This window comes from Dendrobates tinctorius, unplaced genomic scaffold (assembly GCF_039654945.1).
Source record: "Dendrobates tinctorius isolate UK_male_01 unplaced genomic scaffold, ASM3965494v1 ptg000017l, whole genome shotgun sequence".
Taxonomy (NCBI): Eukaryota; Metazoa; Chordata; class Amphibia; order Anura; family Dendrobatidae; genus Dendrobates; species Dendrobates tinctorius.
In genome coordinates this window covers 16,798,091-16,870,179 of record NW_027361685.1, presented here as the reverse complement: position 1 = coordinate 16,870,179, position 72,089 = coordinate 16,798,091, and the positions used below count along the sequence as shown (strand labels likewise).

Genomic DNA, 72,089 nt, shown 5'->3' with positions numbered 1-72,089 from the left:
GGTGCGTTGTAGGAGTTCCTAACAGATTTCTTTACCGCACTAGTCCCTGAGGCGGAGCAGCGAGACCTCATAATAGAGCGCACAGGATCCCCAAACCCAAAAGTGCCCCCGCCTCTGTGCTCAGGGATGTAATTGCAGGCTCTATTTTTATCATTTTAAATAAGCCATTAGCAAAGCTGCAGCGAGTGGACCGGAGCTCCCAGAGGTTCTAGAGCATCATGGTGTTCACCGACCTATCCGCCATGACCCTGAACAGAAGGCGGGAGATTTCCACAGCCACCAAGATCCTACAGGACAACGGGATCACGTACAAGTGGGGCTACACGGTGATCGTCACCAAGAATGGAGCCACGCAGCTCCTGACTTCCCCCCGAGAGGCCATGCCTCTTCTGCAGAAGTGGTCGCTGGCGATGGTGGACGAGGATACCAGCTCCCCGCTGAAGAAGAAGATGCCGCCCACCCTGATGAAGGAGTGGACATGAACAAGAGAAGAGAATACAAGACTATTTTTCACCGTGGTCTGCGGAGGCACGAGAGGAGAGTTTTTTCTTTCTCTTCACCCCCTCACTATATACTGGATAGAGGAGCATATCAGCCCCCAATGCCCCCACTATATACTGGATAGAGGAGCATATCAGCCCCCAATACCCCCCACTATATACTGGATAGAGGAGCATATCAGCCCCAATGCCCCCACTATATACTGGATAGAGGAGCATAGCAGCCCCCAATACCCCCTCTATATACTGGATAGAGGAGCATATCAGCTCCCAATACCCTCCACTATATACTGGATAGAGGAGCATATCAGCCCCCAATGGCCCCCACTATATACTGGACAGAGTAGCATATCAGCCCCCAATGCCCCCACTATATACTGGATAGAGGAGCATAGCAGCCCCCAATACCCCCTCTATATACTGGATAGAGGAGCATATCCAGGAGGTTCACTTAGAACCAAACTATTTTTGAAGCTACAGTTTTTTCACAAAATTAAAGTTTGTTTTTTGTTATTCCCCCATTTTTTCTAACTGTGTAGTGGTGATACATAGATTTTATCTGTAATCTGTACATGGTTCTTCACATTTCTAGCATTTATGTAGAGGGACTGAATAGTCCATTGAGAAGATCCCTTCTATGGAAAGAGGCCAAATCCCTAAAATCAGATGTATTGTGTGTTCAGGAAACCCACCTAAATAGCACTGACGCCCCCAGACTGCAGAATAGAAATTTCCCAAATGTCTTTCATTCCCATGCAATTGATAAAAAAAGAGGAGTAGTAATCATGATAAAGAACACCGTCGCCTTCCAGCTAATCACCAGCGTAGTGGACGACGAGGGCAAATACGTCATCCTAGTCTGCACCATAAATAACGAGACCTACACAATTGTCTGTAGTTATGCCCCTAACGCCAAGCAGATTTAATTTCTTAAAGGTACCCTGGTGGTAGTAGCAAAGGTTAAAAAAGGCGCTCTGTTAGTCTGCGGGGACTTTACCATCACCCCTGTCCTAACATTGATAAATCAGTATCCCCTCAAAAGAAAGAAAATCCCCGGTCACTCTCAGACCCTTCTAGCGGAAGAACTCTATGATGTCAGGCGGGTTCTACACGCCTCTGAGCGGGATTACATCTTCTATTCACACTCCCATAGAGGTGACTTACAGGTTATTACAGGACATCCAAAAGGCCACGATAGGGAACATCACCTGGTCGGACCATGCCCCGTTCTCCTGTCAAATTACAGAGGGACACAACTATCCGACATATTCCCCATGGAGAGTAAATAACTACTGAATCACATCCCATAAAATTAGGCCCCAATTGCAGGAATCATTATCAGAATAGTTCACAATTAATAACACACCCGATGTGTCCGTATCTACAGTATGGTGCGCCCACAAGGCCAACATCCAGGGTAAAATAGCGTCCCAGAATAAAAAAAAACACTACACCAAATAGAGGAAATTAATCAAAACATAGAGCACTAGAAGAGGCACACAAACGTAGCCCCTCAAACAATCCTCCAAACATTACAGAAACTAAGGTATGAACTATACCAACTGCTCCAACCCAAATATGAGCACAATCTACGGAAAAGTAAAGCCAAATATTACTGTCAAGGAAACAAAGTGGTAAAAATTTTAGCATAAGTGAAGAGTCTACGCGAGCTCAACGATCACTGGATTTTGGCCGTTGCAGCTGAAAAAAGGAAATCAGTAAATTTTGGCTCATTTTTCATCGCTTTGAAATCTCTTTAACAATAACAATATGGAAGAGGCCAGGAGCCATTTGGTGAGCTGCATTTCTTGCTACATGTTCACAGACTTACCAGTGGAAAAACCAAACTTCACATGCCACAAATGCAAGCTTGTGTCTCTGTTGGAGGAAATGTTGCAAAATCTCAAGGAGAGGTTAGCTACATTAAAGATCATTAAGGAAGGTGAAGAGTTCTTAGACAGAGCAGAATTATCTCTTCATGTTACAAAAAGAGAAGAAATTCGAAGTGCACCTGAAGAAACCGAGGAATAGAAACATGTGACCCAGAGAAGCAGGAGGATCAGGAGGCAGTCAGCCCCCATACTGCTCAGGAGCCAGTACCAGGCTCTTACGCAGGAGAATGATGAAGAAATACATCAGGATAAGACTTTGTCCACAAACAGCAACCTTGTACGCCTTCAGAATCCTCCTGGATGGAGAAAGAAAAATGTGAAGAAGAAACGGAGAGTGGTGGTCATGGGGGATTACCTGTTGAGAGTAAGAATACAAGGACTTACTTACTGTTTGGGTAAGAATACAAGGACAGAACAATGGAAAGGGCACCATTGCAGGCATTTACTACAGGCCGCCTGTGCAAGTTGAAGATATGGATGAACTCTTTATGCATCAAATGGCCAAGTTCTCCAAAAATATGACATAGTTTTCATGGGAGATTTCAACTATCCAGACATTTGTTGGCAATCTCTCTCAGGCAAAACTAACAGGTCAAGGAAATTCTTATCCTCTCTTGCTGACAACTTTATCTTCCAAAAGGTAGGGGAGAAAACAAGGGGAACTGCTACCTTGGATCTAATCCTTATAAACAGGGAGGAAATGGTTGAGGAGGTAAAAGTGGCTGGGACCCTAGAAGGTAGCGACCATGCTATTTTAGAATTTTGGATAACTAGAGGAGGAAGACCTGTGAAGACTCAGACGTCAAGGTTAGATTTCAGAAATGCAGATTTTAAGGGATTCAGAAAGAGAATTGGAGGGATCCAATGGCTGGATATACTTAAGGACAAAAATGTCCAGGAAGGATGGGGAATCTTGAAAAATGACATTCTCAAAGCACAATTGTTAACAATTCCAAAAAGAGAGAAGAATAGGAAGCATTTCAGGAAACCAGGATGGATGAACACAGAACTTAAGCACATGCTAAAAAGGAAGAAAAAAATGTTTATAAAATGGAAAGAGGGAGGCATATCTAAAGAATATAATGCTGTCTGCAGAACTTGCAGGGCACAAATCAGATTACTAAAGCTGACAATGAATTGAGGCTTGCAAGAGACGTCAAAAGCAAAAATAAAGGATTTTGGGGATATGTCAAAAGTAAAAGAAAAGTCAAAGATGCTATAGGATTTTTACCGGATGAAAATGATGAAATGGTAAGAAAGGATGTTGAGAAGGCCGAACTTTTAAATTCCTATTTTGCATCTGTTTTCTCTCAGAAAGGAAATGTAACATCAACTGTTCTTCACTGTCCTATTAAGGGAATAGAGGAATCCAGGATATCTATAAACAGAAAGATAGTGAGGAAACACTTAGCTAACCTAAATGAATTCAAGTCTCCAGGTCCAGATGAACTACACCCAAGAGTACTGAAGGAGATAGCAGAAGAAATTTTTGAACCCCTCTCCATAATATTTGAAAATTCTTGGAGTACAGGAGAAGTCCCAGAAGACTGGAGAAGAGCAAATGTTCCTATCTTCAAAAAGGGGAAGAAGGTGGACCCAGGCAACTATAGGCCGGTGAGTCTGACTTCTATACCAGGAAAGATCTTTGAACAAATTATTAAACAACATGTATGTCAGTACCTGGATAAGAATGAAATGATTAAACAGAGTCAGCAAGGGTTTGTTACTAATAAGTCATGTCAGACTAACTTAATTTCCTTCTATGACGGAATCACTGATTGGGTGGATCAGGGAAATGCTGTAGATATAGTATATCTTGACTTCAGCAAAGCATTTGACAAAGTATCTCACACAATCCTTATTGAAAAAATGAATTGGTATGGAATGGACACGGCAACTGTTAGGTGGATTCATAACTGGCTTAGTGATCGGACCCAAAGAGTGGTCATAAATGGCTGCACATCCAGTTGGAAGAATGTTTCAAGTGGAGTACCACAGGGCTCTGTCCTGGGCCCTGTATTGTTCAACATCTTTTTCAATGATTTAGATGAAGGAATTGAGGGTAAACTGATTAAATTTGCTGATGACACAAAGCTAGGAGGGATAGCTAATACTAGAGAAGAGAGAGAGAGGATTCAAAAAGATATAAATAAACTGGCGCAGTGGGCAGCAACTAATGGAATGGTTTTTAACAGGGAAAAATGCCAAGTACTACATAGAAGAGGTCTGGGGACACGAGATGAAAACACAATTCTCCCTCTGTACAAATCACTCATCAGAACACACTTGGAGTATTGTGTGCAATTTTAGACGCCGGTGCTCAAGAAGTTCTGGTGCTAGAACTCTGTGTGGCATTGACCTGGTATCTGCAGAGTTCTGCTGCTAGAACTCTGTGTGGCATTGACCTGGTATCTAATCTGAGCTGCTGTTAACCTGCGATTTCTGAGGCTGGTGACTCGGATGAACTTATCCTCCACAGCAGAGGTGACTCTTGGTCTTCCTTTCCTGGGGCGGTCCTCATGTGAGCCAGTTTCTTTGTAGCGCTTGATGGTTTTTGCCACTGCACTTGGGGACACTTTCAAAGTTTTCCCAATTTTTCAGACTGACTGACCTTCATTTCTTAAAGTAATGATGGTCACACGTTTTTCTTTACTTAGCTGCTTTTTTCTTGCCATAATACAAATTCTAACAGTCTATTCAGTAGGACTATCAGCTGTGTATCCACCAGACTTCTGCACAACACAACTGATGGTCCCAACCCCAATTATAAGGCAAGAAATCCCACTTATTAAACCTGACAGGGCACACCTGTGAAGTGAAGACCATTTCCGGTGACTGCCTCTTGGGGCTCATCGGGAGAGTGCCGAGAGTGTGCAGGGCGGTGGTCGGGGCGAGACGTGGCTGCTTTGGAGAACCTAGAATATAGGACACACAGTATTTTCAGTTGTTTCACACTTTTTTGTTGATTGTGTAGTTCCACGTGTGTTGATTCGTAGTTTTGGTGCCTTCGGAGTGAATCTGCGATGTTCATAGTCATGAAGGTGAAGAAAGCTCTTTGAATGAGAAGGTGTGTCCAAACTTTTGGTCTGTACTGTGTATATATATATAGTGCATAATAGAAATGTAATTAAGACATTACTGAACTTGAAAGGGTTCAAAGGCGGGCTACTAAAATGATAAATGGAGTTGGTTCACTACAATACCCAGAAAGGTTATCAAAATTAGGTCTATTTACTCTAGAAAAGAAAAGAGAAAAGAGAAACTTAATATATATGTACAAGCATATCAGAGGGCAATACAGAGATCTCTCCAATGAACTGTTTGTACCAAGGATTGTGACAAGAACAAGGGGGCATTATCTTCGTTTGGAGGAAAGAATTTCTGCACCAGCATAGAAGAGGGTTCTTCACGGTAAGAGCAGTGAGGCTCTGGAATTCTCTTCCTGAGGAAGTGGTGAAGGCCAACTCACTGAATGAATGTAGGAAAGGAATGGATGCTTTTCTTGTGAGTAACAGTAGTATAGAAGGTTACGAATAATATAATATTATAGGTAGATGGTTGACCCAGCTTAGGGGAAGGAATTTTTTCCCTATGGAGAAAATTGGCTTCTACTCTGTGGGTTTTTTGCCTTCCCCAGGATCAACAATGCAGAACAGCTGCACTAAAAATAGGCTGAACTAGATGGACATAAGGTCTTCCTTCAGCCTTCAAAACTATGAAACTATGTTACTTTGTTACATCTGGGCAATAAAAATGAAAAAAGCATATACAGAATGGGAGGAATAGGGTTAAGCAACAGCACATGTGAAACAGACTTGGGTATACTAATAGATCACAGACTGAATATGAGTCAACAGTGTGATGCAGCAGCAAAAAAGGCAAACGCAATTCTGGATGTATTAACAGAAGCATACAGTCTAGATCACATGAAGTCATTGTAAAATAATGCATATCCTGTAAAATACTCAGGACTAGTTACCAGATAAAAATATAGTGGTTTATTTGGATTCTTCCATCAAAGAAAGGTTATTACAGAAAAACAGGTGAATAAAAATAAGTGAAAGAGATATTGTCCATTGTTCATAGCAAAGCAGCATGTATTCTTCTTTCTCTCCGGGATCTCACATGGCAAATGGCGTCTGTCTCTCAGTTCGGCTTCTTCGTACTAAAGTAACATACCAGCTGTTATGTCATGTCATGGCCCAGCACAGAAGACATCTTCGTGTCTGTCTCTCATGATGGTGAGGGAAGAAGAGCGACCTCTACAGTTAGCCATGAATTATATACGTCTCCTAAAGCACGTGGTCTCTACATATATGGAGCTGTCTTTCTACCATGAGCCAAGCTTAAAAATAGCCTATGTCGTGTAAGCTAAAGCAATGTACAGAACTGAGTCTTATAAGAAATTAACGGATTATTAATATTTAACAATTCCCCCTTTTGAGGGAGACAGACATTAATTGGAACCCTCAAAATATAACAAGATCTTCTTTCTTCTTTTCTTCTTCTTTGACAAAATAATTTAATATCAATCATAATAATAATATCAGATTACCGTTATAAGTACTCAATGACACAATTGATGTGAATTCATGTTATGGTAAGCCGTGAACAATATTCATATAAAATATGTATAATTATACTTCCCTAAGTCTAAATTGAAGCATCTCAGGTTCAGTCATCATCATCTGATGTCATCTGGTCTTCATTTTGATGTCTTCTATCTTCTTCTTGGTTCTTTTAAAAACACAGTTTTTCTATAGCATATAGATGTTGTAGAAATCGTGTTGTGTAAAAATTAAAGTCCATAAATTCAAATGTTGATAAGAAACAAAGTCTATAGATGAAATGCAGCTTTAATATCTGTGCAGTGTCACCTTTAAAAACCTGGGCTTACATTGGCTCGCCTTGGATATTCTGGAATCCTCCATCGGCACTGGTCTTTGAACAGGTGTGACGTCTTTGGTCAGCAAAGCAAGGGTTAAAATGACTCTTCCTTGCTAAACATAGCACCATAACCAGTCCTTGTCCTAATGCACAGGACATATGTCAGGGTTGTAGCTTCCTGACAATTACCTTATTGTTCACCAGCTTTACATCGAAGCTTTACAGGTGATTGAAAACTTCTGGAACTTGATAAGAACGTGATAACACAGTTCACATCAGCATCGTAGGATCATCGTCCTCTGGTTGTCAGGTTAGACACTTTAATTGTGACTGTCAGTGGTGGATACTGCACTTGTAATTAACACAGTCTTACTGAGAAGTCATAGCTTTGTTACCTTCTGGGACTTCTGGATCGCGGCATTCTTCTTCTTGCAACTGATAAGAATCAATTTTAATATGAAAAGTCTTTATTAACGTAATTTCAGTATCTTGCTTGAAGTCTTCATTCCCTAGTCTATACCAAATCCGGTAATTTTCCTATCCTGTAATATCACAGCGTACCATAGCAATCAGTAATATCCATATAATTATTATCAGAATTTGTACTGTATATGGATTTCAATGTTTGAAATAATAAACCAATAATAAGTGATAATACATTATTATCCATATTTTTTTCATGTGATAGAACATTTTTATGTCATAGGTGTAATTACCTTTTTCAACCCATAGGTGTCACTGTGTTTTATGTAACCAATGTTTTCATCTTTATTAATACGGAATATATTTATTATACTAATAATATGTAGGAATGTATAGCCATGAACCAAAATAAGAATATATGAGTGAGCGAATGAATGAATAAAAGAATTGTTGCATATAACTCAGAAGTGAAACATTTTCCTTAGTAAAAGAACCATATAATTGCTATATTTAATGAAGCAATATTCTCAATAGATATTACTTTACTAAATATTGGTGAAAGAATTAAAAATAATGAAAAATAAGAATAAAAATAAGAATAAGGCCTTTATGTTGATGCAGAGTAGTTATGTCTTCAGTAACATATACCCTTAATATTTCCATGATCTGGATTATTTCATAATTGTCATAAACTTGTGTTACCAAAATATTCAAATTATGCAACTTTGCATGTAATTCCTCTTAGTGTAAAGAAATGACTCTTTATAATACTTGTTATTATACCCAATACTTATACCATTGTACCTTATTAATATTTTTTCCTATTAAAATGTGTGAAGAAGAGGTATTAATCAAATGTGATGATATAGTCAGGATAAAAAACATATTTTCCCCCTTAATACCAAAAAATATTGTTTCATGAAATAATTCATTTATCAAAACCAAAATTAAAAATAATTAATTTATAAATTGTGTAAATATTATACTTGCTTATACCATTATTTGTCTGAAGATGTGTAACCATTAAAATTAATTTGAATATCATAAAATTATCCTTTGGAAAAATTAATTTGCATAAACCATTTTGATGTGCGATTGCACTTTGCACTTATCCACTATTAACTAAATCAAGAAATAATAATTACTATAGAAATATATGTTGTATAGATAATATTTCATTATGTATCTTAATATTCTAATAATTTATCTGATCTGCATATTTCTCCTAAAGATAAAAGCTTTGGGGGTTTTTTTTCTTTCTCTCATGCATTCAGAATCCTGAGGCCTCTTACAAACGTATCACATTACTCGCTCAGCAGCTGCTCATACACTCAGTCACTGTCACTCAGACTGTGTCACATATTAAGTTTAAACCAAATACCTCACATATGAAGGTGTGATGAATACACATATTTTAACCCAAATTATCCTAATTATCAATGCATTGTAAACTATTTCAATTTAGTCTCTTAATATTTCTTTGAATATTCCCCAAATACACATGACATAAATATATTGTATAGCTATACTTGACATTTAGGCCTGGAAAAAAAATTCCATTGCTTTGCAAAAGTTGAGACCCCCTTTAAAATTCTTTTCCTAAGGAACAGGGACATAGTATACTGGTCTGGTATACTTATTATTAGCCTAAGGTACAAATTTCATATGCTGTGGTAGTCATTCGAACCATGCAGTGAAGGCACACATACAGAACATTTTTTTAAAATGCAATTAGTTATTTCCTTTTAAGGGTTAGATATATATATCATGCAATTATTGCAACTTCCTGTGTAAATAAAGGCATAAATCCTTGGAAGAGAATTTTTCCCGATTAAGTCCTGCTTTGAAATGAAAATTCTAAGGAAACATAAAAGATAAGGTTAATATCATATTCATAATTTTAAATATTATTACTGATGTAGATTTTAATTTTCATTAAAAAATACAGTTCTACTATTTCTACTTCTACAAACACTCTATATATACTGTATGACTATGTATATATCCACAAACCATAAAACTACAGGATTATACTCTATAAAATAATTACATATAACTCACTAATTGTATAACACTGTTACACAATATATATTACTTTTTTCCTAGCCAATTCCTACACCCATACTTATTTCTCTGCAAAAAATATCCTGAAAGGTTCTTGCCATTTTAAAGCTGATAGATTCTTGGAGCAGAGTATTCAGTTTACAGGCCATGATGTCACTCACCACCTGTTTCTGTCTGTCAAATTCGGCCATCTTTGTTACAGGAAGAAGATCAAAACTCATCATTTTTCTTAATTCAATTTGTGTCTTTTCGGTGTTCCTTTGCATCATTCCATATGGCTTATAACAAACATGTGATCTCCTTTGTTCTTCATATATTTGGTTTTGGGGAAAACTCATTTTAGAAGGTTTTGCTAATGCAGGCTTCTGATAAGATTTTACTCTGACTGTCTTCACAAAATTAGCACGATTTACTGTCCTTTCACGATTCTCGTGTTTTCTGGCAAAATCAAGGGATTGCGCACATTCAAACAAAGAATCTTTTTGTGACGCAATAACACGAGATGCAGGATTTAAAAACCAAAATTTGCTTACAAAACTCCTTATGAGGGACGGTGTTTTGACATTCTCACTCAGCATTCTATACAAACGTTCATATATGGACATGAACGTAAAAATACATTCCTTCCGACCAATCCTTAATTTTTGAAGAATATCAATATCTGGATGATTTTCATTTGATGAACAAAAAATGAGAATTTTTAATCTGTCCTCATCAGTTAAATTCTCATGTGTTTCACCAGATAACTTTAAAGATAACCTCCTGGAAAAGGTTACAGGGATCCACATTTTGAACAACTGATTCTTCTCCTCGTTAGATAAATCAAATTTATCAACACAACTTTCAAAAACCTCAGAGTTTCTACAAACATCTATTTTGTTTTCATATGCAGGAATTATTTCGCATATTTTTATCAAATTCTTCCTTACGTTACTTCGGATTTGGGCCTGTGAGTCGTCTATTTTTAGTGGTACGTCTTTCCCTTGTACGTCCTCTACGTCAGTTCTGAAGTCTCCTCCTACTTCTCCATCTTGTTCCACGTCTGCAAGGTCACCTTCAATGGCCGCTACAGACACTTGATTACAGCCAATCTCGAGAACATCACAATCATTTTTGGATTTCTCTGACACAGATCTATGAAATATATCTACCATCTGTAGAATATTTTTTAATCTCTCTCTTTCTCTATTGAAAAACTTAGAATCTAACCTCTGATTCTCGAGTTCACACTCGGCATATAAACTTAACCATAAAACTTCTGAATTAGAATTGTCTACAGACTTAAATTTCAATTTACTCTGCTTAGCAAGACAATTAATGACATCCATTTTATCTTACCTTGAAATGTCTCAGCTTGTTCCTTTGATGGACAACGCTGGGTTCCTGTCTTTACACGTCTGGCTTACGTCTGGTACTTTTGGCACTTGTAGTACTTCTCAATCTATCTGGTACTTCTTACTTCTAGGTTCTATGTGATTCTTGTAAGTAGTGGAATTCCCGATAACTTGCACATATGATTTGACGTTAGCAAAGTCCAATCCCCCGTGTGGGCAAGTTGAGGGAAATCCGCAAAAAAGTACAAAAATTCAGATCTGGCTGGCTCTCCAATGTAAAATAATGCATATCCTGTAAAATATTCAGGACTAGTTACCAGATAGAAATATAGTGGTCTATTTGGATTCTTCCATCAAAGAAAGGTTATTACAGAAAAACAGGTGAATAAAAATAAGTGAAAGAGATATTGTCCATTGTTCATGCTCTGAGATCCCACATGGCAAATGGCGTCTGTCTCTCAGTTCGGCTTCTTCGTAGTCAAGTAACATACCAGCTGTTGAGTTATGTCATCTTGCGTCTGTGTCTCATGATGGTGAGGGAAGAAGAAGAGCGACCTCTACAGTTAGCCATGAATTATATACGTCTCCTTAAGCACGTGGTCTCTACATATATGGAGCTGTCTTTCTACCATGAGCCAAGCTTAAAAATAGCCTATGTCATGTAAGCTAAAGCATTCTACAGAACTGAGTCTTATAAGAAATTAACGGATTATTAATATTTAACAGACTGGTACTGGGGATGCCTTTGCTTCAACGCCATAATCCTACCATTGATTGGGTAATGGGGGAGCTCACTCAATGGGGATGCAAGGATAAATGTTGTAACCTGAGACCTCTTGTTAACTCTGTTAAATCCGTATCTGTGTCATCTGTCGGTCTGGAAGGTATTATGGAATACCTGAAGGATTTCGAAGATGTGTTTTCCGAAAGCAAGGCTGAGGTGCTGTCACCACATAGACCATACGATTGTGCCATTGATTTACTACCTGGAGCCAAGTTACCTAAGGCTCAGTTGTTCAATTTGTCTGGGCCAGAGTGCCAAGCCGTGAAGGAGTACATAGCTGAGAGTCTCCGCAAAGGGCATATCAGGCCTTCTGTTTCACCCGTGGCAGCAGGGTTCTTCTTCTTTGAAGAAGAAAGATGGTGGTTTGCGGCCGTGCCTTGACTTTCGGGAACTTAACAAGATAACGGTTCGGAACACTTACCCGCTTCCCCTCATCCCTGACTTAAGGCCCCGTCACACACAGCGATCTTGCTAGCGAGATCGCTGATTTTGTGACACATCAGCGATCTCTCCAGCAAGATCGCTGTGTGTGACGGGGATCAGCGACCGACCCCCCTGCTGGTTATCGCTGATCGTCGTTGAATGTCCCGGGCCATTTTTTGAACGCTGGTTTCTAATGTAAACGTCAGGTAACTAGGAGCCCCGCGGCTCTTGGATACCCGCTGTTTACCTTGGAAATGAGCGTGCACGCTGGTTTCCAGGGTAAACAGCGGGTATCTAGGAGCCGTGGGGCTACTAAAAAGAGAAGCAAAATGGATTTTGGATTGTGATGCACAAGTTCCCCTTGGCCTCAATGATAGATTTAATATGTGTGGCTTTGATCTATGTTATATTTCTTTTAATCTTATATATTAATCATCTCACTGTACTCACTTTACATGTTTTGCACTTCTCAGTTAACCATTCCCTAACCCTTGTTAAAACGAAGTGGTGTATCCACCTGACAAGCATGGACCGGCAGAAGTGCTAAGCAAGTGCGAAACGGCCATAGTCCGTCAGGCTCTCTCCTCTGTATAGCTCCCTGCTACCTGCACGCCGCACTCTAATATGGTTTGATGTCACGTTTCACCATTGAATAAAATTGTAAGAAGGATCAGGGTGACAATTCTTTCAATTCCTTATGATTACTCTTATACGTATACACAATGGTGATGAATGGAAGCCCGCATTCAATACACGGGAGGGTCATATTGAAAATTTGGTGATGCCATTCAGATTAAACAATGCTCCGGCAGTCTTTGAAAATTTCATTTTTTTTCTCACCGATGGGTAGATTTGCGGTAGTTTACCTGGATGATATATTGAGTTACTCACGTCCTCTGCAGGAGCATCATGAGCATGTCAGACAGCTGGAATGGGAAAAACATTACCCAGCAATCCCTTTTTGACATTTTGAAGACTTCCATCGTTGAAAAATGTCCTAGCACCAAGAAACATAGAAGAGAAGAAGGAAGATTTGCTAAAAATCGCCTGTACCGAATAAACTCATTACATGCAATCTGAAAACTTGCCTCTGTTGTGACTCGATCTGCCATGGTCTCTCTGAATTCACCATTATTTCTACTGGTGAAATTTTCCCGACCAAAACTCCCATGTCATGTTCCACCAGTTATGTTATATATGTGATTATATGCTCATACCAGAAATTATATGTGGGAAGGACGACCCAACCCCTCCACAAAAGGCTGAACTCACACCGTTCCAATACTCCATAGGGTTTTCTCCAACATGGGCTTTCACGTCACTGCACCATCAAACACAAGAAAGATTCCACACAACTGAGAATATTCCCCACAGAGGAGATTCCCCCACAGGGTCAGAATCGCATTGGACAACTACATCGGGAAGAAATCTTCTGGATTTATAAACTAAACCCCCTTACTCCAAATGGCCTCAGTGAGATTACAGATGTTACAGAGGCTCCTGCTGCACCAGCCTGGGATAAGTCAGGTCATCGCCGGATCACCGAACACCTCCTGTGACCCGGCTCCACCAGCGCTGCCGATTCCCCCCCTCCCGGGTTTACTGAATTCAGACTGTGGCACAGACCCCCATTTGACACATTAACTTTTGCCTTATTTTCCTCCTGAAACTTTGGGGTGCGTCTTATGGCCCGGTGCGGCTTATAGTCCGAAAGATACAGTATATTTTTATTCATTCTTTTAGGTGACCTCACTTCATTCATAGGCACTTTATAATATAATTATTGTATGGAAGTGTGTTCTGTTTTCTCATGAACTATAATTTATCTTTGTGTGACGGACTTTCTCATGAACTTTGACATTTTGTGATTTGTTGGCGTTTTTTCATTCCAAAGACATACTGATAGGGAATTTAGATTGTGAGCCCCATCGGGGACAGCGAGATAATGTGTGCAAACTGTAAAGCGCTGCGGAATATAAGTAAATAAACGTTTTTAAGGAAAATCTCCATCTCCGATCGTCTCCATCAGCAGCGCAGGTACAGACACATTATACCCAGATCAGCTCTTCTGCTCGGTCTTTGGCCCCGGGTCCTGCAGCAGCTGATTTATGCATTGAGCATGGTGTAAAGGCGCCACTCCATCAGGTGAGTGTAATACTCCCCTACTCTCATTACATCTGGTTATCAGGTTTTTGCTTGTTTGTTCCTCAGTATCTCGACTACAAGAAATCTCTGTAACACTTTCAGGTTACTTGGATAAAACCAATGAAGGGACTGCTGGGACCGTAACGGGGTCCATCTGAGACCCCAATGCAGAAGCCACATGTACTGAGAACTGGACCTGCTGGACCACAAATTGTCATTTCTCCAGGTTACCAAATAAATAGTTGTCACGTAGAACCTGGAGACCTGTCTGACATGCTCAGCATGCTCCTCCAGAGGACGGGAGTAACTCACTATATCATCCAGGAAAATTACCACAAATCTACCAATCAGTGAGGAAAATATAATTACTGACATTGTCACAGACTGCCAGAGCATTGGTTACCCCGAATGGCGGCATCAGGTTGGGTCTTCTTACCACGAATATTGGATTTATGTTGGGGCCCCCTGTCCCTGACAGCCGGTGTCGTTTCCCCTACAGAGGCTAATCCACAAGGGCCCTGAGGAGCGAGACTAGGGCGAGTTTCTCCCAAGTGTGACCCCGACCTCAGCCGGACTCTGGAAGGGGGGAAATAGCCGAGATTTGGGCGTTTTAGCTCCTGGTGTGGAGTCGATAGCACAATCATATGCCGCCATATAGTAGACGGCCGGTAACTGGTGAGAATTCCCTCATGTGTGGGGCCTATTTGTCTCCAGAGAAATCACACGTTACATTCCACACATAACACTGTGTAGAGAAGGCGGCGCGGGGTAATTGTGCCAGTAGTGAGGGGCGAATAATGGCGGGAATGTCACTGACTGAGGAGAAGGCTCCATGGAGGTCTGCACTCCGGAGATCATGTGACCCCTGACTCCTCCCCTCCTGTGACCTCATCACAGGTCCTGTGCACAGAGCAGCCATATATGTGGAGTGCGGCTCTGCAGGTTAGTGATGGGCAGTCTGGCTCTTCTGGCTCCTTTCCCCAGTTTTCTCCTTCCTGTCCCTTCACTATAAAGCCTGGGCCTCATTATAAGGCTGTACAGGGGTCTAGTGAAGGCTTTTTAGCTCTTTCCTCAGTCTGTAGCTCCTGGGAACAGGCCCTCACTCCTGTCCCTTCACTATAAAGCCTGGGCCTCATTATACAGCTGTACAGGGGTCTAGTGAAGGCTTTTTAGCTCTTTCCTCAGTCTGTAGCTCCTGAGAACAGTCCCTGACTCCTGTCCCTTCACTATAAAGCCTGGGCCTCATTATACAGCTGTACAGGGGTCTAGTGAAGGCTTTTTAGCCCTTTCCTCAGACTGTAGCTCCTGGGAACAGGCCCTCACTCCTGTCCCTTCACTATAAAGCCTGGGCCTCATTATACAGCTGTACAGGGGTCTAGTGAAGGCTTTTTAGCCCTTTCCTCAGACTGTAGCTCCTGGGAACAGGCCCTCACTCCTGTCCCTTCACTATAAAGCCTGGGCCTCATTATACAGCTGTACAGGGGTCTAGTGAAGGCTTTTTAGCCCTTTCCTCAAACTGTAGCTCCTGGGAACAGGCCCTCACTCCTGTCCCTTCACTATAAAGCCTGGGCCTCATTATACAGCTGTACAGGGGTCTAGTGAAGGCTTTTTAGCTCTTTGCTCAGACTGTAGCTCCTGGGATCAGGCCCTCACTCCTGTCCCTTCACTATAAAGCCTGGGTCTCATTATACAGCTGTACAGGGGTCTAGTGAAGGCTTTTTAGCCCTTTCCTCAGGCTGTAGCTCCTGGGAACAGGCCCTCACTCCTGTCCCTTCACTATACAGCCTGGGCCTCATTATACAGCTGTACAGGGGTCTAGTGAAGGCTTTTTAGCCCTTTCCTCAGACTGTAGCTCCTGGGAACAGGCCCTCACTCCAGTCCCTTCACTATAAAGCCTGGGCCTCATTATACAGCTGTACAGGGGTCTAGTGAAGGCTTTTTAGCCCTTTCCTCAAACTGTAGCTCCTGGGAACAGGCCCTTACTCCTGTCCCTTCACTATAAAGCCTGGGCCTCATTATAAAGCTGTACAGGGGTCTAGTGAAGGCTTTTTAGCTCTTTCCTCAGACTGTAGCTCCTGGGATCAGGCCCTCACTCCTGTCCCTTCACTATAAAGCCTGGGTCTCATTATACAGCTGTACAGGGGTCTAGTGAAGGCTTTTTAGCCCTTTCCTCACCCTGTAGCTCCTGGGAACAGGCCCTCACTCCTGTCCCTTCACTATAAAGCCTGGGCCTCATTATACAGCTGTACAGGGGTCTAGTGAAGGCTTTTTAGCCCTTTCCTCAGACTGTAGATCCTGGGCACAGGCCCTCACTCCAGTCCCTTCACTATAAAGCCTGGGCCTCATTATACAGCTGTACAGGGGTCTAGTGAAGGCTTTTTAGCCCTTTCCTCAGACTGTAGCTCCTGGGCACAGGCCCTCACTTGTGTCCCTTCACTATAAAGCCTGGGCCTCATTATACAGATGTACAGGGGTCTAGTGAAGGCTTTTTAGCTCTTTCCTCAGACTGTAGCTCCTGGGAACAGGCCCTCACTCCTGTCCCTTCACTATAAAGCCTGGGCCTCATTATATAGCTGTACAGGGGTCTAGTGAAGGCTTTTTAGCCCTTTCCTCAGACTGTAGCTCCTGGGCACAGGCCCTCACTCCAGTCCCTTCACTATAAAGCCTGGGCCTCATTATACAGCTGTACAGGGGTCTAGTGAAGGCTTTTTAGCCCTTTCCTCAGACTGTAGCTCCTGGGCACAGGCCCTCACTCCTGTCCCCTCACTATAAAGCCTGGGCCTCATTATACAGCTGTACAGGGGTCTAGTGAAGGCTTTTTAGCCCTTTCCTCAGACTGTAGCTCCTGGGCACAGGCCCTCACTCCTGTCCCCTCACTATAAAGCCTGGGCCTCATTATACAGCTGTACAGGGGTCTAGTGAAGGCTTTTTAGCCCTTTCCTCAGACTGTAGCTCCTGGGCACAGGCCCTCACTCCTGTCCCCTCACTATAAAGCCTGGGCCTCGTTATACAGCTGTACAGCGGTGTAGTGAAGGCTTTTTAGCCCTTTCCTCAGACTGTAGCTCCTGGGAACAGGCCCTCACTCCTGTCCCCTCACTATAAAGCCTGGGCCTCATTATACAGCTGTACAGGGGTCTAGTGAACTCTTTTTAGCCCATTCCTCAGACTGTAGCTCCTGGGAACAGGCCCTCACTCCTGTCCCTTCACTATAAAGCCTGGGCCTCATTATACAGCTGTACAGGGGTCTAGTGAAGGCTTTTTAGCCCTTTCCTCAGACAGTAGTTCCTGGTCACCATGTGATCTCACCATAACCCTAACAAGCTAATTAAGGTGTGAAATCTTGGTCAAAATTATCTCAGTACACAAATCTCCCAGGGTGCCCAAAGTTTTGCATCGCCCCTTTTTCCTTTTTGCAATTATGAAATTGTAATAAATGTCTATATATATATATTTTATTATTATTTTTACCTAAAATACAAAGGCCATGTGTCATCTTAGAGGTTCGGCCTTTTAGAGATCATTTCATCTTCTTCTTACTACTGATCACAATAACGGTCATTTTGACCCGGGGCGCCCACACTTTTACATGCCGCTGTCAATGCTTCATCCCGCTGGTGCTCAATATTTAATAGGGTCTTGTTATTAAACTTAATGAAAAGTTTGGTGAATTTCTTTGAGCTGTTATTACTAGAGATGAGCGAATATCGTCGGAGAAGTTGTTATTGGCTAATATCACTTACCGAATAGCTGCATCGGGACCCCGGATCCCTGGAGCGCTCCCGATAATCAGCTGCATGTGCCGCCCTCCATGCAGGTGCTGTGACTATCACACAGCACGACATACGCAGCTGATTATCGGGAGCGCTCCAGCACACTGAGTCCTGCACACACTGAGGCCCCTGATCATGTGACCCCTGACTCCTCCCCTCCTGTGACCTCATCACAGGTCCTGTGAGCACACAGAGCAGTCATATATGAGGCAGACACTCCTGGATCTTCTGCTTTCTGGGCCGGTTCCTCCTGTGAGTCCTATTAACCCTTCCGCTCCCTGTATTCTCCTTTCTGACAGGACAATATCTGAATTCGGACAGTGTGACAGGAATATAAGCAATGTGGAAGGAAAAAATGACAATTTTACTTTTTTACTCACAAAAATGTGACTTTAGCCCCAAAATTGTCAGCGTAACAAATCCTTATTTCCCCACTGTAGTCTGTAGACTCCATATACAGATCCCTTAAGTGCGAAAAGAGCTGAATTCCCCACTTAAGTTATTGCATTTTGGAAATTGCCCCCACTGGGAATTTATCTACAGGTAAAGGCACAATTGTGTCTCCATGGGGGTTGTGCTCACAGCCCAACATCGTGTGGCCTCCAAAGAAATGCCACCCCGCACCATTACTGACCACTGCCAAACCGGTCATGCTGAAGGATGTTGCAGGCAGCAGATCGCTCTCCACGGCGTCTCCAGACTCTGTCACGGCTGTCACATGTGCTCAGTGTGAACCTGCTTCCATCTGTGAAGAGCACAGGGCGCCAGTGGAGAATTTGCCAATCCTGGTGATCTGTGGCAAATGCCAAGCGTCCTGTACGGTGTTGGGCTGTGAGCACAACCCCCATCTGTGGACCTCGGGCCCTCAGACCATCCTAATGGAGTCAGTTTCTAATGGTTTGTGCAGACACATGCACATTTGTGGCCTGCTGAAGATCATTTTGCAGGTCTCTGGCAGTGCTCCTCCTGTTCCTCCTTGCACAAAGTTGGAGGTAGAGGTCCTGCTGCTGGGTTGTTGCCCTCATACGGCCCCCTCCACATCTCCTGGTGTACTGGCCTGTCTCCTGGTAGCGCCTCCAGCCTCTGGACACTACGCTGACAGACACAGCAAACCTTCTTGCCACAGCTCACATTGATGTGCCATCCTGGATGAGCTGCACTACCTGAGCCACTTGTGTGGGTTGTAGAGTCCGTCTCATGCTACCACGAGTGTGAAAGCACAACCAACATTCAAAAGTGACCAAAACAACAGCCAGAAAGCATTGGTACTGAGATGTGGTCTGTGGTCCCCACCTGCAGAACCACTCCTTTATTGAGGGTGTCTTGATAATTGCCAATAATTTCCATCTGTTGTCTATTCCATTTGCACGAAAGCATGTGAAACTGATTGTCAATCAGTGTTACTTCCTAAGGCCTTTTTCACACTTCAGTTTTTTGTAATCAGTTGAAATCCGCCAAAGATGAAAAAAACGGATCCGTTTCTGTTTTGGAATAAACGGATGTCAGCGGACAGTTTTTTGGACGGATCCACCGAGGTTGCAAAGGGCAGGAAATTTAAAGGAACCGCGGTCTGAAAAAGGAGAGAGAGAGAGCGACTGTCAGTCAAAATCCGCCGCTAATGCAAGTCTAAGGGGGAAAGAAAACGGATCCGCCAAAAAAGGGGCTGATCCGTTTTTTCTAAAACTGGCAGATTTTGACTGACTTCAAAAAACTGAAGTGTGAAACAGGTCTAAGTGGACAGTTTGTTTTCACAGAAGTTTGATTTACTTGGAGTTATATTCTGTTGTTTAAGTGTTCCCTTTATTTTTTTTGAACAGTGTATATAGATAGATAGATTTTTTTTCTTTACGTTGGAGGGTCCAATTCCAGCTATTGCTGTGGGATCTGTGATTTCTATCTACTCCACTGTGTACAGGATAATAGAGTATAATAAAGTAGTTATGGACGTGACGTAACTAACATTGTGCAGTGACTCTGCTTTCCATATAGTAATGGATATTTCTTGTTGCTGAAACTGTGATTTTTTTTCCACTTTAAATCTTTTTTTAAACCCCTCTGATCAGTGCGATCATACAACATACAAGCCTCTGATGGCTCCGGTGATGCCCTGTACTACTATAGTGCCGTGTATCATCACTGCCTGTCAGTGTAATACTAACGGCCCCATACACATGAGAAACATTTTAATATCGGCTTTTTCTGGAGTTTTTCTTGTAATGTAGGAAAGCCTAAGGCCAGAAATAAACCCCATAAATCACTGTACATGGAGACTTTGGGGTCAGATCATTTCTGTCCGCGTTGATTGTGGAAACTAAAAATCTTTTCTAAAAGCCTCAAACTTCTGTGTGTGACTCAGAGCTGAGATCTAACGTGATAGAAGATTCCAGTGCGGGGAAGACGGGAAACCTTCATATAGACGGCCGGTGGGGATGGAGGCAGTGACCGACTCTGGCCAAATCTGTTTCTAGAGCCGCAGTAGAAGATGAAGATGTCGTCCTCATCATGAAGGAGTTATTTCTCATGTCGTGTGTAATGAATCTCTCCTGCAGTATTGCTGATGCCGATTCCAGTGTCGGTAATGAGACGAGAATTAGCGTTATGGAAGATGAGTCTATGAGGAACGTGTTCAGCTGCCGACTCCGAGGAGGAAACTACTTCTTGTCTGTGGCCTAAATATATAGGTTTTATTAGTAGATGTCAGGGGAGAAAACTAAACCCTGTAAAATAATAAATCTCATATGTTTCCCTTATTATCTCCAGTAATTGTATTATTACACAGGATTCTTATGATGTTACATCGGATCATCTTCTTCTCATTCAGGTCTCTACAATATCGGATCCTCTCAGTGAAGATCTTCTACAGAAGAGAATTTTCCTGATTTACCCATCAAGGACGGATATGGACAGAGACAAGATGGCGGAGAGGATATTACACCTCACCCTAGAGATCCTCTTCCGTCTCACTGGAGAGGTGAGAGATTCTGATGACGTCACATTACATCATTCTTATCTATGGGAATAACAGATGGACAGAACTGGAGAGGTGAGGACTCTGGAAATGTCTGTAGTTAGATTTATTAATGTGTCTCTCCATAACCAGGATTACACAGTGGTGAAGAAGACCTCTAGTGATCGCTGTCAGGACCCTGTGTCTGAGGGATGTGAAAGACCCCTGAGCCCAATCACGGGGCCTCCACCTCACCCCCTGATCCATGAGGACATCAATCACCAGAAGAACCTAGACCTCATCTACAAGATGATTGAGCTGCTGATTGGAGAGGTGACATTGCTGGGACATTATTATTATTATTTATTTATAGAGCACCATTGGTTCCATGGTGCTGTACATGAGAAGGGGTTATATACAAATTACAGATATCACTTACAGTAAGCAAACTAACAATGACAGACTGATACAGAGGGGAGAGAGGACCCTTCCCTTTTGGGCTTACATGCTACAGGATGGTGGGGAAGGAGACAGTAGGTTAGGGGGTTGCAGTAGCTCCAGTGATGGTTAGGCGGTAGCTCCAGTAGTGATGAGGAGGCAGCGGGATCATTGCAGGCTGTAGGCTTTTTTGAAGAGGTGGGTTTTCAGGTTCCGTCTGAAGGATCCGAGTGTGAATGATAGCCGGACGTGTTGGGGCAGGGAATTCCAGAGGATGGGGGCTATTCGGGAGAAGTCTTGGAAGCGGTTGGGTGAGGAGTGAATAAGTGTGGAGGAGAGAAGGAGGTCTTGGGAGGACCAGAGATTACGTGAGGGAAGGTATCGGGAGATTAGTTCTGAGATATATGGAGGAGACAGGTTATAGATGGCCTTGTAGGTCAGTATTAGTAATTTGAATTTGATACGCTGAGTGAATGAGAGCCAGTGAAGACATTTGCAAAGGGGAGAAGCGGAGGAGTAGTGAGGAGAGAGATGAATTAGTCAGGCGGCAGAGTTAAGGATGGACTGGAGAGGTGCAAGGGTGTTAGCAGGGAAACCACAGAAAAGGATGCTGCAATAGTCGAGGCGGGAGATGATGAGGGCATGCACAAGTAGTTTAGCAGGTTGAGGAAGGGATGGATTCTGGAAATATTTTTGAGCTGGAGGCGGCAGGAGGTGGAGAGAGCTTGGATGTGCGGTTTGAAGAACAGGGCAGAGTCAAGGGTTACTCCGAGGCAGCGGACCTCCGGTAGGGGGGAAAGCGTGATGTCAATTGTTATAGAAAGGTCGGGTAAGGAAGATCTTTGAGATGGGGGAAAGATGATTAGTTCAGATTTGTCCACATTGAGTTTGAGGAAGCGAGAGGAGAAGACGGAGAATATGGCTGATAGACACTCTGGGATTCTGGAGAGCAGAGAGGTGACGTCTTGGCCAGAGAGGTAGATCTGAGTATCATCGGCATAAAGGTGGTACTGGAATCCGTGGGACTTTGAGTTGCCCCAGGCCAAGTGTATAGACTGAGAAGAGTAGGGGTCCTAGAACAGAGCCTTGGGGGACTCCAACAGAGAGAGGGTGGGATGAGGAGGTAGTGTGGGAGACGCTGAATGTGCAGTTGGAGAGGTATGAGGAGATCCATGATAGGGCGAGGTCTTTGATGCCGAAGGAGGAGAGGATCTGTAGTAGGAGGCAGTGGTCAACTGTGTTGAAAGCAGAGGACAGGTCTAGAAGGAGGAGTATAGAGTATTGTCCGTTAGCTTTGGCTGTAAGTAAGTCGCTAGTAATTTTGGTCAGGGCTGTCTCAGTGGAGTGATGGGGGCGGAAACCAGATTGTAGGTTGTCAAAGAGCAAGTTAGATGAGAGGTGGGAGGAAAGTTCAGCGTGGACATGCTGCTCCAGGAGTTTAGAAGCAAATGGGAGCAGCGATATTGGGTGATAGCTGGACATGGCTGTTGGGTCGAGGGTTAGCTTTTTAAGGATAGGCGTGATTGTGGCATGTTTGAAAGCAGAAGGTAAGGTACCAGAAGTTAGTGATAGGTTGAAGAGGTGGGTTAAGGATGGGATAAGTGTGGTGGTGAGGTTGGGGAGGAGGTCGGATGGCATAGGGTCAAGTGCACAAGTGGTAAGGTGTGATTTGGAAAGAAGATGAGCAAGCTCCCCTTCAGTGATGTTAGATAGGGAGGTTATGGGATTTGGGCATTGGTCTTATGTGCAAAGGGGTTGTGGTGGTTGAGCAATAAAGACATGCCGTGTTTGGTCTATCTTGGTTTTGAAGTGTGCGCGAAGAGATGAGGGAGGTTGGAGGGGGCAGTGGTGGGCAGAGGAGGATCTGTAGTAGGAGGCAGTGGTCAACTGTGTCGAAAGCAGAGGACAGGTCTAGAAGGAGGAGTATAGAGTATTGTGGGTTAGCTTTGGCTGTAAGTAGGTCATTGGTAATTTTGGTCAGGGCTGTCTCAGTAGAATGATGGGGGCAGAAGCCAGATTGTAGATTGTCAAAGAGCAAGTTAGATGAGAGGTGGGTGGAAAATTCAGTGTGGACATGCTGCTCCAGGAGTTTAGAAGCGAATGGGAGCAACGATATTGGGCAATAGCTGGACGTGGCTGTTGGATCGAGGGTTGGCTTTTTAATGATAGGTGTGATTGTGGCATGCTTGAAAGCAGAAGGGAAGGTACCCAAAGTTAGTGATAGGTTGAAGAGGTGGGTTAGGGAAGGGATAAGGGTGGTGGTGATGTTGGGGAGGAGGTGGGATGGGATAGGGTCAAGTGCACAAGTGGTGAGGTGTGATTTGGAGAGAAGATGAGCAAGCTCCCCTTCAGTGATGTTATATAGGGAGGTTATGGGGTTTGGGCATTGGTCTGGTATACAAAGGGGTTGTGGTGCGGCAAATTCCTCGGCAGAGATTAGGGAAGTCGAGGGGGCAGTGGTGGGCGGAGGAGGGAGTTAAAAGTATTGAACAACTGTTTGGGGTTGTGGGATAAGGAAGATACAAGGGATGTAAAGTAGGCCTATTTAGCAGAGGTGAGAGCCGATATGAATGCAAGTGTTGTTTGTTTGAGTGCAGTGAAGTCGTCTTGGGAATGTGTTTTCTTCCTGCGCCGTTCTGCAATTCTAGATGCTTGCCGAAGCTTTTTGGTGGTGTTATTGTGCCAGGGTTGTCTATTGATTCGTCGCACTCTGTTATGCATGACAGGGGCGACTGTTATGATTGGGTCACAGAGGAGGAGAGCAGGCCCAAGCTAAGCCACAGAAAACCAGAGAGGTTGGTAACTAAGCGGATTGCAGACCCCTGATGCTATCCACACAACTAGCAGTAGCCGTGGAGCGTACCTACGATGATCCTAGACGCCTCGACACAGCCGGAGAACTAAATAAGCCTAAAGCAAGAAAGGGGAAATCTAAACTGCCCCAGAGCAGACCCCAAAGGAATAGATAGCCCCCAAACATATATTGTCGGTGAGACAAGATGAAAACACAAATGCAGGTAGGAAAATAGACTGAGCAAACGATGGGGCCCACACTAACTAGACAGGACAGGAATGGAAAGACACTGTCTGCAATCACGCAAAAAACCCTGCAAAAAATGCCCAACACGTCTGATGGAAAAATACTGAAGTCACTAAACTTCGCCCACTATATCAGCACTCTGGTATATTCTGAAAGCAGAGCAAAAAGAGGCCAATCTAATAAGGGACAAAAACAAACTGGCACAAACAGTAACATAAGGATGGAAATTCAGCACAGCCCCCGCCGGGGCTGGCTGACCACAACTGTTGTGAATTTGCTTTCTGGCCTGCTTTTGAGTACCCTAGGATCTGTGGTGCCTCCTGAGGTCTTAGTTCACCAGCCTAAACCGCAGATCCTAGGGTACTCAAAAGCAGGCCAGAAAGCGAATTCACAACAGGCGACCAAGTTGATGGCTGATGCAAGAGTGGCATTGTAGAAAGTAGTGGTAGTGTCAGTGTCGTGGAGTGAAGATATGGAGGACAGTGGTAGAATAGAGTCAGAGAGTGTGCGAGTGTCTAGATGTGTGAGGTTTCTGCGGGGGTGTGCATGCTTCTGGACATCGGTGACAGGTGAGGTGGACAGGGATGATAAAGTGAGTAGATGGTGGTCAGATAGGAGATGGGAGGTGGTGAAGTTAGAAAGAGAGCAGAGGCGGGTGAAGGCCAGGTCTAATGTATGCATGTCCGTCTGTGTGGGTGGCTGAGGAGGACCACTGAGTGAGTCCAAAAGATGAAGTAAGGGACATGAGTTTGGAGGCTGCTGAATGTTGGGTGTCAATGGGGATGTTGAAGTCACCCATGATGATGGTGGGAATGTCAGCGGAGAGAAAGTGAAGGAGCCAGGTGGAGAATTGGTCAATGAAGGCAGTGGTCGGGCCTGGAGGTCGGTATATGACGGCCACTTGGAGGTTGGAGGGAGAGTAGATGCGGACAGAGTGGACTTCAAAAGAGGGGAGGACAAGGCAGGGAAGAGGTGGGATTGGGTTGAAGGTGCAGTTGGAAGAAAGGAGAAGGCCCACTCCTCCGCCATGTCTGTGGCCAGGGCGAGGAGTATGGATGAAGTGGAGGCCGCCGTAACCTAGCACAGCAGGGGAGGCTGTGTTGGAGGGTGTCAGCCATGTTTCGGTGAGGCCAAGGAAGGAAAAATTACGAGAGGTAAAGAGGTTGGGAATCACATGGAGTTTATTGCAGACGGAGCGGGCATTCCAGAGTGATCCAAAGAGTGGAAACAGGGTGGTGGGTGTCAAGGGCACGGATTTGAGGTGGGAAAGATTTCTGGTGTTTGTGTTGGTTTGGAAATGATAGAAGGGGGTAATGATGGGAGGTATGGGCTGTGGGGGTCCAGGGTTGGGAGATATGTCACCAGCAGTGAGGAGAAGCAGAGAAAGGGAGAGCATATGGGAGAAGGAGGGTTGGTGGCTTGTTTTGTATTTTATTAGGAGAGCTCTGAGGTCGAGGAGCAGGTCAGCAGAGGAGGTCAGGTGGGGAGGCAAGAGGGAAGGAGAGAGTATTATTTGGTTAGCAGGTGCTGGGGTTTGCAGATAGCGATGGAGAGTGAGTAGTGGAGCCAAAACTGTTAGTGCGTATGTCAGCATGGTGAGAGTAATTTAGAAGGCAAAAGAAATTTAGAACATGTAAATGCAGCGGATAGTCGTACCTTCTGGTCACTTCAGGCTCATTTCAGATGTTATCCTTAGAAGACATCCTTGCAATGACAGACCGAGGTCAGACAGACCTCTAAGTCTGAATTTATACTAACTTAACAGCACATGAAAGGGCCCAGGTGTGATCAGAAAGGGAGGAGCAGCAGGGAGACTGGATGCAGACACAGGAGACGGTTAATTAAAGTCACAAGAGGAAATGCAAAGGGAGATAGTATTGCAGCCATAACATATACCAGTGATGGCAGACAGATACAGGGGTGATTGGGGTTCAGGAAAGCTGGGTGATGATGGTATTGCAGCCTGAACACATACCATAGATAGCAGACAGATACTGGGGTGGTTGGGGTTCAGGAAAGATGGGTGATGATGGTATTGCAGCCAGAACACATACCAGTGATAGCAGACAGATACAGGGGTGATTGGGGTTCAGGAAAGATGGGTGATGATGGTATTGCAGCCGGGACACATACCATTGATAGCAGACAGATACAGGGATGATTGGGGTTCAGGAAAGATGGGTGATGATGGTATTGCAGCCATAACACATACCATTGATAGCAGACAGATACAGGGGTGATTGGGGTTCCGGAAAGATGGGTGATGATGGTATTGCACCCGGGACACATACCATTGATAGCAGACAGATACAGGGGTGATTGGGGTTCCGGAAAGATGGGTGATGATGGTATTGCAGCCGGGACACATACCATTGATAGCAGACAGATACAGGGGTGATTGGGGTTCAGGAAAGATGGGTGATGATGGTATTGCAGCCAGAACACATACCATAGATAGCAGACAGATATTGGGGTGATTGGGATTTCGGAAAGATGGGTGATGATGGTATTGCAGCCAGAACACATACCTGTGGATGAAGCAGATCGATTGTCAGAGTGATAGTAATAGTGAAGCATAGTAATAATAATAATGAAGCATCTATAGCAGGGAGTCATTTTCAGGCATATTTCAGATGTTATCCTTAGAACGACATCCTTGGAATGACAGACTGACATTATACAGTAACACTATGAAGGGATCGGGGGATGACGGTATCATTGTATGTGTCAGGTTCCTATAAGGTGTCAGGATGTCGCTGTCTATTTCTCCATGGAGGAGTGGGAGTATTTAGAAGGACACAGAGATCTGTACAAGGACGTCATAATGGAGGTTCCCCAGCCCTTCACATCTCCAGGTAATAGACAGGGCTAAATACACACGGCCTATAATTATCTGTATGTAGAGAATGAATTCAGTCCCTGTATGTGTTTCCTCCAGATCTATCCAGTAAGAGGACAACACCAGAGAGATGTCCCCGTCCTCTTCTTCCACAGGACTGTAACCAAGAAGATCCCAGTGCTCCTCAGGATCATCAGGTAGATGGAGAGAAGGTGTCAGGAGATCTCCCCTATGATGTGTAGACGGCTGTGAAGGTCTTGTGCTCAGTCTTGTTTTATCCACCAGTATTATATGTTTTATACTTGTGTAATGAGAACGGTGGAGATGGCAGGATTAGAGGTGACACCAGTGACCGGAGATAAACTTTTCCGATCACAGCTGAGCGGTCATGCTGTGTTCTGACAGTGTGTGAACCGCGGCTCTGTGACCGGCAGGGATGATTTTACCACCAATCCGAAGCTCTACATCGGTGTTTACCACACTGCCACACAGCTTGGGAAACACCGGCTTTTGTGCTGTGCATTTTCCGCTATATTCTGCGATTAAATCGGCAAATATTGCAAATTCGGCGATCGTGAACCGAACATTGAAATATTCGCTCATCTCGCGCCATAATACTGTGTGAGGTGCTGTGGGGCCGTCATACTGTGTGGGAGACCTCATACTGAGCTACATGGCCACACAGGAGAACAATTTCCTTGTGATGAGTCAGATAGAAAGTGAGAAATCCAGGCCTTTGGTCTATCTGATTGCCGTCCTCCTGAATTGATATGGTGTTGTGTGCCAGGAGGGAGACATCAGATAGTACGTTCTGAAGGAAAGCAAAGATATAATGGCAGTAAGAATTCGGATTCCAGGCAGGGAGCATAGCGGAGACACAGAGCAGGAAGAGGTCAGTAGCTCAGGTTTGCTGCACTATTGTGACTTATAACAAAGGTTATGTACTGCCGCATGTCACCGGAAAGTTCCTGACTGCATAATGCAGAAGAAGCATTCATAAAGTGTTGTTCCTGCCATCTGATGTGTGTTACACCGTCCCTGCGTACTCACCCGGCCATCGCTCCCACGCCGCAGCCCCCCGCCGCCCGACATCCACGTAGGTCGCCTCTGACAGGTGCGCGGTCGGCGGCGTCCCTGCATGCATTGCGCATGCGCCATAGGCCGCGGCAGCGCCTCCCTCCAGCTTCTTGTGCTCTGGCTATGCCCTGACCTGGAAGCACCTCCCTGACCAATGGCAGACCAGACAGGAGCATATCAGGCCGCTTCCCCCTGTGGGAGGTGCCTGATTGTTGTGTTTCCAAGCACACTGGCCTCGCTGCATCGTGTGCTCTCAGCTCCTGCAGTTCCGTTCTTGCCTGCTCTCTGCAGCAGCCTCTCAGTCCTGTCTCCGGTGTTCCTGCCATCCTACTTCAGTCCTGTCTCCAGTGTTCCTGTTCCATCCTACTCCAGTCCTGCCGTCCTCCAGTGGTCCTGTTCCATCCTGCTCCAGTCCTGCCGTCCTACTCCAGTCCTACCTCCAGTGTTCCTGTTCCATCCTACTCCAGTCCTGCCGTCCTACTCCAGTCCTGCCTCCAGTGTTCCTGTTCCGTCATCTATACTTCTGTCCCACAGTCCTACTCCGGTCCATCCTGAGCCGCCCCTCTCGGTACCGGCTACCGTGGTACTCGAACCCCTGGGCCTGCTCCTAACGGTCCCTGTATAGGGGTCGGTTCCACCTGGCAGCTCGCCCGGGGCCCCTCGGTGCCACGGTCCAGAGGGTCCACTCCTGGAGTTTCCGGCTCCAGACTACCCTCGCTAACAATGTGTATACTTCTCATCAAGGTCTTGTTAAATAAAGGAAAGTCTATTTTGAACTTTGGTCTCCCTCATTCATCTCCATACCATCTGGTCTGGGCCTACAACGGCAGCAGCAATCTGCAGAGTCGTGAGTTATGACTCTGCCAAATATATATGTTCGGGTAGTGTAGAAAATTGCTTTGGAAAAGCTTCTGGGATCGACTTTGGGATTGCCCCTTGCAGACCTGGGGGGCTGGACCCTCATCTGACCTTGTTTTCCATGGGCACACCGCTGGTGAAGGTTCCGTCTCTGCCTGCTGCACGCGCCATCTTCCTACCCTGTGGTGACATCACCGCTACCCGGTGTTCGGGCGGTGTGGAGATTTCCTTCTGAACAGCATCTGCGTCCTGCCTTAGGCTTGCCCCTTGCTGACCGGGGGGTTTTCGCCCTCTGCTCAAGTTAAGGCAGGGCACATCGTTGAAGTTTCAGTGGAGGACTGCTGCGGGCGCCATCTTCCTCCACCTTCAGTGATGTCCCCAGACACAACCAATCAGCGATGCGGGATTTCCGTTACAGACAGACAGAATTAGACGATTATATATAGCTGACCCGTGGAAGCGCTGTTAGGCCGTCGTCAGAGTTTGCTCACTCCTTTCTTCAGCCTCCCGGCCATGAAGTTTTACACTTTTGCTACAAATAAACTACGGACTTTCAATATTGATCAGTGAGTGCTGCAGTCCTTACTTTTTTTGGTGAAATTATATATATAGATAGATATGTGTATGTATGTATATATACGGTATATTTGTCAGAGTCATATCTCCCGACTCTTCAGATTGCTGCTGTCGTTGTATTATTACACAGGATTCTTATGATGTTACATCGGATCATCTTCTTCTCATTCGGGTCTCTACAATATCGGATCCTCTCAGTGAAGATCTTCTACAAAAGAGAATTTTCCTGATTTCCCCATCAAGGATGGATATGGACAGAGACAAGATGGCGGAGAGGATGTTACACCTCACCCTAGAGATCCTCTTCCGTCTCACTGGAGAGGTGAGAGACTCTGATGACGTCACATTACATCATTCTTATCTATGGGAATAACAGATGGACAGAACTGGAGAGGTGAGGACTCTGGAAATGTCTGTAGTGAGATTTATTATTGTGTCTCTCCATAACCAGGATTACACAGTGGTGAAGAAGACCTCTAGTGATCGCTGTCAGGACCCTGTGTCTGAGGGATGTGGAAGACCCCTGTAGCCCAATCACGGGGCCTCCACCTCACCCCCTGATCCATGAGGACATCAATGACCAGAAGATCCTAGACCTCACCTACAAGATGACTGGGCTGCTGACTGGAGAGGTGACACTGCTGGGAATGCTGGGACATTATACAGTAACACTATGAAGGGATCGGGGGGATGACGGTATCATTGTATGTGTCAGGTTCCTATAAGGTGTCAGGATGTCACTGTCTATTTCTCCATGGAGGAGTGGGAGTATTTAGAAGGACACAGAGATCTGTACAAGAACGTCATAATGGAGGTTCCCCAGCCCCTCACATCACCAGGTAATAGACAGGACTAAATACACACGGCCTATAATTATCTGTATGTAGAGAATGAATTCAGTCCCTGTATGTGTTTCCTCCAGATCTATCCAGTAAGAGGACAACACCAGAGAGATGTCCCCGTCCTCTTCTTCCACAGGACTGTAAACAAGAAGATCCCAGTGCTCCTCAGGATCATCAGGTAGATGGAGAGAAGGTGTCAGGAGATCTCCCCTATGATGTGTAGACGGCTGTGAAGGTCTTGTGCTCAGTCTTGTTTTATCCACCAGTATTATATGTTTTATACTTGTGTAATGAGAGCGGTGGAGATGGCAGGATTAGAGCTGATCATAGATGGGACTTCTCCATCTGTCTGTGACATTTACAATATTTGTTTCAGGGTGAAGATCTGACCCATATTAATACTACAGAGACATATGTGAGGGGTGATGAGCGGTGTAAAGAGGAGATTCCCACATATGACTACCCAGGTGAGTAGTAACCACTGAATGCAGAGAAGTCACAGATTCCTCTCAGTCACTGGCTGTGGCTGCTTTATCGGTGGTGTAGTCCGGCCGTATTACCATGATCACCATTTTGCCTCTAGACCTCAACATTCTCCTCCACCCAAAATTGTTCAAATGACTTTGGGCATTGAAAGCCCTTTTCTATAGAACTTACAACCTGGAGGATCCACCTAACCCCTGGGATTAGGAGACGCTGACCGTTACCTGCCCAGATCTGTAACTATAAAGCCTAATGACAGCGTACGTAGAATGTGCTGACAGGTTAGAAAATCCCTTGAAGAAAAATATTATGATGGGCCTGTAAGAGAAAGCGGAGGGTAATGATGCTGTTGGCTTCCTAGATCCCTGAGATCTTATCGGATGAATCTTCTCTCCCTTCTGTGCTGCTGAATGTCTCATGGTCCCTACAAGACCAGGTCCAGTCTTTCTGGCCAAACTTCCCTTTTATGATCGACAACAGTAAATGTGCAGTGAGGCCGAGTGTGAATTTCTGTACAATAACAGCAGAGTTTCTCTTTATCCTGACTTTTCAATTTGTGTTAAAAGTAGCATAATTTTCGGACTATAAGATGCTTGAGGAAAATGGGGGGTACATCTTATAGTCCGGATGTACCGACTCTGGCTATGATGGGTAGGTGGGGGAACGGCATCGGCGGAGCATCGGGTCACAGGAGGCTGGAGCCGGTGGCTGCGGCTAACTCCTGTTCCCGCTGCTAAAGAGAAATGAATATTCACTGCATTCCACTCCCATGGGCTTGAAGGGCAATGAATATTCATTTCTCTTTAATAATAGTATCTCGATCTGATTACACCCCCCACCTCGGTCCTTGTTATGCATGGCCCCATCCTTATAATTGGCTCCCATCCAAATCCTTGTATGCATGGCCCCATCAGAAAACATTAAAAAACAAATCATTACACTTACTTACCCCGCGCTCCCTCGCAGCGTCCTGCTCTGGTGCCAGGAACTGCTATATGCTTGTAAGCAGCGCATGGCAGGGACATCATGTACTGCTCACAAGCAGAGCACAGCTGCCAGGACTGTGGACACAAAGGACAGTGAGTATTCATTGCTCTTCAGTAGCGCGCAGTGTCAGCCACCGGCTTCCTGCTGCTACTGGCGGTCACGTGTGCCACTACGTAAGAGAAATGAATATTCATGAATTCTCACTGTTCTCAGCGCTGCTTACAAGCATAAAGCAGTTGCTGGCACCGGAGCAGGAGGCTGCAAGGGAGCGCCGGTTAGGTAAGTGTAATAGTTTGTTTTTTTAATGTTTTCTGATAGGGCCATGCATACCAGGATAGGAATGGGGGTGGGGGCCACTTATAAGTATGGGGCCCTGTATACCAGGACGGGATGGGGCTGTAGGCTACCAGCAGGTGCGTTGGATGCAGTGACGAGCAGAAAACAGAGCAAGTGTTAATGGGTGTTTTTATATACCCAGAGAAAAAGATAACAACGCTTTCTCCATGCAGGGAGTTAATATATACAAGATGCACAGAAGTATTGCGCGGGCAAATATGTGGAAGTTCAGTATTATGCAGTGACAGCTTGACTTCAGCTGTCAACAGTGGTAACAACAAAAAAAGAATTGCTAACGGCGGGAGAGGAAAAAACGGTCGGGTTCAACTTATCAGACTCTGTTGTCCGAAGGGAGGTGGTTGAAAGATTCCACGATGGCGCCGCAGACGCCGCGTCACGTTGAGGAAGCGGTCCTCGATGTACCGGAGGCGCTGTCTCTTAGCGGCGAAGAAGAGTCCGGGACCTTTTGGTGGGCTGCTGTATGTCCAGATGAGGTGGAGGGTTCTAGTATCAAGGCCGCAGCCGCAGATGTAAAGTGAAAGTCTCCGACGGGAGTCATGCACTCTACACTGTCTGCTGTTAAGCGTTGCACAGTACGGTCAGTGCTTCCTGCCTGCAGTCGCGTAGGGTCGGCATCCGGCAGCAGTAAGTGGTCACTGGTGCTGTTGCTGGATGTTGGGGGGTGCGCACACAAGCGCAGTTTGTCGTCAGTAGTGTTATCCGCAGGGAGGGAGCAAACCTTCCTCTGCTGCACCTCCTGTCTTCCCGCCAGAAGCCCCAGGTTCCAGCGCACCCCCCTTTTTATATCAGACTCGCCCTTTGCAGCAGAGGTCACAGGTCTGTCCCGGTCAGGTTCTCTGTTCCCCTGCCACACTAGTGGCATTCCCACACTGTTGCCTTTATTGTTCCGGTCCTTCCTCCTACAGGGCCATGCATACCAGGATAAGGATGGGGACATGCATACCAGGATAGGGATGATAGTACCATGCATACTAGGAGGAGATAGGGGACCCTGCATACCATGATAGGGATGGGACCATGCATGCCAGGATATGGATGATGGTACCATGCATACCAGGACGAGATGGGGCCCTGCATACCAGGATGAGATGGGGCCATGCACACCAGGATGAGATGGGACCATGCATACCAGGGCGAGATGGGGCCATGCATACCAAGACGAGATGGGGCCCTGCATACCAGGACGAGATGGGGCCATGCATACTAGGTCAAAATGGGGCCCTGCATACCAGGATAGGGATGATGGGGTCATGCATACCAGGATAGGGATGAGGGATACATGCATACTAGGATGAGATGACGGGCCATGCATACCAGGATAGGGATGGGACCATGCATACCAGGATAGGGATGATGGTACCATGCATACCAGGACGAGATGGGGACCCTGCATACCAGGACGAGATGGGGCCATGCACACCAGGACGAGATGGGACCATGCATACCAGGACGAGATGGGGCCCTGCATACCAGGACGAGATGGGGCCATGCATACCAGGACGAGATGGGGCCCTGCATACCAGGATAGGGATGATGGGGTCATGCATACCAGGATAGGGATGAGGGATACATGCATACTAGGATGAGATGAGGGGCCATGCATACCAGGATAGGGATGAGGCCATGCATGCCAGGATGGGGATGAGGTGGCCATGTGTATCAGAATGGGGATGTGAGGACCATATATACCAGGATAGGGGATATTAAGTACAGAATTGACCACATTTTTTGCTTCAATTTGTTTTTCCTAATTTCCGCCACTAAAACCTAGGTGCGTCTTATCGTTCAAAAAATACGGTAAGTGTCAATTTTCTGTACAATAACAGAGTTTCCCTTTAGCCTGAAATTTCAATTTCTTTTAAAACAAACTAACTTCAAGGAGGATTGTGATAATCAACAGGACAAACATTCCACCTGTGCCATGATATATCTCTAAGCTGTGCGTGGCTGAGGGCTGTAATATACATTTATTCCCGCCTGCAGGAGATGTGTTGGCTCCAGCCCTGGTTTCATAGATTTACTAAACGTCATGAATTCCATTATGTTTTCCATCCTAAGGAATTCAGATTACTGCACAATCTCTCCTGAAATGGTGGCGCTAATACATTCTCTCCTCTTCTGGTCAGGACTCATAGTAGCTCCAATGGTCCACCATAAATGAGGGCAGCTCCAGTTTAGTGTTCTCCCCTAGTACATACATTGTTGTTGGGGATATAACATTTTTTTTGTTCTATGTCTTTTTTTAACCTGCTCATTCTGTATGATAGTTTGATTGTGGTGGGATCGGCCTTCCTGCCTAATGTGAGTCTTTAACTCCCTGAAAAAAATCTCTCCATTGCCTCTTCCAAATGTCTAAGATCTAAATTTAAAGGGAACCCGTCAGCAGGATTGTGCTCAGTAACCTACAGACACTGTCAGGTCGGCGCTGTTATACTGATTGCATTGATACCTGGTGGTGAAATCCGTCTTGTGGTTGTTGTTTAATCTGTATTTGTAGTTTTCAGTTAATGAGATTCTCGTGCTCTGGGGCGTGGCTGTGGGCGGGGCTTTATGTGGTGCTCTAATTACATATGCATCTGTATTGGCTTATGACAGGTCACTGATCCCTCACTGACCTGCCCCCATTATTACATAATGCATATAATAGCATTGATATTATTGGTGATAATGCCTATAATATTGTGGCTATTGTGAGGCTTAGAAAAAAAATTACATCCAGCAAAATGTCAGCGGCGATGGCGGCGCCTGCACAGTAGCATCTATATCAACTTTTTATTGTTAGGAAGTTATAAGGATTAAAAGTTAAACAGCGATTTCTCATTTTTGCAAAAACATTTACAAAACCATTTTTTTTAGGAACCACCTCACATTTGAAGTGAGTTTAGGGGGTCAAAATTACAGAAAATACCCAAAAATGACAGAAAATATTGGAGCTTACGATAGTATAGATTGTGAAGTCTCTGAGACCCACATGCTAATTACACCAGAGAGGTTTCACCACTAGTTACTCATTTATTACTGATGGAGACTGTGGAGTTTGATCATTTCAGTAGTTCCTAATCAGGCCCCATTATTAATATCTGACGTGTGTCACTTTATGTGGTGGTAAGTTTGGAATTTTTCACAAAGGATAATAGAAAATAAATGGATCTTACAAATTATTTTCCAGCTTCGCACTATACCCTACATACGGTTGTACACTACTGTCTGGGCACATGGCAGTGTTCAGAAGGGAAGGAGCGCCATTTAGCTATTTGAATGCAGATCTTGCTGGAATAGTTTGCAGACACAATGTATTGGGAGCACTGTTCATGGTCACCTGGCAGCTCAAAAGATGTCCACCATGAACCTGCTTGGCGCTATCTTCTCTGCTTTCCATATCCCAAGGATTGCCTTGCTCATCACCCTATAACACCCTCACATGGATTTGACATTACACAGGGACTCCTAGGCTTGGACCATGGTGTTATCTGCTATTCTGTGGTGTTCGATGGCAAGAAGAATAGTCAGGTAGCTGGGTCAGAACCAGAAGGACAGAATACAGAATCAGAAGACACAAGAGTAGTCAGTAAACGGGCCACGGTCACAGCAGGAAACAAATACACAAGCCGCAAGCTGAGCACAGAGGACTGAACCAGAGGAGAACAGCGCTGTATCTGGCAGATTCCGGCCATGTGCTTTGCGCTTAAGTAGGGTGTGGTACTTTCCAATTGGCTGAAGTAGGGAGCAGATTACTCCAGCTGGACAGCAGGAACAGATCCCAGATGAGATTGGACACACCATATGCAGAATCCCTAATATAACTAAATGACAGAAAAACAGAACAGTCGAAATCCCCATAAAGTGATTCCATGTTATAAATTAATTCACTGAGGGTTATAATCCTTAGGAGGAGTGAATATTTTGACTCCACAGCCACTTTCTGGAAATTAACATGCAGTGGATGTTGGAGAGTGAAAATTACACATTTGTCATTTTATTACCCAGCACATAGTGCCCAGATTGTGCTCCAGGAGACACACACCGCAAATTAAGTGGGTTCTTCTCACTATAATATTGCTAAATACAGAGATCCTAAATGTTGTTTGCGCACACTGCAAGACTCCGAAGTGAGAGCGGATTTTGCTGGATTGGTTTATGGAAACCTTGTTGCTTTTCAACAGCCTTTGAGCCACTAATAGTGCGGGAACCTCTGTTTTTCCATTGACAGATGATGGACCTGAGTGGGGACTTGTTTTTTGTGAGATGAGAATTGGTATTTTTTTCGCCTACATAACAAGGTTTTCTATTAGACTGTGAAGTGTCATTGTCTTGGTAAATAATTAAAGTTTTTTACATAGCTTGCCATTTTTATGGACAGTTTAAGTAGAAATGTTCAAAAATATAAAACTCAAGGATATTTTATTAAAAAAGAATTGTTTTTTTATCTTAGCAGATGACTGTACCAGGAGATCAGAGGGACAGCTGACATCTTCAGTTTTTAAATCTGATGTTCTTGAGATCCTACAAGATACAACTGAAGTGATTGCTATTACTCCAGATATACCATCATCCATTCACAGCAAAGATCTGTCATCTGATCCTATGAAACAGGTCCCACCTTCTGATTCACTACTGACTACTAAGGAAAATCAAAGTCACAAAAGAAGCAATAAAAAAAAACTGCTCCTAAAGCAAAGAATTCATATTCATGTTCAGAATGTGGGAAATGTTTTGCACAGAAATCAAATTTTGTTGCCCATCAGAGAACCCACACAGGGGAGAAGCCTTTTTCCTGTTCAGAATGTGGGAAATGTTTTGCACATAAATCATATTTTGTTACCCACCAAAGAACTCACACAGGGGAGAAGCCTTTTTCATGTTCAGAATGTGGGAAATGTTTTGCACATAAATCATATTTTGTTACCCACCAAAGAACTCACACAGGGGAGAAGCCTTTTTCCTGTTCAGAATGTGGGAAATGTTTTAACAGTAAATCAGATTGTGTTAAGCACCAGAGAATCCACACAGGGGAGAAGCCTTTTTCATGTTTAGAATGTGGTAAATGTTTTGCACAGAAATCAAATGTTGTTACCCACCAGAGAACTCACACAGGGGAGAAGCCTTTTTCCTGTTAAGACTGTGGGAAATATTTTAACCAGAAGGATCTTCTTGACCGCTATCAGAGCAGTCACATAAAGAAGGAGCCATTTTCATTTTTCTTAATGTGGGAAATATTTTACTTGGAAATCAACTGTTAATAAACATCAGAGACATCACATAGGGGAGAAGCCTTTTTTATGTTCAAAATGTTGGAATAGTTTTAACCAAAATTGAATCTACTTAAATGGGTTGTCTCTTGAGATTCCTCATCTTTGCTGACAAAAGAATAAAACTAAACCTTATTAACTCCAAATGTAAAACTATACCCATAATTCACCCCCTGAAGGTTAGTTAGTAGGTGACTAATAGAAAAAACATGTACCCCACAGTTCAGTATATAGGGTGAGGTGACGTATTCACACTCCAAGCCTCTCATTTCATTGTCCTCACCAAAGGCAACTCATCAGGAGACTATTTAGTATTGACCTATGTTCAAGTGAGACTAGACAAAAACTAAAATCATTTATCATGTTATCAGAAAACTAGCCACATATTGTCAAATCCCAGACCTCAAACTATATACTTCATAAGTTTATAAGCCACTCCAGTGTCAGGAATAGAACAATACAAATGGTAGAAAGCTGCATCCTATAAATGTAACAAATTTATATTTTAAATAAACAGGTCATGCTAGCTGAAAATCATGGACATATAAATGGATCAGTCATACATATGCAAAATCACGGGGGTGTGGCAAAACCACATAAATGATCAAAACACCCAAATCTTAGAAAAACATATACTTTATTTTGGATAATTGGACAGAAAAAGGAAGGTCGTGGAGAGCATGTGCAAAAATAAGCAAAAAGTGCCACAGTGCAACAAGAGGACGCGCTGACCAATGAACCACCACCATCAATGTATCTCAACCATATTTGTTATATCATCACCACCCCCAAGTTATATTTAAAAGGTTACATCAGAGATAAAGAATACAAAGTCTGAAAAAATAGCAATACCTCTTAGGAAATGGGCCAAAGGTATTAGGGCCATCAAATGAGTCGTGCAACCACCTGAAATTAGGATAGCAGCTATTGTATCACATGAATATGAATCTAATATCCTTCCCGGTCTCATCTCTCCTTTTGCCCATTTAGAAAGTGGTGTCTCCCATTATGGCGGACCCAGTCAGCGCGTCACCCTGACGCACGTTTTGGAGACTGAATCCTTCGTCAGGGGGCGTGACAGTGAATAAGAGACACTGGTTTAAATTGCCATCTACCGGATGTGATGACACCGCAGCTGGAAATGACACATCTGTAGTCCTAGCAACCTGGAATGCCCGGTGGCATTAGAATCATGTGGTAGGCAGAACCAGGTGGGTCACTCGGCAACCGCCCCCATATAGAGATGCTGCAGACCATCAGGCGTGTCGGGGCAGGGCGCACACGCGTACAGGGCCGCGGCATCATCAGATCCTCCCACATTATTGCATCACCACCAATATTGAAAATATGTGAAGATACAAATCTCAAGTAAGGGACCTGCTAAAGATAATGTATTCATTTACCATAAAAAGTCAAAAAGCTATGTCATAATATTTCCTAGATCCACTTATTGTAAGAATCTATAAATCAGCCTATCGCATTATCTACCATATATCATCTATTAGTTATATAACTTTATAAGTACACATATGACATGTTATCCAAGATAGTATTCTATAGCAATAGATGGCAAAAGCATCCATATATAAAAGTGGCATCAAATCCATAATATAGAGACAGTATATAATATGGCAAATTCCGATCCCAATGTTGAAACTGAAGGTGGGAGGACTCCATGTGTTCATGAAGCGCCTTCAATCCAGACAGAATGTATATGTGCACAATCTAAAAAATAATAAGAAAAATAAAAATAATTAAAAACAAGCACAGCACACTATTACCCATAAATGCACTGCTCCAAAGCAGGAAAATAGATAACAAGAATATATAGTATGAATTTGAATTTACCAAATGGCTGCAATGAAGCAAAGAGTGAAAAATTTAAAGGGGTCTGAATACTTTCCATACCCACTGTATCAGTAAAAATAACTCATCTTTATTAGGTAAAGTATAAAAGAATTGCGCCATTTTCCGATATTCGTCTCATGTCCATTTTTCATGATCTTGGGTTGATCTTGGGTTGGGTGAAGGCATACAAATAGTTTAAATAATCAAGTATTGCTATAATAATCTCATCTCCATTCTTACCCTTTATGTAAATACTGAATGAGGGACACTTGTTAAGTCTAAAAATAGGTTACATTCCTCTGTATAAAGAGACTGAGAGAGAAACAGCCAGAGAGATTCTGCCAAGACATCTATTCATCCAAAGGACAAGAGACAGGACAGCAGCCACAACATCGTCACAAGGGACACGGATCTATCATTCTATAGGAAACAACCTAGGGGTTTTCAGCCTCATTTAGAAGAATACAGATCTACTCCATTGACCATCACTGAACCATGGATACGTTTGAAGCCAGGTTGTGATCCTCAGATCAACTGGCCTTGTACCTTGTATAGAATCAATGGACTGTCATCTTCTTACACTTGTTGTTACCTCATCTCTGTGTGCGTGCCACAGGTGGAGTAGTTGACCCTGGAATATGAAGCCAGGTTGTGATCCTCGGAACAACTGGCCATGTGTGGACTGTCATCTTCCTACACTTGTTACCTCCTCTCTGTGTCTGTGCCACAGCTGGGGTAGTGACCCTGGAAGATCTGAAGTCACAGTAGCTATTATCCCAGCAGGTCAGTGGAAGGGTGAGACTCTGTAATGTGCCCCATCTTGGGTATTTTGCTGGGACTGTTCTATGTGATATCTGCCTGTTTTGTGGTACACTAAAGCATTGCCACACTGTTTTACCCTCACCCTGTGTTGTCTGAGTAGCGTTTTGCCCATAAAAAGGAGAGTGGGAGTTTGGTGGGACAATCCCTGATCCATGTGGTTTTGGCTAGAGGGTAGCGCTCATAGCATTCCGGCAGTGACAAGCATAGAGGCCTGCTGGAGACCTATGGTTGTCATGCCAACCCATCGGTGACCCATGATCATGTGACGGGGTCACCGATGGGTGGGATTTCCAGCATGCTTGCTGGAAGTGCGCATTATGTGCCGCTGTCAGAGGCTGTTAGGGGCAAATCGCAGCTGTTCAAAACAGCTGACGTGCCGGAAAAGATGTGAGCTCACCGCCATAGCCCACATCAAAGGGGGAAGTACATTTATGCCCAATGTCAGAAAGGGGTTAAAGGGGATTGTTTTTACAGAGACAGAAGTGGTAATCAATCATGCATACTTACAAATAATTACAAAAATACACAGCTTCTAATGTTATAGTATATAGTTACGACAAGAAAATATAATTGTTAAAAAATGCTTATTCTTGTATATTATTCAGGACTTATTACCAGATGCGATATGACAATTTCTTATAAAAAAATGTAGTGGTTTATTTGGATTCTTCCATTAAAGAAAAGATTATTACAGAAAAACTGTAAAAAATAGGTGCATGATTATAAAGAGATTGTCCATTTGTTCATAGCAAAGCTTGTACCCTTCTTTTCCTGGAACTCTGCATGGTAAATGGCGTCTGTCTCTGTTAAGCGAAGTCACATGGTGATTCAGTTACATACCAGCTGTCCGTAGTGTCGTGCAAGGATCATTCCTCAAGTCTGTGTCTCATGGTGGTGAAGGAGCGAGCGACCCCTAGAGTAAGCCCCCACCTTAAATATACGTCTTCTAAAGCACGTGGTCTCTATAAATGGAGTTGACATCTACCATGAGCTAAACTTGCAAAAAAACACATGCAGTGTCAGCTGAAGGTACTATTCAGTAAAGAATTGAGTGTAAGAAATTAACAACCGATTAATATTTAACAATTCCCCCTTTTGAGGGTGAAAGACATTTATTGAAACCCTCAAAATATAAGATCTTTCTTTTCTTCTTCTTTGACAAAATGATTTAATTATTATTGTTATACGCACTTAATGATGTGAATTCATGTTATGGTAAGCCGTAAACAATATTCATATAAAATATGTATAATTATATTTCCCTAAATCTAAGTTGAAGCATCTCTGGTCCAGTCATCATCATCTGATGTCATCTGGTCTTAATTTTAATATCTTCTGTCTTTTCCTTGGTTCTTCTTTAGAGCACAGTCTTTATATGATAATTCCTTTGAGATAGCTTATAGATGTTGTAGAAATCATGTCGTGTCACGTGTCATGTGTCAAATCAAAGTCCATAAATTCAAATGTTGATAAGAAAACAAAGTCCATAGATGAAATGCAGCTTTAATATCTGTGCAGTGTCACTTTTAAAAACCTGGGCTTATATTGGCTCGCCTTGGATATTCTGGAATCTTCCATCTGCACTGGTCTTTGAACAGGTGTCACGTCTTTGGTCAGCAAAGCAAGGGTTAAAATGACTCTTCCTTGCTAAACATAGCACCATAACCAGTCCTTGTCCTAATGCACAGGACACATGTCAGGGTTGTAGCTTCCTGACAATTACCGCTTTACAGGTGATTGGAAACCTCTGGAACTTGGTAAGAACGTGATAACACCGTTCACATCAGCATCATAGGATCATCGTCCTCTGGTTGTCAGGTTAGACACTTTAATTGTGACTGTCAGTGGTGGATACTGCACTTGTGACTGTCAGTGGTGGATACTGCACTTGTGACTGTCAGTGGTGGATACTGCACTTGTGACTGTCAGTGGTGGATACTGCACTTGTGGCTGTCAGTGGTGGATACTGCACTTGTAATTAATACAGTCTATTACTCAGTAATCATAGCTTTGTTACCTTCTGGGACTTCAGGATCGCGGCATTCTTCTTCCTGCAACTGGTAAGAATCAATTGAATTTAGAAATATGAAAAGTCTTTATAATTGTAATTTCAGTATCTTGCTTGAAGTCTTCATTCCCTATTCTATACCAAATCTGGTAATTTTCCTAACCTATAATATCACAGCGTACCATAGCAATCAGTAATATCCATATAATCATTATCAGAATTTGTACCATATATGGATTTCAATGTTTGAAATAATAAAACAATAATAAGTGATAATACATTATTATCCATATTCTTTCTATATATGGAACATTTTTTTATGTCATAGGTGTAATTACCTTTTTCAGCCCATAGGTGTCAGTGTGTTTTATGTAACAAGTGTTTTCATCTTTATTAATAAGGAATATATTTATTATACCAATAATATGTAAGAATGTATAGCCATGAACCAAATTAAGAATATATGAGTGAGCGAATGAATGAATGAAAGAATTGTTGCATATAACTCAGAAGTGAAACATTTTCCTTTGTAATGGCCATATCATTGTTATATTTAATGAAGCAATATTCTCATAGTAGATATTACTTTATTAAATATTGATTTTTTTGTTTGTTTTTTTTCTTGATTGACAGAAAAAATAAAAATTTAAGAATTAAAAATAAAAATAGAATAATAAAAATTGAAAATGAAAAATAAAAATGAGAAGAAAAATAAGAATAAAAAATAAGGCCTTTATGTTGATTCCAAGTACAGAATGGTTATGTCCTCAGTAACATATACCCTTAATATTTCCATGATCTGGATTGTTTCATAATTGTCATAAACTTGTATTACCAAAATATTCAAATTATGCAACTTTGCATATAATACTCTTCTTAGTGTAAAGAAATGACTCTTTATAATACTCAATGTTATTATACCCAATACTTATACCATTGTACCTTATTTGTATTTCTTCTTTATTAAAATGTGTGAAGAAGAGGTATTAATCTAATGTGATGATGTAGTCAGGATCAAAAACACATTCCCCCTTAATACCGAAAAATATTGTTTCATGAAATAATTCATTTATCAAAACCAAAACTAAAAATAATTAATTTATAAATTGTGTAAATTTTATACTTGCTTTATACCATTTATTTCTCTGAAGATGTGTAACTATCTATGTAACCATTAAAAATAAAATTGAATATCATAAAATTATCCTTTGGAAAAATTAATTTAAATGTAGATTTTCTTAATAAACCATTTTGATGTGATTGCACTTATCCACAATTAACTAAATCAAGAAATAATAATTACTATAGAAATATATGTTGTGTAGATAATATTTCATTATGTATCTTAATATTCTAATAATTAAGCTGACCTGCATATTTCTTATAAAGGCAAAGTTTTTTCTCTAACATACATAGTCTTGAGGCCTCTTTCATACATCAAACGTATCACATTACCTACCCCTTAGCAGCTGCTCATACATGTATCTGTCATCTGTCACTCAGACTGTGTCACATATAAGTTCAAACCAAATTATTCCACATACGAAGGTGTGAATACATGAATACAAATCCAAAAAAAATTATTGTCCTAATTATCAATGCGCATTGTAAACTATTAAATTTAGTATCTTAATATTTCTTTGAATATTCCACAAATACACATAACATAAATATATGTTGTATTAGCTATACTTGAAACTTTAGGCCTAGAAAGAAAAATTCCTTTGACTAGTAAAGGCTGGCATCAAAACCAAAAATTCTTTTCACTAAGGAACAGGGACATGGTATACCTATTATTAGAACAAGGTTCAGATTTCACATGCTGTGGTTGTCATGTCATGCCATGCAGTAAAGACATACACACAGAACACATTTAAGATGCAGTTATTTTCTTTTAAGTGTTAAATATATAAAATCATGCAATTATTGCAACTTCCTGTGTAAATAAAGGCATAAATCCATGTAAGAGAATTTTTCCCAATTAAGTCCTGCTTTGAAATGAAAATTCTAAGGAAAAATAAAAGATAAGGTTAATATCATATTCATAATTCTAAATATTATTACTGAAGTAGATTTTAATTTTCACTAAAAAATACAGTTCTACAATCTCTACTTCTACAAACACTCTATATATACTGTATGAATATGTATATCTACAAAACTATAGAACTACAGAATTATACTCTATATAATAATTACATATAACTGACTAATACACTGTATAACACTTTTACACAACATATAATTACATTTTTAGCCAATTCCTAAACCTAATCTTATTTCTCTGTAAAAAATGTCCTGAAAAGTTCTTGCCATTTTGAAGCTGACGGATTCTCTGAGCAGAGTGTTCAGTTGAAAGCCAATGATCTCACTCACCACCTGCTTCTGTCCGTCAGATAACGCCATCTTTTTTACAGAAAGAAGGTCAGAACTCATCATTCCTTAAGGATTAAAGCAAATATGTGATTTTCTTCATTCTTCATAGATTTGATTTTGGGGATAACTCAATTTAGAACACTTTGATACAGGCTTCTGATAAGATTTTACTCTGCCTGTCTTTACAAAATTAGCATGATTTATCCTCTTTTCATTATTTTCACATTTTCTAGCAAAATCAAGAGATTGCGCGCATTCAAATAAAGAATCTTTTTGTGACGCAATAACACGAGATGCAGGATTTAGAAAACCAAATTTGTTTACAAAACTCTTTATCAGGGTGTCATGATCTCAGTGCGGGTTTGACTCGCACACATGGGGTTAATGTCTGGAACGAGTGCTGATGACTGGCATTTCTGGGGTTAAAGGTTGTGATCCCAGTGCAGTCTTACCTGGACACCTGGGGCTTATGATTGTGGCCTCTCCCTGGTTCTGGGAGAGGCTTCTTATAGCCTCAGGAAGCTCCTATGTGAAGCGAAAAAGAAGAAATATGCAGCACTCACCGATGTAGCTGAAAAACTGTGCGTCTTTATTTCACATGAATTCCATCAAATGTGTGGACATGCAGGACGTGGAGGAATGCTAGGGGAGGGAGGTGCCGGACAACGGCCGTTTCGCGATTACTCGCTTCTACGGGTCCAGGTGAGGGGATTAGCTAAAGGTCATTCCCTTTATAGGATCACAGACCTTACTAATTAACATACATAACAAGTTGTGAAACAAACATTTACAAAAAAATATAGTTATACAATATACAGAGTGCAAGATACTAGTAAAGAATAAATCTTTCCATATCGATTTACAAGATAATCTATATTTTTACAATATCATAGGAAGATTATAATCTAAATAACTTTACATACAATTTTTTATATGACATTTTTTATAAAAATACTGACAGATCGATCCGGTCATTTAGTCCCAAAGGACCTTGTGCGTTCGCTTTCAGGATCCATTTTGCTTCTTGTTGCAGTAAAGCTTTGTCATGGTCGCCTCCTTGAGGTGGAAAATTGACCTTCTCAATCCCTGCAAAACTCAAAATTTCTGGGTTAGCTTTCTGCACATCTTGAATATGCTTGATTAATCGCAGTGAGCCCTTTCCTGATGTAATAGATCTATAGTGTTCACCAAAATGTATCGTAAGTGGTCTTATAGTTTTTCCAATATAAAAATAACCACATGGACAAAAAATAATATAAACCACGAATTTAGTTTGACAAGAAATGTAGTTTTGTACCTTATGTTCCATAGAGCCAAAATGTATAGAATTCCCTGTCAGGTGAAGATGACAGTATCTGCAGTGACCACATTTATAATTTCCTTTTATTGATAAATCTCGTAGCCAATTTTTTTGAGGGGAACGAAGTCTATGATGTACTAATAAGTCACCTATATTATGTGCCCTCTTATATGCAAATTGAGGAACTAATTTACCATCTGTGTGTAAGGTTTTTTCTGCATCAATGAGATGCCAGTGTTTTCTCACTGCTGCTTGGATTGCTCTATCCATTGCACTATGTTTGAAACAAAAATTAAATTTTTTTTGTAGGTTTGACTACACTATTTAATGTTTTAGTCCTTTCCTTTAATAAATCCATCTGAGAAAATTTTTTTACCCTTTCATATGCTTCATTTAATAAAGTCATAGGATATCCCCTTTGCAAAAAACGTTGTTTCAGCTCAGAAATTTGTTCATTAAAAATGGTTTCATCATTATTCAGTTTTCTTACTCTTAGCATTTGACTATATGGAAGTCCCTTTTTAGTGTGTAATGGGCGAGCGCTCTTATAATGTAAGTAATTATTTGTTGCGGTTTCTTTTCTAAACACTTCTGTTTTTCAAGAGCCATTTTTTATTTTAAATTTGACATCAAGAAAATCTATTGTGTTTCCCCCAAATGAAAATGTGAAGCGCATGTTGTCACTGTTCACATTGTTCAGGTATTTTACAAAATCTGCAAATTCTTCCTGAGAACCGCCCCAGATAATAAAAATATCATCCACAAAGTGAAAATATGCTTGTAAATGTTTTAAGTGTGGATTTAGGGCTGTTTTTATATAAAACTCTTCAAACCGTGCTAGGAATAAATTTTCATAAACACAAGAGACTGGCATGCCCATTGCTGTGCCCACCCTTTGTATGACACAAGAGACTGGCATGCCCATTGCTGTGCCCACTCTTTGTATGACACAAGAGACTGGCGTGCCCATTGCTGTGCCCACTCTTTGTATGACACAAGAGACTGGCGTGCCCATTGCTGTGCCCACTCTTTGTATGACACAAGAGTCTGGCGTGCCCATTGCTGTGCCCACTCTTTGTATGACACAAGAGACTGGCATGCCCATTGCTGTGCCCACCCTTTGTATGACACAAGAGACTGGCGTGCCCATTGCTGTGCCCACTCTTTGTATGACACAAGAGACTGGCGTGCCCATTGCTGTGCCCACCCTTTGTATGACACAAGAGACTGGCGTGCCCATTGCTGTGCCCACCCTTTGTATGACACAAGAGACTGGCGTGCCCATTGCTGTGCCCACTCTTTGTATGACACAAGAGACTGGCGTGCCCATTGCTGTGCCCACCCTTTGTATGACACAAGAGACTGGCGTGCCCATTGCTGTGCCCACCGTTTGTATGACACAAGAGACTGGTGTGCCCATTGCTGTGCCCACCTTTTGTATGACACAAGAGACTGGCGTGCCCATTGCTGTGCCCACCCTTTGTATGACACAAAAGACTGGCGTGCCCATTGCTGTGCCCACCTTTTGTATGACACAAGAGACTGGCGTGCCCATTGCTGTGCCCACCCTTTGTATGACACAAGAGACTGGCGTGCCCATTGCTGTGCCCACCCTTTGTATATACCACTTATCCAGAAATTTGAAGGCATTATGTGTCAAAACATAATCAAGTGACTCAATAATAAAGGAAATAAAATCCTGTGATTTGTTTGTGTAAAATCTCCTTTATTGCTGCTATGCCTTTATCATGGGGGATGCGGGTATATAGACTCTCAACATCAATAGATGCAAGGGAGAAATGTGGTTGCCAATGGAAATCTTTCAATTTTTTCAATAAATCTCCTGAGACTTTTACAAAGGATGGCACAGCTTTTAGTAAAGGTTTTAGTAGCCAGTCTAAGTATTGTGAAAGTGGTTCAGTTAAAGAGTTTTTCCCTGACATTATAGGGCGACCCGGAGGCTCTTTTAAAGACTTGTGCACTTTTGGCACACTATACCAATAGGGAATTTCTGGGTATTCTGGAAAGAGTTTTTCTGCTCTCTTTTTTGATAATATCCCCAATTGAACATACTTTCTTAAAAGAGATCTTAATTTGTCCTTATATTTATGCACAGGGTTGTCATTTAGCATACAGTAGGTATTACTATCATTCAAGTGATTTACGGCATCTTGTATATAGTATGTCTTATCCAAAAGAACCAAATTCCCTCCTTTATCAGATCTCCTGAAAACAGTATCACTCCATCCCTTCATTTCTTGCAAAGCTTTCATCTCAGGTACTTTCAAATTTTTTTCTGACATGGGATAGAGTAAAGCTTCTACATCCTTGATGACCATATCATGGAAAAGATCGATACTGTTCCCAGGAGATATAGGAGGCATGAAATTTGATTTTATTCCTCCTTTAAAAGGTATTGGTATTTCTTCGTTGGAATTAACTGATTCCAGGGAGAAATCCGGTTCAGTTATACTCATTAATAGAGTTGAGCGATACCATCCGATACTTCAAAGTATCGTATCGGATGGTATCGGCCGATCTTTAAAAAAAGTATCGGTATCGCCGATTCCGATACCGGAAGTCCCATTCAAGTCTATGGGACTTCCGGTATCGGAATAAGAAAAACCCTTTCCTGCCCTTGTACAGCCTCTCTGGGGTCTGTACGGGCCTTTCGGGGGGCTGTGCCGGCCTGCCAGGGGGTCTGTGCAGGCTCCGGTGGTCTGTGCCGGCCTGCCGGTGGTCTGTGCAGGCTCCGGGGGGCTGTGCCGGCCTGCCGGGGGGCTGTGCCGGCCTGCCGGGGGGCTGTGCAGGCTCCGGGGGGCTGTGCCGGCCTGCCGGGGGACTGTGCAGGCTCCGGGGGGCTGTGCCGGCCTGCCGGGGGGCTGTGCCGGCCTGCCGGGGGGCTGTGCAGGCTCCGGGGGTCTGTGCAGGCATCGTCCGATGGGACTACAAGTCCCATCGGGCGATGCCTGCTACCATGACAGTGATTGACACATTAGCCAATGATGGGACAGTAGTAGTCCCATCATCCGGCTAATGTGTTAAATGTAAAAAAAAAAAAAAAAAAAAAAAAAATTACATGCTACATACATACAACATGCATACTACATACTACATACATGCTACATTCATACTACATGCAACATACATACTACATATATACTACATGCATGCTACATACATACTGCATACTACATGCTACATACATACTACATATATACTACATGCATGCTACATACATACTACATGCTACATACATACCACATACATACTACATATATACTACATGCATGCTACATACATACTACATATATACTACATACATGCTACATACATACTACATGCATGCTACATACATACTACATGCTACATACATACCACATACATGCTACATATATACTACATGCATGCTACATACATACTACATATATACTACATGCATGCTACATACATACTGCATGCTACATACATACTGCATGCTACATGCATGCTACATACATACTACATACATACTACATGCTACATACATACTACATACATACTACATACATACTACATATATACTACATACATACTACATACATACTACATGCTACATACATACTACATACATACTACATACATACTACATATATACTACATACATACCACATATATACTACATACATACAATACATTCATACAATACATACATAGACATACAGTACATATAACATAGAGTAACATACTTACCAATACTTGTCACATTGTTCCCCGAAGCCATTGTCGTCTACGGAATAAATATTAACATAACAAACCACAAAAATACTCACCCACGATCCGAAGCAGTCCACGAGTGTGTCCCACGACGATCTTGGGTAGAGAACACAGCCCCCCGGCAGGCCGGCACAGCCCCCCGGCAGGCCGGTACAGACCCCCACAGGGTGCACAGACCACCGGCAGGCCGGCACAGCCCCCCGGCAGGCCGGTACAGACCCCGGGCAGGCCGGCACAGCCCCCCGGCAGGCCGGCAGAGACCCCCGGAAGGCCCGAAATGACGGCGCATCATGATGCGCACACACCGCGCATCATGATGACGTCAGGCCGTCAATCAACTGAACTTCCGATTCCGATGCCGAATTCCGATATTGAAAAAATATCGGAAGTCGGTATCGGAATTCCGATACAGCAAGTATCGGCCGATACCCGATACTTGCGGTATCGGAATGCTCAACACTACTCATTAACATTTCAACATCACTTAAAAATTGTCTGGGACAGATATCTGAATTTAGCATAAAGCCTAAAGGACCAATAGTTGGAGGTTTCTCACCTTCATGTATAGGAACAGAAACTGCAGCTGAAACACTGGAAAAAGATTTTTTAAGATGTAGCTTTCTTATACTTTTAAACAATTCAATCCTAAAATCGACATAATCAAATTTTTCTGGAATACAAAAATTTAAGCCTTTAGATAGAACTTCAGTATGTTCACTGGATAATTGGCGCTTTGAAAGGTTTATTATACGTAGATTGTCCTTGGAGGTGTTATTTCCTCCATGATACTTGCTTGCGTTTCTTGATTTTGTAATTTTCCGGCCTCGTCTTGTTTTTTTCCTAAAGGGGGCGTATTATTAGAGGTAGAAGGAAAAGTAAGCATGCTTGAGTCCTCTCGATCGTCTGCAACACTTGAGTCCGAATCCGTGATCCATCCTTCATAGTTATTTTTCTTTTTATGAGCCATGTTGTATCTCCGTTTTTTAGAAAAAGAGGAACGATTTTTATTCCAGGAAAAAATCATGTTCTTTTCGTAGTCATTTTTAGCTCTCAAAAACTTTTCTTTTTTCTTCTGTTTAATATTTGTTGTAATACGATTTTTTTAGCCAATTTTTTGTAAAAATTTGTATTTTGCTTTTCTGTGTAGCGTGACTTTAATTCTGATTTCGCTTTCTCCAACTGTTCAGTCAGATGATCATACTCCTGCTCATTTTTCTCTGCTACCAATTGTAATAAATTGAGAGAACATTGGTGAAGGAGATCAGTCCATTTCTTTTGGAAAATAGGATCATCTTGAAATTGTGAAATTTCCTTGAAGATACGTAAACCTCTCGGGACTCTCTTGCATTCAGTGTATGATTTCAATGATTTTACAGTCCAGAATGATCGGATTTCTCTCTCAGCTAATGATTGTATTTTAAATTCAAGTGATCTTGTGCTGATAATATGCAGCTCTTCCTTACGATTGCATCCTCTCGTCCTGCTAAAAGTCCCTGTTCAACAGCACTCATATCAGAACGCTCTATATTTACATCTGTGTCCATAGTATGGATAAAAAGTGAGTGAAATAAACCCTGTGCTCAGTTCAATTACACAAGTTGAATGATCCCAGCAAAGAGCAAACAGATGAACGGCGTACTAGGGCACACATCACCACATTACCAGACGGAGCGCTCTTTATCTGAAGTATTGCGGCATATGATTCAGTCAAAAAATGGAGGTGCTTGCATGAAAAAACATGAATATTTCAATGTGAAGCGAAAAAAGAAGAAATATGCAGCACTCACCAATGTAGCTGAGTTTTGCAGGGATTGAAAAGGTCAATTTTCCACCTCAAGGAGGTAACCATGACAAAGCTTTATTGCAACAAGAAGCAAAATGGATCCTGAAAGCGAACGCACAAGGTCCTTTGGGACTAAATGATCGGATCGATCTATCAGTATTTTTATAAAAAAATGTTATATAAAAAATTGTATGTAAAGTTATTTAGATTATTATCTTCCTATGATATTGTAAAAATATAGATTATCTTGTAAATCGATATGGAAAGATTTATTCCTTACTAGTATCTTGCACTTTGTATATTGTATAGCTATATATTTTTTTGTAAATGTTTGTTTCACAACTTGTTATGTATGTTAATTAGTAAGGTCTGTGATCCTATATAGGGAATGACCTTTAGTTAATCCCCTCACCTGGACCCGTAGAAGCGAGTAATGGTGAAACGGCCGTTGTCCGGCACCTCCCTCCCCTAGCATTCCTCCACGTCCTGCATGTCCACACATTTGATGGAAATTATGTGAAATAAAGACTCACAGTTTTTCAGCTACATTGGTGAGTGCTGCATACTTCTTTTTTTGCTTCACATTGAAATATTCATGTTTTTTCATGCAAGCACCTCCATTTTTTGACTGAATCATATGCCGCAATACTTCAGATAAAGAGCGCTCCGTCTGGTAATGTGGTGATTTGTGTGCCCTAATATGCCGTTCATCTGTTTGCTCTTTGCTGGGATCAGACTACAGGGGAATGCAGATGCCCTGTCCAGAGATCACTGTATGTCATGTGTCCACCCCCTTAGGGTTGAACATAGGAGGGAGGTACTGTATGTGGTACAGTAAAGGGTTTTTTACTGGATGGGAGATACATTTCTCCCAGCAGGTTAATGTTTGGCTGGGTTTTTCCCTAAAGGCAGGACCTGCGATGATGTCATGTGATCATCAGCCCATGTGATGTTTACCTCACTTGTAGGAGGGGTTATGGGCTATGTAATGGAGGTTGGTGTTTGGCACATGGTGTGTGTCTGGAAGTGACAGGACCTTGGCTGGACTTCGCCTGAACACATACACAGGATCCCCGTGCTGCAGGACTATAGCAGCAAGACTCTCAACAACTGTCACGGCCGCCGCTGATACTCACCTGCAGGGTCCTGTGCGCACCTCCCGGCGCACACCCGCTCCCCGGCGCGTCCCCCGCTGCTGACCTCCGGCCTCCCCGACGTCGCTCCCATGCTCCTCTGGCCGGAGCTCTGACGGCGTCATGTGACGCGGTGGCTCCGCCCCCAACATGGCGGCGCCCATCGCCTATTTCTGGCAGGCGTCTCCCCAGGTAAGACGCCTGTGTATCGTTCCCGGGCTGCTGTCCTTTTGGCCAGCGCTTGGTACGCTTTCAGGCCCTGCTACTCTTCACCTCCTAGCCCCGCTCAGTTAGGTTTCTTTTGCTGTTCTCTCTCTGGGTTCGCCCCTCTGGATGTTCCGTTTCCCTGCCTCCTTCCCGGTGTGCTTGCGCCCCTTTGAACTCCTTGTCCGTGCCCTCTCTTACCCGCTCTCTCTCTTGCAGCCTCCAGCCACTACCTGCTTCGGACCCGCCAGGTCTATGCGTCCTTCTGGCTCCTACCACTGACCTCCCGTGCCGCTGCTCCGCTGACTCTCCACCCTAGTTCCTCTGGTGCTCACCCAGTCGTCCCTTTGGCTCTGGCTGTCACGGTTCCATCCCTTGTGGGCCTGCCCCTAACACTCCCTGTATAGGGGGTGGCTCCACCTGGTCCAGCTTGTCCGCAGGGGCTCTGGGGCCCTGACCCAGAGGGTCCACTCCGTGTTGCTCTCCTTGTTTTTTGCCATCCAAAACACACTCCGTAACAGATACACAGGCCATGGACCCCGCTGGAGTCACGGCTACTCAGAAGGAGTTACTTTTTTTACGCGAGAACCAAACGCGCATAATGTCCTTCATGAAATCGCGTCTCTCCGCTCTCCAAACCTCCTATCCTGGTAATGCGGCCCAGCTGGCTGGCTTACAGCAAGAGTTAGCGCAGCAGCAGGACGCACAAAGTCTCATCCTCAGCTACATGGCTTCAGTTGATGGCCGCTTACTTGCGCTCCAGGCAGCCGCGGCTGCTCCTCCTCCAGTTACTGGTCCTCACCCCCTTCCACGGTTGGCCAAACCACCCCGTTATAACGGTGACGCAAAACTATGCCGAGGTTTCCTGAACCAGTGTCGCCTCCATTTCGAGTTGCAGCCTCAAGCATACCCCACGGATCGCTCTAGAGTGGCCTTCATAATCTCCCACCTCGAGGGGGATGCTTTGGCGTGGGTAAACCCCCTCTGGGAGCGTGATGACCCCCTGGTTACTCATTTGTCAAATTTTTTGGACACCTTTCGTCGTGTATTTGATGAGCCAGGTCCTCTCGCCTCCACCACCGAATCTCTGTTCAGTTTATGTCAGGGGTCCCTAACCGTGGGGCAGTATGCCATCCAATTCCAGACTCTGTCGTCCGATTTGGGTTGGAACAATGAGGCTTTGGTAGGAGCTTTTTGGAGGGGGCTTTCGGGTCGGATAAAGGACGAGTTGGCAGGCCGCGACACTCCCACGGTTCTTGAGGATCTAATCTCGTTGGCAACCCGAATCGATCTGCGGTTCCAGGAACGAGCTTGTGAAAGAAGACTCGCGCGCCCGCTGCTATCTCCTCGCAGACCACCCAGTCCTCGGTCTAGAGCTTTTCCCTCCGCGTCTGGACCCGAGCCTATGCAAGTAGATCGCTTGAAACTCTCCGAACAATGACGCAAGGAGAGAAGTTCTCACGGCTTATGTTTCTATAGCGGTAGCGGGTCTCATTTGCTCCGTGCCTGCCCGGATCGTCCGGAAAACTTCTCCGCCTAGGTCAGGTAACAGAGGCCTCCCTAGGTGTGCATGATTCCTCTCAACCCCTTTCTCTATCTGTCCTATTGCATGTGGGTGGCAAGCGGGTCTCCTTGGCAGCCTACGTGGACTCTGGCGCCGCTGGGAATTTTATTAGACTCTATGTAGTTTCCAAATTTTCGGTCCCTGTGAAGGCCCTCGAGAATCCCCAAGTCCTTGCATCCGTAGATGGTAATCCCTTGCAAGAGACCGTCAAGTTAGTTACGCACGAGGTCGAGCTTCAGATTGGCGCCTTGCACAAGGAGAAAATCTCGTTTTTTGTTTTAGCCGGTATCTCTCATCCCATTCTCCTCGGTCTTCCCTGGTTGCGACTCCATGAACCCACTTTGGATTGGCGTAACGGCAATGTTTTGTGCTGGGGGGACTCTTGTCGGTCTCGGTGTCTGCAGCCGGTGCATCCGTTAGGTGTTCCCTGTCTCCTCCCTGGTCCCTCTAGTTTGCCGCCCGCATATCGGGTCTACGCGGATGTCTTCGACAAGAAGGAGGCTGAAGTTCTTCCACCTCACCGACCGTATGACTGCCCTATTGAGCTCATTCCTGGTGCCACTCCTCCCCGCGGCAGAATTTTTCCTCTCTCTTTAGCCGAGACGCAGGCTATGTCGGAGTACATCCAAGAGAACCTAGCCAAAGGCTTCATTCGAAAATCGTCCTCGCCTGCTAGTGCAGGCTTCTTTTTTGTGAAGAAGAAAGACGGGACTCTTCGTCCGTGTATTGATTATCGGGGCCTTAACCGCATCACGGTAAAAAACAAGTACCCGCTTCCATTAATTCCTGAACTCTTCGATCGCCTGAGAGGAGCACGAGTCTTCACCAAGCTGGATCTGCGAGGAGCCTACAATCTAGTTCGTATACGGTCTGGGGATGAATGGAAGGCCGCATTCAACACACGGGACAGGCATTACGAGTACTTAGTGATGCCATTTGGACTCTGCAATGCTCCTGCAGTTTTCCAAGAACTCGTCAACGACGTCTTTCGAGATCTCCTCTATGTCTGTGTAGTGGTCTATCTGGACGACATCTTGATTTTCTCTCCCGACTAGAGTTGAGCGATACCAGCCGATACTTGAAAATATCGGATCGGAATGGATCGGCCGATCTTAAAAAAAAGTATCGGTATCGCCGATTCCGATACCGGGAACCAATGCAAGTCAATGCGGCCAAAATATCGGAATTAAAAAAAAACCTTTCTTTCCTTGTAGGTTAATTCTACATGAAGAAAAACAACTAAGAATAATGTAGAATGTATTGTGGGAGGTGGAGGAGACATTAAAGCCATAGAGGTTTAGCTCAATCAAATGGAATAGCAGGAATTAAACTTTTTTTTTAAAGACGTTAGGAGTTACAAAGATATTGACTATGTTAGCCTCATTTATATTTTGCCAGACATGTATGTCTTCTTCTTCTTTCTTCTTCTTTCTTATTCTTCTTCCTTTTTTTACCTTCTTCTTCTTCTTCTTATTCCTTTTTTTACATTCTTCTTCTTCTTCTTCTTCCTTTTTTTACATTCTTCTACTTCCTTTTTTTACATTCTTCTTCTTATTCCTTTTTTTACATTCTTCTTCTTCCTTTTTTTAAATTCTTCTACTTCCTTTTTTTACATTCTTTTTCTTCTTCCTTTTCTTACATTTTTCATATTCTTCTTATTCAACAATTATTATTCTACATATTCAACTTCTTCATCTTCTTCCTTTTCTTCTTCATCATATTCTTATTTGTGTCAGGCATTCCTGTAGTTGTTATCTAGAAAAGTTAGAAGTTTACACCTTCCGTTCTGCCTGTCACAAATAATTTACAACAGGATTTGTCCGTGTTCAGTTTGGCCTGCAGCAGCAGGCCTTTTCCAGGGGCACCACGAGGAGGAACGGACTCACCCCCATACACTGCTTAGTCTTCTTCTGCTTATAAATAAGATAATATCATTTGCTCAGAGTATTAGTCTTATGCTTCATGTTCTTCTGCTTTGTTTTTTTATGCTTCTTTGTCTTCTCTCTCTTGTTGTTCTGCATCTTGGTGGTTGTCTTCCTGTTCTTTGTCCTCTTGAACCAGCTGACGGTACTGGCACCCGGAGGGGCAGCAGAAGGAACAAGAGCCAATGGCACTACCGAGGACCAGCTGACTGTGCTGGAACCCGGTTACTAAGCAGGAGGTACCTGTGCTACAAAGCACTACCAAGGACCAGCAGACGTTGCCGGAACTCGGATACCGAGATGGAGGCACCTAGGCCAAAGGCTCTGCCGAGAACCAGCTGACGGTGCTGGAACCCGGATGGGTAGCATAAGCTGCAAGAGCAAATGGAAATAGCGAGGACCAGCTGACAGTGCTGGCACCCGGAGGGGCAGCAGAAGGAATAAGAGCCAATGGCACAACCGAGGACCAGCTGACGGTGCTGGAACACGGTTACTAAGCAGGAGGTACCTGTGCTACAAAGCACTACCAAGGACCAGCAGACGTTGCCGGAACTCGGATACCGAGATGGAGGCACCTAGGCCAAAGGCTCTGCCGAGAACCAGCTGACGGTGCTGGAACCCGGATGGGTAGCATAAGCTGCAAGAGCAAATGGAAATAGCGAGGACCAGCTGACAGTGCTGGCACCCGGAGGGGCAGCAGAAGGAATAAGAGCCAATGGCACAACCGAGGACCAGCTGACTGTGCTGGAACCCGGTTACTAAGCAGGAGGTACCTGTGCTACAAAGCACTACCAAGGACCAGCAGACGTTGCCGGAACTCGGATACCGAGATGGAGGCACCTAGGCCAAAAGCTCTGCCGAGAACCAGCTGACGGTGCTGGAACCCAGAGGGGTAGCATAAGCTGCAAGAGCAAATGGAAATAGCGAGGACCAGCTGACAGTGCTGGCACCCGGAGGGGCATCAGAAGGAATAAGAGCCAATGGCACAACCGAGGACCAGCTGACGGTGCTGGAACCCGGTTACTAAGCAGGAGGTACCTGTGCTACAAAGCACTACCAAGGACCAGCAGACGTTGCCGGAACTCGGATACCGAGATGGAGGCACCTAGGCCAAAGGCTCTGCCGAGAACCAGCTGACGGTGCTGGAACCCGGAGGGGCAGCTGAAGTTACCCCTGAAAAGCAAAGTTGGCATGCCGCAAGCTGGCCACAGTTACCGAATCACACACTCCTACAGGGGGTGCTTGTCCTACTGGCACTACGGAACAAGCCTTTCTTACCAGAACCCGCAGTCCACATAGGAAGCACCTAAACTGCTGGCACCCTAGCCTCGGCTAACCCAACCGCAACACGACATGGCAACTTGGGGTGGCAAACTGACATTGACACTTCCCGGAAACAGCAGGCAGGGCTGGAACCAAGCTGGGCAGGAGGGAGTACCCGTGCCAAAGTCAGTTATGAGCAGCAACTGGTGATGTTGGAGCCCAGGGACAAGCACTTAGCAGGCTGAGGCCTGATGTGCTGTCAATTGGGAGGCAGCAGGACAGATTGCCATCAAAACAGCAGGGGAACAGCTGACGTTACTGATCCCCACAAACACAGGAGCTAGTGTTTTACTCTGTGAAGACGGCACTTCCGAGCAACAACTGGCTGTGTTGAAGCCCAGGGACAAGCACGGAGCAGGCAGAGGCTGCATTGAAGAAATTTTAAGATCGGTTGTAGACTTCTACTAATTTTAACCAAGCTCCACTTAGGCCTGTGGCTTCACTGATTTTCGTATTTCCCCTTTCCTCCAACCCCGCCAGTTACAGCTCCGATGTGGCGTCTGCACAATCCACACTTGTTCCTGTGTTATGGGAATGTGGACAGAGCAGGCGACATTGCCGGACACACATCAGAGGATTAACTGACCGGACTGAACACCTGTAACACAGGAACAAGTGTGGATTGTGCAGACTCCACTTCGGAGCTGTAACTGGCAGGGTTGGAGGACAGGGGAAATACGAGAGACAGTGGAGCCACAGGCCTAATTGGAGCACGGTTAAAAATCAGTAGTAGTAGGACTGTGTAGGCAGCAGGAGACTTTGCCATCCACACAGCAGGGGATCAGCTAGCGTTACTGAACTGCACTGAGACACAGGAGCAAGTGTCTCTTTCCGTGTGGACGGCACTTCCGAGCTACAACTGGCTGTGTTGAAGCCCAGGAAATAGGAGGGTGTAGGCAGAGGCCTACTGTCTTTGGAATGCGGAGACAGCAGGAGAGACTGCCATCCACACAGCAGGGGAACAGCTGGCGTTACTGAACCCCTATGAGACACGGGAGCAAGTGTCTCTTTCCGTGTGGACGGCACTTCCGAGCTACAACTGGCTGTGTTGAAGCCCAGGAAATAGGAGGGTGTAGGCAGAGGCCTACTGTCTTTGGAATGCGGAGACAGCAGGAGAGACTGCCATCCACACAGCAGGGGAACAGCTGGCGTTACTGAACCCCACTGAGACACGGGAGCAAGTGTCTCTTTCCGTGAGGATGGCACTTCCGAGCTACAACTGGCTGTGTTGAAGCCCAGGCAAAATCTGGGTGTAGGCTGAGGCCTACTGTCTTTGGAATGCAGAGACAGCAGGAGAGACTGCCATCCACACAGCAGGGGAACAGCTGACGTTACTGAACCCCACTAAGACACGGCAGCAAGTGTCTCTTTCCGTGTGGATGGCACTTCCGAGCTACAACTGGCTGTGTTGAAGCCCAGGAAATAGGAGGGTGTAGGCAGAGGCCTACTGTCTTTGGAATGCGGAGACAGCAGGAGAGACTGCCATCCACACAGCAGGGGAACAGCTGGCGTTACTGAACCCCACTGAGACACGGGAGCAAGTGTCTCTTTCCGTGTGGACGGCACTTCCGAGCTACAACTGGCTGTGTTGAAGCCCAGGCAAAATCTGGGTGTAGGCTGAGGCCTACTGTCTTTGGAATGCAGAGACAGCAGGAGAGACTGCCATCCACACAGCAGGGGAACAGCTGACGTTACTGAACCCCACTGAGACACGGCAGCAAGTGTCTCTTTCCGTGTGGACGGCACTTCCAAGCTACAACTGGCTGTGTTGAAGCCCAGGCAAAATCTGGGTGTAGGCTGAGGCCTACTGTCTTTGGAATGCAGAGACAGCAGGAGAGACTGCCATCCACACAGCAGGGGAACAGCTGACGTTACTGAACCCCACTGAGACACGGCAGCAAGTGTCTCTTTCCGTGTGGACGACACTTCCGAGCTACAACTGGCTGTGTTGAAGCCCAGGAAATAGGAGGGTGTAGGCAGAGGCCTACTGTCTTTGGAATGCGGAGACAGCAGGAGAGACTGCCATCCACACAGCAGGGGAACAGCTGGCGTTACTGAACCCCACTGAGACACGGGAGCAAGTGTCTCTTTCCGTGTGGACGGCACTTCCGAGCTACAACTGGCTGTGTTGAAGCCCAGGAAATAGGAGGGTATAGGCAGAGGCCTACTGTCTTTGGAATGCAGAGACAGCAGGAGAGACTGCCATCCACACAGCAGGGGAACAGCTGACGTTACTGAACCCCACTGAGACACGGCAGCAAGTGTCTCTTTCCGTGTGGACGGCACTTCCGAGCTACAACTGGCTGTGTTGAAGCCCAGGAAATAGGAGGGTGTAGGCAGAGGCCTACTGTCTTTGGAATGCGGAGACAGCAGGAGAGACTGCCATCTCCACAGCAGGGGAACAGCTGGCAGTGCTGAACCCCACTAACACTTGAACGAATGTGTTTGGCTCTGTGGAGACGACACTTCTGAACACCAACTGACGCTGTTGGAGCCCAGGATTAGGCGAGGAGCAGGCTGGGGCCTGTTGCTTTTGGCAGGTGAAGGCAGCAGGAGACTTGCCATCTCCACAGCAGGGGAACAGCTGGCAGTGCTGAACCCCACTAACACTTGAACGAATGTGTTTGGCTCTGTGGAGAAGACACTTCTGAACACCAACTGACGCTGTTGGAGCCCAGGATTAGGCGAGGAGCAGGCTGGGGCCTGTTGCTTTTGGCAGGTGAAGGCAGCAGGAGACTTGCCATCTCCACAGCAGGGGAACAGCTGGCAGTGCTGAACCCCACTAACACTTGAACGAATGTGTTTGGCTCTGTGGAGACGACACTTCTGAACACCAACTGATGCTGTTGGAGCCCAGGATTAGGCGAGGAGCAGGCTGGGGCCTGTTGCTTTTGGCAGGTGAAGGCAGCAGGAGACTTGCCATCTCCACAGCAGGGGAACAGCTGGCAGTGCTGAACCCCACTAACACTTGAACGAATGTGTTTGGCTCTGTGGAGATGACACTTCTGAACACCAACTGACGCTGTTGGAGCCCAGAATTAGGCGAGGAGCAGGCTGGGGACTGTTGCTTTTGGCAGGTGAAGGCAGCAGGAGACTTGCCATCTCCACAGCAGGGGAACAGCTGGCAGTGCTGAACCCCACTAACACTTGAACGAATGTGTTTGGCTCTGTGGAGACGACACTTCTGAACACCAACTGACGCTGTTGGAGCCCGGGATTACGCATGCCGCATGCAGAGGCCAATGGGCAGCGGTTTTTATGGAGGTTGTTGACTACTACTGATTCTAACCATGCTCCACTTAGGCCTCTGGCTCCACTGTCTCTACTATTTACCCTGGCCTCCAACCCCGCCAGCTACATCTCTGAAGTGGCGTCAGCACAATCTACACTTGTTCCTGTGTTACTGGTGCTCAGTCCCGTCAGTTCATCCCCTGATGTTTGTCCGGCAAGTTCGCCAGCTCTGTCCTCATTCCCACTACTGGTTGTGATGGCTCCTGTCCATGTCTCTCTGACTGCCTGGGCACTTTGGCAGGTGGTGAAGAGACAGATGGTTGCTCTTCGGTGCTCTGGTCCTGAGAGGCTGTGGAAGTAATTGAAGTCGATGCGTTAGCTGCCATCCATCCGACAACGGCTTCAATTTGTTCCTCCCGCAGCAGTGGGGTACGTTGAGGTCCTACAAAGCTGCGCATAAAGGACTGTTGCCTGCTAAAACTGGGGGATGCTGATCCACTGGTGCCCGCAGCAGGCCCAGAATCCCCACGTCCTCTACCTGCAGAATCCCCACGTCCTCTCCCTGCAGAATCCCCACGTCCTCTCCCTGCTGAAACTCCACGCCCACGCCCACGCGCCTTACTCCCTGCCTTCTTCATCTTGCCAGACTGCTTAAGATAGGCAGAAAAGTACAAAGGGGGGCCTTAGTGTGCTTATTCCTGAATAGCTGGTTACAGGTACAAGAAACACTAATTTTATGAAGTGTGTGTGTGTGGACTACACTTTAATAGGAGCTGATGTGGCCTACACAAGTTCCAAATGTAGTGTTTGGTGAACTTTTTTTGTGGTTTCTTTGTTGGAAACAAACTCAAAGTATGTGAACAAAGAATTGAAACTGATAGTATCACCAACTTTTTGGAGCTATTACAATGCAGGCAGGTAACCTACAATGCAAAAGATGAGGCTCCAAAAAAATTGGGTAATACTAATCTGGCTGCGCCGGCAGGGCACAAGCCAGAAAAAAAGGCTCCTCTATCTACTCCTATATAGTGTTTGCAACCAACTAATGTTGATGGATACGGATGGATGCACACTAATAGGAGAAGAAAAAATGAGCTGCACTCAAAGACAAATATGTGTGAGGCAGTGACGCACGTTGAGCGTCCTACAACCAGACGTAGCTGCAGGACACTCTACTCAGCGTGAGCTGCACTCACACACAGTCAGAGACCTCTCAGACAGCCGTGAACAGTGCAGCTAAGTGGGCACTGGCACTGACAGGCTGCAGAAAGGCTCCGCTGTGTACTCCTATATAGTGTTTGCAACCACCGTAGATGGAGATGGATGGATGCACACTAATAGAAGAAAAAATGAGCTGCACTCAAATAAAAATATGTGTGAGGCACTGACACACGCTGAGCGTCCTACAACCAGACGTAGCTGCAGGACACACTACTCAGCGTGAGCTGCACTCACACACAGTCAGAGACCTCTCAGACAGCCGTGAACAGTGCAGCAAAGTGGACACTAGCACTGAAAGGCTGCAGAAAGGCTCCGCTGTCTACTACTAGTGTCTGCAACCAACGTATATGGATACGGATGGAAGCACACTAGATTGAAATTATGTAAAAAATGCAGCTCAAAAATTAAAAGATGTATGAGGCAGCAGTGAGGCACGCTGGGCAGCCTACAACCTGACGTCGCTGCAGTACCCACTCCACAGCGTGAGCTGCACTCACACAGCCCTTGTAGACAGCTGTGAACACTGCTGCTAGGGCAAAGAAGGCTACAGTGGTGGTTTATGTAGCCTGGGTAAAGCACTAGATGTTTGGTGGAATCGCTGTTTCTAACTGTCCCTCACAGTCTTCTACAGCAGCCTGTCCCTAACTGAATTCACAGCAGAGTGAACCAGAAATGGCGGCTGCGGTGGCTTTTATAGTGCATCATGACATCATTTCGGCAGCCAATCACAGCCATGCCAATAGTTAACATGCCCACATGCCTAACAGGATGTGCCCACACTTCGGAGGATTCCCATTGGCTTAATCAAAGAAAGCAGGCTCATAGCATGATAGGAACTTCCGATTCCGGTATCCGATATGACAAAAGTATCGGAAGTCAGTATCGGAATTCCGATACCGCTAATATCGGCCGATACCCGATACTTGCGGTATCGGAATGCTCAACACTACTCCCGACTTGTCTACCCACCGCCGAGATGTCCGTCAGGTTCTACATCGTCTCAGGGAGAATTACCTGTTCGCTAAGTTGGAGAAGTGCCTCTTTGAGCAGTCCTCTCTACCGTTCCTTGGCTACATCGTTTCGAGCACTGGCTTGGAGATGGACCCTGAAAAGGTCTCTGCCATTCTCAAGTGGCCACGTCCCCAAGGAGTGAAGACAATCCAGCGTTTTTTGGGCTTCGCCAATTTTTACAGGCAATTCATTCCGCATTTTTCCTCCCTAGTCAAGCCTATCTCTGCTCTCACTCGCAAAGGGTTTAATTCCCACTCCTGGCCGCGGGAGGCTGAAGTCACTTTTAAAGATTTAAAGCAGGAATTCGCTAAAGCCCCAGTACTCCACCGTCCAGATGCCAGTAGGCCATTTTTTCTGGAGGTTGATGCCTCGTCTGTGGGTGCAGGAGCGGTTCTTCTACAAAAAACCTCCTCTGGACGCGTGGTCACATGTGGGTTCTTCTCTAAGGTTTTCTCCGCCCCAGAACGTAATTACGCTATCGGAGACAGAGAACTACTGGCCATTAAACTCGCCCTTGAAGAGTGGCGCCATCTTCTCGAAGGAGCTGTCCATCCATTTACCATATTCACGGATCATAAGAATTTGGCTTATGTTCAGACTGCCCAAAGACTCAACCCGCGTCAAGCTAGATGGTTCTTGTTCTTCGGGCGCTTTGATTTCCAGCTCCACTTCCGGCCAGGGAATAAGAACGTCAAGGCTGACGCCTTGTCTCGGTCCTTTTTGCCTGTGGACAGTGAAGATGACCCAGCACACATCATCAATCCAGCTAAGATTATCACTGTGGCTCCCCTAAACGTACTTTCTCCACCACCCGGTAAGACCTTCGTTCCGAGCAGGGACAAGGCTAGGGTCTTACACTGGGGGCACTCATCTAAATTTTCTGGACACGCTGGAATAAGGAAGACTCTCTATCTCGTCTCTCGACATTATTGGTGGCCATCGCTTCGCCAAGACGTCCTGGACTTCATCGTTTCCTGTCCTTCGTGTGCCAGGAACAAGGTTCCTCGATCCCGACCTTATGGGCTCCTACACCCATTACCCATACCCACGACTCCTTGGACCCACATAGCTATGGACTTCATCACTGATCTGCCAGAGTCCTCGAGGTGTTCGGTTATCTTAGTGGTCGTGGATCGGTTTTCGAAAATGGCTCACTTTGTTCCCTTGTCTGGTCTGCCTTCTGCCCCCGAATTGGCGAAGATTTTCTTGCTCCACGTCTTCCGTCTCCATGGCTTTCCCCAGCACATTGTATCGGACAGAGGAGTCCAATTCACCTCTCGATTCTGGCGAGCTCTCTGCGGGTTGATGAAGATAACTCTGGATTTTTCATCGGCCTATCATCCCCAGTCTAACGGACAAGTGGAACGGGTCAATCAAGTCCTGACTTCGTACCTTCGGCATTTTTCTAACGTGCACCAGGATGACTGGGTTTCTCTTCTTCCATGGGCTGAATTCGCGTACAATAATCACCCCAGTGATGCCTCTACCAAGTCCCCCTTTTTTGTGGTTTTTGGTCTACATCCCGGCATTCCCCTTCCCGTTTCCCCCACCTCGGGTGTACCGGCGGCGGATGCTGTGTCGATAGATTTCTCCCAGATCTGGAGGGACACCAGGGAGGCCCTTGAGAGAGCCAGTTGCAAAATCAAGAACTACGCCGATAAGAGACGTTTAGATGCTCCTCCGTACTCCCCTGGGGAGAAGGTCTGGCTTTCCTCACAGCATATCAGACTAAAGGTTCCGTCCTATAAGTTGGGTCCATGTTTCATCGGTCCTTTTGAGATTCTAAGGCGCATCAATGACGTGGCCTACAAATTAAAATTGCCTGCCTCGCTAAGAATTCCCAATGTTTTTCATGTATCCCTCCTCAAGCCTGCGGTATTTAATCACTACCACTCAACCGCTTCGCAAAATTTCCAACCCAGCACTTCTGATAATACCTTTGAGGTTAAAGATATACTCACCACTAAGACTGTTAGAGGTCGAACATTGTTTTTTGTCGATTGGAAGGGTTTCGGCCCTGAGGAGAGGTCCTGGGAACCTCGAGAAAACATTAATGCTCCTCGGATCATGAAACGATTTCTCGACAACCTTAGGAGAGGAGGGAGTAGAGGGAGGGGTACTGTCACGGCACCCGCTCCCCGGCGCCTCCCCGCTGCTGACCTCCGGCCTCCCCGACGTCGCTCCCAGGCTCCTCTGGCCGGAGCTCTGACGGCGTCATGTGAAGCGGTGGCTCCGCCCCCAACATGGCGGCGCCCATCGCCTATTTCTGGCAGGCGTCTCCCCAGGTAAGACGCCTGTGTATCATTCCCTGGCTGCTGTCCTTTTGGCCAGCGCTTTGTACGCTCTCAGACCCTGCTACTCTTCACCTCCTAGCCCCGCTCAGTTAGGTTTCTTTTGCTGTTCTCTCTCTGGGTTCGCCCCTCTGGATGTTCCGTTTCCCTGCCTCCTTCCCGGTGTGCTTGCGCCCCTTTGAACTCCTTGTCCGTTCCCTCTCTTACCCGCTCTCTCTCTTGCAGCCTCCAGCCACTACCTGCTTCGAACCCGCCAGGTCTATGCGTCCTTCTGGCTCCTACCACTGACCTCCCGTGCCGCTGCTCCGCTGACTCTCCACCCTAGTTCCTCTGGTGCTCACCCAGTCGTCCCTTTGGCTCCGGCTGTCACGGTTCCATCCCTTGTGGGCCTGCCCCTAACACTCCCTGTATAGGGGGTGGCTCCACCTGGTCCAGCTCGTCCGCAGGGGCTCTGGGGCCGTGACCCAGAGGGTCCACTCCGTGTTGCTCTCCTTGTTTTTTGCCATCCGAAACACACTCCGTAACAACAACCCTGGGAATGGCACCTGGCAGATGCCGCGGACCTGTCAGCCGCTTAGTTAAGCCCGTCTCGTGCAAGTGGTGAGTATGGGACCAGTGGTTCTCCAAGCTGGAGTATATTTCTGTTTTTCCTTACTTTCTGTTAATCTGCTGTTTACAACGTGACATTAAACCACTGAAATTGGACTTTAAGCCTCTGTGTTGCCTCGTTACTGCAGCCCTGCCATTACCTACCAGAGTGAATCCCTACACCTCCTTAAAACTATTGCACAGAGTCTATTTGGTGGTCTTGTACAATGGTTTCTGGGTTTTGGGATAAGGTGAAGCGTCTGATAGCACAGATGTATGATGGACCGGTTGTTCTGGAACCTTCTACCCTTTTACTGGGAACCAGGCCTTCCCGGCTTCCAAAAAGCTTTCAGAAGCTAGTAAACTACTTATGTATGGCCACTAAAATCCACATTGCGGCAAAGTGGAAGTCGCCCTCACTGTCAATACAGTTGTGGCCAAAAGTATTGACACCTCTGCAATTCTGTCAGATAATACTCAGTTTCTTCCTGAAAATGATTGCAAACACAAATTCTTTGGTATTATTATCTTCATTTAATTTGTCTTAAATGAAAAAACACAAAAAGAATTGTCCTAAAGCCAAACTGGATATAATTCCACACCAAACATAAAAAAGAGGGCGGACAAAAGTATTGGCACTGTTCGAAAAATCAAGTGATGCTTCTCTAATTTGTGTAATTAACAGTACCTGTAACTTACCTGTGGCACCTAACAGGTGTTGGCAATAACTAAATCACACTTGCAGCCTGTTGACATGGGTTAAAGTTGACTCAACCTCTGTCCTGTGTCCTTGTGTGTACCACATTGAGCATGGAGAAAAGAAAGAAGACCAAAGAACTGTCTGAGGACTTGAGAAACCAAATTGTGAGGAAGCATGAGCAATCTCAAGGCTACAAGTCCATCTCCAAAGACCAGAATGTTCCTGTGTCTACCGTGTGCAGTGTCATCAAGAAGTTTAAAGCCCATGGCACTGTGGCTAACCTCCCTAGACGTGGACGGAAAAGAAAAATTGACAAGAGATTTCAACACAAGATTGTGCAGATTTTGGATAACTCGACTAACATCCAAACAAGTTCAAGCTGCCCTGCAGTCCGAGGGTACAACAGTGTCAACCCGTACTATCCGTCGGCATCTGAATGAAAAGGGACAGTATGGTAGGAGACCCAGGAAGACCCCACTTCTTACCCCGAGTCATAAAAAAGCCAGGCTGGAGTTTGCCAAAACTTACCTGAAAAAGCCTAAAACGTTTTGGAAGAATGTTCTCTGGTCAGATGAGACAAAAGTAGAGCTTTTTGGGCAAAGGCATCAACATAGTGTTTACAGGAGAAAAAAGAGGCATTCAAAGAAAAGAACACGGTCCCTACAATCAACAATGGCGGAGGTTCCCTGATGTTTTGGGGTTGCTTTGCTGCCTCTGGCACTGGACTGCTTGACCGTGTGCATGGCATTATGAAGTCTGAAGACTACCAACAAATTTTGCAGCATAATGTAGGGCCCAGTGTGAGAAAGCTGGGTCTCCCTCAGAGGTCATGGGTCTTCCAGCAGGACAATGACCCAAAATACACTTCAAAAAGCACTAGAAAATGGTTTGAGAGAAAGCACTGGAGACTTCTAAGGTGGCCAGCAATGAGTCCAGACCTGAATCCCATAGAACACCTGTGGAGAGATCTAAAAATGGCAGTTTGGAGAAGGCACCCTTCTAATATCAGGGACCTGGAGCAGTTTGCCAAAGAAGAATGGTCTAAAATTCCAGCAGAGCATTGTAAGAAACTCATTGATGGTTACCGGAAGTGGTTGGTCGCAGTTATTTTGGCTAAAGGTTGTGCAACCAAGTATTAGGCTGAGGGTACCAATACTTTTGTCTGGCCCATTTTTGGAGTTTTGTGTGAAATGATCAATGTTTTGCTTTTTGCTTCATTCTCTTTTGTGTTTTTTTCATTTAAGACAAATTAAATGAAGATAATAATACCAAAGAATTTGTGATTGCAATCATTTTCAGGAAGAAACTGAGTATTACCTGACAGAATTGCAGGGGTGTCAATACTTTTGGCCACAACTGTATCTATGAACGACATTATGTTATTCTCATTTGTGGCCCCAGCGTTTCTTATAGAATAAATCCCTTTATCAGACAGTCCTGTAGTAATTACTTTGTTCTCACGGTTTGTAGGAGGGTTCGTTATCAGTATAAGTGCAAGAGATGAGAGACCGACGACTGCAGTTTTACCCTGTGTGTCCGGCGTCAGTTTTACAGTGTGAGAGATGCAGGGTCTGTGACCGAAGCTGGGGATATATGGGTGTATACAGCATACACAGAGGGGTCTATGACCAAAGCTGGGGGTATACGGGAGTATAAAGAGCACACTGAGGGGGTCTGTGACCAAAGCTGGGGGAATACAGGTGTATACAGCGTACACTGAGGGGTCTGTGACTGAAGCTGGGGGTATACGGGTGTATGCAGCGTACACAAGGGTCTGTGACTGAAGATGGGGGTGTACAGAGTACACAGAGGGGTCCACACAAACGCGGTTTCGCTCCGTACACCTCGTACACACGCGGCTCTGCCCCATACACACCTTGTACATATGTGGCTCCGCTCCGTACACCTCGTACACGCGCGGCTCCGCTCCGTACACCTCGCACACGCGCGGCTCCGCTCCGTACACCTCGTACACATGCGGCTCCGCACCGGACACACGGCTCCGCTCCGTACACCTCGTACACACACGGCTCCGCTCCGTACACCTCGTACACACACTGCTCCGCTCCGTACACCTCGTACACACACGGCTCTGCTACATCCACCCTGTAAACCCCTCCTGACCCCACACATAAACTTCCCCTCATCCAGCACCATGACAACCAGCACAGCAGAGTCCTGCACACACTGAGGTCCCTGATCATGTGACCCCTGACTCCTCCCCTCCTGTGACCTCATCACAGGTCCTGTGCGCACAGAGCAGCTGTAGAAATCTCCGGCCTGGGGGGTCTCACCAGACTTCGCTCTTTTCTTGCAGGGGCCGCAGTGGATTTCATCCTGGATCCATAGAGCTGAATAGAGGAGCGATGTTCCTTCACTCTGATGGGAATTGATGGTGACGTTTGTCCAACGTCCACGTTACCGAGTAAATCCCCCCAGGACTGCAGCCGGTAAAGACCCCGATATCCACAGGTGTCCCCTGTAATTGGGGGAAAGGGATAGAAAAGCCTCTTATCCCGAGGGGAAACCCTGTACATGGAGACATCGGCCTCAGATCTCTCCTGTCCTGTTCTTCCAGAAAAGCCTCAAACTTCTGTGTGTGACTCAGAGCTGAGATCTAACGTGAGAGAAGATTCCAGTGCGGGGAAGACGGGAAACCTTCATATAGGCGGCCGGTGGGGATGGAGGCAGTGACCGACTCTGGCCAAATCTGTCTCTAGAGCCGCAGTAGAAGATGAAGATGTCGTCCTCCTCATGAAGGAGTTATTTCTCATGTCGCGTGTAATGAATCTCTCCTGCAGTATTGCTAATGCCGATTCCAGTGTCGGTAATGAGACGAGAATTAGCGTTATGGAAGATGAGTCTATGAGGAACGTGTTCAGCTGCCGACTCCGAGGAGGAAACCGCTTGTTGTCTGTGGCCTAAATATATAGGTTTTATTAGTAGATGTCAGGGAAGAAAACTAAACCCTGTAAGATAATAAATCTCCTCATATGTTTCCCTTATAATCTCCAGTAATTGTATTATTACACAGGATTCTTATGATGTTACATCGGATCATCTTCTTCTCATTCAGGTCTCTACAATATCGGATCCTCTCAGGGAAGATCTTGTACAGAAGAGAATTTTCCTGATTTAACCATCAAGGATGGATATGGACAGAGACAAGATGGCGGAGAGGATGTTACACCTCACCCTAGAGATCCTCTTCCGTCTCACTGGAGAGGTGAGAGATTCTGATGACGTCACATTACATCATTCTTATCTATGGGAATAACAGATGGACAGAACTGGAGAGATGAGGACTCTGGGAATGTCTGTACTGAGATTTATTAATGTGTCTCTCCATTACCAGGATTACACAGTGATGAAGAAGACCTCTAGTGATCGCTGTCAGGACCCTGTGTGTGAGGGATGGGGAAGACCCCTGAGCCCAATCACGGGGCCTCCACCTCAACCCCTGATCCATGAGGACATCAATGACCAGAAGATCCTAGAACTCATCTACAAGATGATTGAGCTGCTGACTGGGGAGGTGACACTGCTGGGAATGCTGGGACATTATACAGTAACACTATGAAGGGATCGGGGAATGACGGTATCATTGTATGTGTCAGGTTCCTATAAGGTGTCAGGATGTTGCTGTCTATTTCTCCATGGAGGAGTGGGAGTATTTAGAAGGACACAGAGATCTGTACAAGAACGTCATAATGGAGGTTCCCCAGCCCCTCACATCACCAGGTAATAGACAGGACTAAATACACACGGCCTATAATTATCTGTATGTAGAGAATGAATTCAGTCCCTGTATGTGTTTCCTCCAGATCTATCCAGTAAGAGGACAACACCAGACAGATGTCCCCGTCCTCTTCTTCCACAGGACTGTAAACAAGAAGATCCCAGTGCTCCTCAGGATCATCAGGTAGATGGAGAGAAGGTGTCAGGAGATCTCCCCTGTGATGTGTAGACGGCTGTGAAGGTCTTGTGCTCAGTCTTGTTTTATCCACCAGTATTATATGTTTTATACTTGTGTAATGAGAGCGGTGGAGATGGCAGGATTAGAGCTGATCATAGATGGGACGTCTCCATCTGTCGGTGACTTTTACAATATTTGTTTCAGGGTGAAGATCTGACCCATATTAATACTACAGAGACATATGTGAGGGGTGATGAGCGTTGTAAAGAGGAGATTCCCACATATGACTACCCAGGTGAGTAGTAACCACTGAATGCAGAGAAGTCACAGATTCCTCTCAGTCACCGGCTGTGGCTGCTTTATCGGTGGTGTAGTTCGGCCGTATTACCATGATCACCATTTTGCCTCTAGACCACAACATTCTCCTCCACCCAAAACTGTTCAAATGACTTTGGGCATTGAAAGCCATTTTCTATAGAACTTACAACCTGGAGGATCCACCTACCCCCTGGTATTAGTGTGAGGGTGATCCCTTATAGTGAGATCTATATGATTACTTGTACCTGACCCAATGTAGGCCGAGTGAGCGCTTAAAGAGTCACACTGAACACAGAGTTAGATGTCTACTCCTTTCTCAGCAAAGTCACAGATTCCTCTCAGTCACCGGCTGTGGTGGCTTTATCGGTGGTGTAGTCCAGCCGTATCACAATCATGTGATCACCCTTTTGCCTCCCTACCACAATATTCTCCTCCACTAAAAACTGTTAAAGTGACTTTGGGCATTGAAAGCCCTTCTATAAAAATTACAGCCTTGAAGATGCACTTTCCTAAATTAGGAGACGCTGACTGTTACCTGCCCAGATCTGTAACTATAAAGCCAAATGACAGCGTACGTAGAATGTGCTGACAAGATAGAAAATCACTTGAAGAAAAATCTTATGCTGGGCCTGTAAGAGAAAGCGGAGGGTAATGATGCTGTTGGCTTCCTAGATCCCTGAGATCTTATCGGATGAATCTTCTCTCCCTTCTGTGCTGCTGAATGTCTCATGGTCCCTACAAGACCAGGTCCAGTCTTTCTGGCCAAACATCCCTTTTATAATAATAATAATAATCTTTATTTTTATATAGCGCTAACATATTCCGCAGCGCTTTACAGTTTGCACACATTATCATCGCT

General features: G+C 44.8%; 1 protein-coding gene and 1 long non-coding RNA gene across 2 annotated transcripts in view; both read left to right on the top strand.

Annotated features, from left to right (window-relative positions):
* Positions 1-31,218: 31,218 nt before the first annotated feature.
* LOC141082318 (uncharacterized) lies at positions 31,219-37,924 on the top strand. Its single transcript, XR_012230500.1, has 2 exons — positions 31,219-31,306; positions 37,099-37,924. It is a non-coding gene; the product is annotated as an uncharacterized lncRNA (long non-coding RNA).
* Positions 37,925-71,126: 33,202 nt separating this feature from the next.
* LOC141082315 (uncharacterized) overlaps positions 71,127-72,089 on the top strand; it is an 11,144-nt gene continuing 10,181 nt past the window's right edge. The window contains exon 1 of the mRNA XM_073566262.1: positions 71,127-71,207. The gene's annotated coding sequence lies outside the window, so the exon portion shown is untranslated. The remainder of the gene's footprint in view (positions 71,208-72,089) is intronic.